At 40.7% G+C, this 72,089-nt stretch overlaps 2 protein-coding genes and 2 pseudogenes across 2 annotated transcripts; 1 reads left to right on the top strand and 3 right to left on the bottom strand.

Moving 5' to 3' along the window:
* Positions 1-13,671: 13,671 nt before the first annotated feature.
* LOC100662554 (olfactory receptor 8H1-like) lies at positions 13,672-17,294 on the bottom strand (annotated as a pseudogene).
* A 4,000-nt stretch (positions 17,295-21,294) lies between these two features.
* On the bottom strand, positions 21,295-24,373 carry LOC111748982 (olfactory receptor 8I2-like; annotated as a pseudogene).
* A 6,474-nt stretch (positions 24,374-30,847) lies between these two features.
* On the top strand, positions 30,848-33,592 carry LOC100670782 (olfactory receptor 8H1-like). The gene has a single exon (XM_003423736.3). It carries the CDS (start codon positions 32,627-32,629, stop codon positions 33,590-33,592), a length of 966 nt encoding a protein of 321 aa, XP_003423784.2. The 5' UTR covers positions 30,848-32,626.
* A 15,351-nt stretch (positions 33,593-48,943) lies between these two features.
* LOC100672298 (olfactory receptor 5T17-like) lies at positions 48,944-50,405 on the bottom strand. The gene is made up of 2 exons (XM_003422954.3): positions 50,394-50,405; positions 48,944-50,156 (listed from the first exon to the last, which is right to left on the bottom strand). Exons 1-2 carry the CDS (start codon positions 50,403-50,405, stop codon positions 49,146-49,148), a joined length of 1,023 nt encoding a protein of 340 aa, XP_003423002.2. The 3' UTR covers positions 48,944-49,145.
* Between the last annotated feature and the right edge of the window lie 21,684 nt (positions 50,406-72,089).

Genomic DNA, 72,089 nt, shown 5'->3' with positions numbered 1-72,089 from the left:
ACTTCATGTGAGGAGTGATTTTAACATTTGACTCTTGTTGCTAACACAAGCTGATGGCATTGGTCTTTCAAGCCTTGCCAATACAAATTTTTAATAAGACTGTGGACAGCTGGCTGGGAGATTATGCTGCTATGGCAGAAATATAAATCATTCCTCATTATCTATTCTTTCCTTTATGCATTTGAATAATAAACTTTCCGACATTGAAGTTTGGTTTGGCACATGGATGCACAGCTATAAATTACATTACCACCTTGGCTGTATATATATACACCCTGACAAACTCCACATGTCTGTTGTAATGTGGGGGTTTGTGTGTTGCTGTGATGCTGGAAGCTATGCCACTAGTGTTCAAGTGCCAGCAGAGAAACCCATGGTGGATAGGTTCCAGCTCAGCTTCCACACTAAGACAGGCTAGGAAGAAGGAGCCAGCAGTCTACTTCTGAAAAAAATTAGCCAGTGAACACTTTAGCCAGTGAACACTGAATAGCAGGGGAACATTGTCTGATATAGTGCTGGGAGATGAGCTGCTCAGGTTGGAAGACGCTCAAAATACAACTGGGGGAGAGCTGCCTCCTCAAAGTAGACTCAACCTTAACGATGTGGATGGAGTCAAGCTTTTGAGATATTCATTTGCTGATGTGGCACAGCTCCAAATGAAAGAAACAGCTGCAAACATCCATTAATATCAGAATGTGGAATGTATGAAGTATGAATCTAAGAAAATTGGAAATCTTCAGAAATGAAGTGGAACACATAAAGATTGATATTCTAGGCATTAGTGAGCTGAAATGCATTGGTATTATTCATTCTGATTCAATCATATGGTCTACTGTGTTGGGAATGACAACTTGAAGAGGAATGGGACTGCATTCATTGACAAAAAGAATATTTCAAGATCTATCCTGAAGTATAATGCTGTCAGTGATAGGATAATATCCATATGCCTACAAGGAAGACCAGTTAATAGGACCGTTACTCAAATTTAAGCATCAACCACTAAGGCCAAAGATGAAGAAATTGAAGATTTTTACAAATTTCTACAATCTGAAATTGATGGAACATGCAATCAAGATGCATTGATAATTACTGGTGATTGTAATGCAAATGTTGGAAACAAGAAGGATCGGTAGTTGGAAAATATGGCCTCGGTGATAGAAAGGATGCTAGAGATCACATGATTGAATTTTACAAGACCAACTACTTCTTCATTGCAAATACATTTTTTCACCAACATAAATGGCAACTATACACATGAATCTCACCAGATGGAGTGCGTAGGAACAAATCAACCACATCTGTGTAAAGAGACAATGGAAAAGCTCAATATCCTCAGTCAGAACAGGGCCAGGGACGGACTGCAGATTAGACCACCAGTTACTCATATGCTAGTTCAAGTTGAAACTGAAGAAAATTAGAACAAGTCCAGGAGAGCCAAAATACAGCCTTGAGTATATCCCACATGAATTTAGAGACCACCTCAGAAATAGATCTGATGTGTTTAACAGTAATGACCGAAGACCAGGTGGGTTGTGGAATGACATCAAAGACCTCATACATAAAGAAAGCAAGAGATCATTAAAAAGACAAGAGAGAAAGAAAAGACCTAAGTGGGTGTCAGAAGAGACTCTGAAACTTGTTCTTGAATGCCGAGTAGCTTAAGCAAAAGGAAAAAATGATGAAGTAATAGATCTGAACAGAAGATTTCATAGCGTGGCTCCAGAGAATACGACGGCATGTGCAAACACCTGGAGATAGAAACCGAAAGGGAAGAAGCACTCAGCGTTTCTCAAGCCGAAAGCACTGAAGAAAAAAATCAAGCCTCAAGTTGCAATAGTGAAGGATTCTAGGGGAAAATATTAAAGCATGTAGGAAGCATCCAAAGAAGATAGGAAGAATACAGAGTCACTATGCCAAAGAGATTTGGTCTACATTCAACCATTTCAGGAGGTAACATATGATCGGGAATCGACGGTACTGAAGGAAGAAGTCCAAGCTGTGTTAAAGGCATTGGTGAAAAACAAGGCTTCAGACATTGATGGAATGTCATTTGAGATGTACTCACTCATCTATGCCAAGAAATTTGGAAGACAGCTACCTGACCAACTGACTGGAAGAGATCCACATTTATGCCTATTCCCAAGAAAGGTGATACCACTGAACACAGAAATTATCCAGCAATATCATTAATATCACATGCAAGCAAAATTTTGATGAAGCTCATTCAAAAACAGCTGCAGAAGTATATCAATAGGGAACTGCCAGGAATTTAAGCCAGATTTAGAAGAGGACCTGGAAGCAGGAATATCATTACTAAAGTCAGAAGGATCCTGGTTGAAAGCAGAGAATACCAGAAAGATGTTTACCCATATTTTATTGACTATGCTAAGGAATTCAACTGTGTGGATCATAACAAATTATGGATAACATTGCAGAGAGTGGGAATTCAGGAACATTTAATTGTGCTTATGAGCAATCTGTATATGGATAAAGAGGCAGTTGTTGAAACAGAACAAAGGAATACTGCATGGTTTAAAGTCAGGAAAGGTGTGCATCAGGGTTATATCCTTTCACCATAATTATTCAATCTGTATGCTGAGCAAATAATCCAAGGAGCTGGACTATGTGAAGAAGAATGGGACATCATGATAGGAGGAAGACTTATTAACAATCCACACTATGCAGATGACACAACCTTGTTGTGAAGAGGACTTGAAGCACTTACTGATGGAGATCAAAGACCACAGCCTTCAGTATGGATTACACCCTAACATAAAGAAAACAAAAAATCCTCACAACTGGACCAATAAGAGACATCATGATAAATGGAGAAAAGATTGAGGTTATCAAGGATTTCATTTTACTTGGATCCACAATCAACACCCATGGAAGCAGCAGTCAAGAAATCAAAAGACACATTGTGTTGGGGAAATCAGCTTCAAGAGATCTCTTTAAAATGATTAAAAGCCAAGATGTCACCATGTGGAGAAAGGTACACCTGACTCACGCCATGGTGTTTTCAACTATTCACATAAATTCATTGAGGCCCTGTTCTACACCCTGGGTATACAGCATTGAACAAAACAGGTAAAACTTTTCTCTTCATAGAACTTATATGAAAGTGGGAGAAAACAGACAAGAAAAAGAATAATCAAAATACATAGAATGTTAGAAGGAGATAAGTGCTATGGAAAACAAATGAAGCAGGAAGTGATGGCACAGGTTCTTTTTAAATAGGATGGTAAAGTATGGTCTCATTAGAAAGAGAATAAAAAGAGTCATGTAGTTATCTATTTGGGGGAGGAAAATTTCAGGGTGAAGAAGAGCAGACAGGAAAGTCCTAGGCAGTATCAGAACTGATGAGTCCAAGGAGGAGAGAAGGGGTCAGTGTGGCCAAAAAAAGGGGGTAAAACAGATAGAATAGTAAAGGGTGGATTCCCAGAGGTAAGGAGCAGGGGAAAAATTATTTTGTACCTTAGGTTCTTTTAAGGGGTTTGGCCTTTACTCTTAGTGTGCTAGGAAGTTTTGCAAGGTTTGTGAAGAAAAATGATATTTGGCACTATCACTTTGGCTCCTCCATTGAAATTAGATTTGAGGGGTGTAGGGGGAATAAACAGAGACAAGCTAAGAAGATGCAGCAGTAATTAAAACTGAGATGCTAGTTCCTTGGGCCAGGGAGGTAGCAGAGTTGGTTCTGAGAAGTAATCAGACTCTGAGTATACACCATAGGCAGAATCAGCATGATATGCTGAAGGATTGGATGTGAGGGGTGTGAAATAAAAAGAAAATACAAGGATGCTTCCTCAGTTTGAGCATGAAAAAGTAGAAGGATTACCTAAAATCGTTACCCAAAATGAAGTTTTGAATATTGCTGTTGCCCATCTGCCGGTTGAAGTCCCTGGTTGGCACAAAAGGTTAACTGAAAGGTTGGAGGTTCAAGTCTACCCAGAGCACCTTGGAAGAAAGGCCTGGAGGTCTACTTCTGAAACATCAGCCATTGCAAAGGCTGTAAAGCGCAGTTCTACCGTGACATCTGTGGGATCACCATGAATCACCGTAAACTTGATGGTGACTGTTTTATTTTTGTTTGAATCTTATCTTGTGAAGATTAGTCATGCCCATTAATATTATTATCTATTCATCAGTTATTTGGAAGAAAAACATACTTGGAAAGTGTTCACATTTTATCACGGTCTGTTCCCGTCTTATTTTCTTTTTCATTATTTAAATAATGAACTTTTTCATTACATAGATTTTTGGCATAGCAGCATGAACAAGAAAATTATATTTTAAAAATATGTAAGAAAACATTATATAAAACATGGAAAGCACTTATATAGAAGGAAAATAAGAGGGGAAATACAGATAGCATAACTCATATTGCCCATAGGTTCTATTATTCTTATTTACTAATGTTATATACATATTTTCTTCACTTCTCAATTGTATTATAAAGATGATAGTGTAGCCTGAGTTTAGTTAAATTTTAAGCATTTCTTTTTTTTTGAGATTAGTGTTGTCTACAAAACCGTAGACTACGGTGGACATCTTGCTAATACAGACTTACAGGAAACATAAAAAAAATACATAAATGAAAGCAAGCCAAAGATAATTTATAGAAAAGACCAGAAAAGTAGAAATAATATGTAAATACAAGAAATAACACTGACATAATGTGCTTATAAAATTAGAGATAAGCCAACAAATACTTATTAAAAAATGCTTATTTATCTGTAATGTAATGCTTTACATACACACACACGCACACACACGCACACACACACACACATACATATAGATTCCAGGCAATGCAGGTTTTAAAACAAAAATAAGTTATAATAAAGTAATTCTATACAGTATATGCAGTATTGATATATGACACATGTTTATTTTATTTTTTATAGATCTTTTTTTTTTAAGTTTTGAACCATCTTTCTTTTTTTTTTTATTAACTTTCATTAAGCTTCAAGTGAACGTTTACAAATCCAATCAGTCTGTCACATATAAGTTTACATACATCTCACTCCCTACTCCCACTTGCTCTTCCCCTATTGAGTCAGCCCTTTCAGTCTCTCCTTTCGTGACAATTTTGCCAGCTTCCCTCTCTCTCTATCCTCCCATCCCCCCTCCAGACAAGAGTTGCCAACACACTCTCAAGTGTCCACCTGATATAATTAGCTCACTCTTCATCAGCGTCTCTCTCCCACCCGCTGACCAGTCCCTTTCATGTCTGATGAGTTGTCTTCGGGGATGGTTCCTGTCCTGTGCCAACAGAAGGTCTGGGGACCATGGCCGCCGGGATTCCTCTAGTCTCAGTCAGACCATTAAGTTTGGTCTTTTTATGAGAATTTGGGGTCTGTATCCCACTGATCTCCTGCTCCCTCAGGGGTCCTCTGCTGTGCTCCCTGTCAGGGCAGTCATCGATTGTGGCCGGGCACCAACTAGTTCTTCTGGTCTCAGGATGATGTAGGTCTCTGGTTCATGTGGCCCTTTCTGTCTCTTGGGCTCTTAGTTGTCGTGTGGCCTTGGTGTTCTTCATTTTCCTTTGCTCCAGGTGGGTTGAGACCAATTGATGCATCTTAGATGGCCGCTTGTTAGCATTTAAGACCCCAGACGCCACATTTCAAAGTGGGATGCAGAATGATTTCATAATAGAATTATTTTGCCAATTGACTTAGAAGTCCCCGCAAACCATGTTCCCCAAACCCCCGCCCTTGCTCCGCTGACCTTTGAAGCATTCATTTTATCCCGGAAATTTCTTTGCTTTTGGTCCAGTCCAATTGAGCTGACCTTCCTTGTATTGAGTGTTGTCTTTCCCTTCACCTAAAGCATTTCTTATCTACTGATTAATCAATAAAAAACCCTCTCCCACCCTCCCTCCCTCCCCCCGTCGTAACCAAAAAAGTATGTGTTCTTCTCAGGTTTACTATTACTCAAGATCTTATAATAGTGGTCTTATACAATATTTGTCCTTTTGCCTCTGACTCATTTCGCTCAGCATAATGCCTTCCAGGTTCCTCCATGTTACGAAATGTTTCAGAGATTCGTCACTGTTCTTTATCAATGCGTAGTATTCCATTGTGTGAATATACCACAATTTATTTACCCATTCATCCGTTGATGGACACCTTGGTTGCTTCCAGCTTTTTGCTATTGTAAACAGAGCTGCAATAAACATGGGTGTGCATATATCTGTTTGTATGAAGGCTCTTGTATCTCTAGGGTATATTGCGAGAAGTGGGATTTCTGGGTTGTATGGTAGTTCTATTTCTAACTGTTTAAGATAACGCCAGATAGATTTCCAAAGTGGTTGTACCATTTTACATTCCCACCAGCAGTGTATAAGAGTTTCAATCTCTCCGCAGCCTCTCCAACATTTATTATTTTGTGTTTTTTGGATTAATGCCAGCCTTGCTGGTGTGAAATGGAATCTCATCGTAGTTTTAATTTGCGTTTCTCTAATGGCTAATGATCGAGAGCATTTTCTCATGTATCTGTTAGCTGCCTGAATATCTTCTTTAGTGAAATGTGTGTTCATATCCTTTACCCACTTGTTGATTGGGTTGTTTGACTTTTTGTGGTTGAGTTTTGACAGTATCATGTAGATTTTAGAGATCAGGCGCTGGTCGGAGATGTCATAGCTGAAAATTCTTTCCCAGTCTGTAGGTGGTCTTTTAACTCTTTTGGTGAAGTCTTTAGATGAGCATAAAGTGTTTGATTTTTAGGAGCTCCCAGTTATCGGGTTTCTCTTCATCATTTTTGGTAATGTTTTGTATTCTGTTTATGCCCTGTATTAGGGCTCCTAGGGTTGTCCCAATTTTTTCTTCCATGATCTCTATCGTTTTAGTCTTTATGTTTAGGTCTTTGATCCACTTGGAGTTAGTTTTTGTGTATGGTGTAAGGTATGGGTCCTGTTTCAGTTTTTTGCAAATGAATATCCAGTTATGCCAGCACCATTCGTTAAAAAGGCTTTCTTTTCCCCAATTAATTGACACTGGTCCTTTGTCAAATATCAGCTGCTCATACGTGGATGGATCTATGTCTGGGTTCTCAATTCTGTTCCATTGGTCTATGTGCCTGTTGTTGTACCAATACCAGGCTGTTTTGACTACTCTAGCTGTATAATAGGTTCTGAAATCAGGTAAAGTGAGGCCTCCCACTTTCTTCTTCTTTTTCAGTAGTGCTTTGCTTATCCGGGGCTTCTTTCCCTTCCATATGAAATTGGTGATTTGTTTCTCTATCCCCTTAAAATATGATATTGGAATTTGGATCGGAAGTGCGTTAAATGTATAGATGGCTTTTGGTAGAATAGACATTTTTACTATGTTAAGTCTTCCTATCCATGAGCAAGGTATGTTTTTCCACTTAAGTATGTCCTTTTGAATTTCTTGTAGTAGAGCTTTGTAGTTTTCTTTGTATAGGTCTTTTACATCTTTGGTAAGATTTATTCCTAAGTATCTTATCTTCTTGGGGGCTACTGTGAATGGTATTGATTTGGTTATTTCCTCTTCGGTGTTCTTTTTGTTGATGTAGAGGAATCCAAGTGATTTTTGTATGTTTATTTTATAACCTGAGACTCTTCCAAACTCTTCTATTAGTTTCAGTAGTTTTCTGGAGGATTCCTTAGGGTTTTCTGTGTATATAATCATGTCATCTGCAAATAGTGATAACTTTACTTCTTCCTTGCCAATCCGGATACCTTTTATTTCTTTGTCTAGCCTAATTGCCCTGGCTAGGACTTCCAGCACGATGTTGAATAAGAGCGGTGATAAAGGGCATCCTTGTCTGGTTCCCGTTCTCAAGGGAAATGCTTTCAGGTTCTCTCCATTTAGAGTGATATTGGCTGTTGGCTTTGCATAGATGCCCTTTATTATGTTGAGGAATTTTCCTTCAATTCCTATTTTGGTAAGAGTTTTTATCATAAATGGGTGTTGAACTTTGTCAAATCCTTTTTCTGCATCAATTGATAAGATCATGTGGTTTTTGTCTTTTGTTTTATTTATGTGATGGATTACATTAATGGTTTTTCTGATATTAAACCAGCCTTGCATACCTGGTATAAATCCCACTTGAATATGGTGAATTATTTTTTTGATGTGTTGTTGGATTCTATTGGCTAGAATTTTGTTGAGGATTTTTGCATCTATGTTCATGAGGGGTATGGGTCTATAATTTTCTTTTTTTGTAATGTCTTTACCTGGTTTTGGTATCAGGGAGATGATAGCTTCATAGAATGAGTTGGGTAGTATTCCGTCATTTTCTATGCTTTGGAATACCTTCAGAAGTAGTGGTGTTAACTCTTCCCTGAAAGTTTGGTAGAAGTCTGCAGTGAAGCCGTCTGGGCCAGGGCTTTTTTTTGTTGGGAGTTTTTTGATTACCGTTTCAATCTCTTTTTTTGTTATGGGTCTATTTAGTTGTTCTACTTCTGAATGTGTTAGTTTAGGTAGGTAGTGTTTTTCCAAGAATTCATCCATTTCTTCTAGGTTTTCAAATTTGTTAGAGTACAATTTTTCATAATAATCTGAAATGATTCTTTTAATTTCATTTGGTTCTGTTGTGATGTGGTCCTTCTCGATTCTTACTCGGGTTATTTGTTTCCTTTCCTGTATTTCTTTAGTCAGTCTAGCCAATGGTTTATCAATTTTGTTAATTTTTTCAAAGAACCAGCTTTTGGCTTTGTTAATTCTTTCAATTGTTTTTCTGTTCTCTAATTCATTTTGTTCAGCTCTAATTTTTATCATTTGTTTTCTTCTGGTGCCTGATGGATTCTTTTGTTGCTCACTTTCTATTTGTTCAAGTTGTAGGGACAGTTCTCTGATTTTGGCTCTGTCTTCTTTTTGTATGTGTGCATTTATCAATATAAATTGGCCTCTGAGCACTGCTTTTGCTGTGTCCCAGAGTTTTTGATAGGAAGTATTTTCATTCTTGTTGCATTCTATGAATTTCTTTATTCCCTCCTTAATGTCTTCTATAACCCAGTCTTTTTTCAGGAGGGTATTGTTCAGTTTCCAAGTATTTGATTTCTTTTCCCTAGTTTTTCTGTTATTGATCTCTAGTTTTATTGCCTTGTTGTCTGAGAAGATGCTTTGTAATATTTCGATGTTTTGGACTCTGCAAAGGTTTGTTTTATGACCTAATATGTGGTCTATTCTATAGAATGTTCCATGTGCGCTAGAAAAAAAAGTATACTTTGCAGCAGTTGGGTGGAGAGTTCTGTATAAGTCAATGAGGTCAAGTTGGTTGATTGTCGTAATTAGATCTTCCATGTCTCTATTGAGCTTCTTACTGGATGTCCTGTCCTTCTCCGAAAGTGGTGTGTTGAAGTCTCCTACTATAATTGTGGAGGTATCTATCTCACTTTTCAATTCTGTTAAAATTTGATTTCTGTATCTTGCAGCCCTGTCATTGGGTGCATAAATATTTAATATGGTTATGTCTTCCTGATCAATTGTCCCTTTTATCATTATATAGTGTCCTTCTTTATCCTTTGTGGTGGATTTAAGTCTAAAGCCTGTTTTGTCAGAAATTAATATTGCTACTCCTCTTCTTTTTTGCTTATTGTTTGCTTGATATATTTTTTTCCATCCTTTGAGTTTTAGTTTGTTTGTGTCTCTAAGTCTAAGGTGTGTCTCTTGTAGGCAGCATATAGATCGATCGTGTTTCTTTATCCAGTCTGTGACTCTCTGTCTCTTTATTGGTGCATTTAGTCCATTTACATTCAGGGTAGTTATAGATAAATAAATTTTTAGTGCTGTCATTTTGATGTCTTTTTATGTGTGTTGTTGACAATTTCATTTTTCCACATACTTTTTTGTGCTGAGGCTTTTTTCTTAGTAGCTTGTGAGATCCTCATTTTCATAGTGTTTGACTTTATGTTAGTTGAGTCGTTACGTTTTTCTTGGTTTTTATCTTGAGTTATAGAGTTGTTATACCTTTTTGTGGTTACCTTATTATTTACCCCTATTTTTCTAAGTAAAAACCTAACTTGTATTGTTCTGTATCGCCTTGTATCACTCTCCATATGGCAGTTCAATGCCTCCTGTATTTAGTCCCTCTTTTTGATTATTGTGATCTTTTACCTATTGACTTCTATGATTCCCTGTTATGTGTATTTTTTTTAATTAATCTTAATTTGTTTGTTTTTGTGATTTCCCTATTTGAGTTGATATCAGGACGTTCTGTTTTGTGACCTTGTGTTGTGCTGGTATCTGATATTATTGGTTCTCTGACCAAACAATATCCTTTAGTATTTCTTGTAGCTTTGGTTTGGTTTTTGCAAATTCTCTAAACTTGTGTTTATCTGTTAATATCTTAATTTCGCCTTCATATTTCAGAGAGAGTTTTGCTGGATATATGATCCTTGGCTGGCAGTTTTTCTCCTTCAGTGCTCTGTATATGTCGTCCCATTCCCTTCTTGCCTGCATGGTTTCTGCTGAGTAGTCTGAACTGATTCTTATTGATTCTCCCTTGAAGGAAACCTTTCTTTTCTCCCTGGCTGCTTTTAAAATTTTCTCTTTATCTTTGGTTTTGGCAAGTTTGATGATAATATGTCTCGGTGTTTTTCTTTTTGGATCAATCTTAAATGGGGTTCGATGAGCATCTTGGATAGATATCCTTTCGTCTTTCATGATGTTAGGGAAGTTTTCTGTCAGGAGTTCTTCAACTATTTTCTCTGTGTTTTCTGTCCCCCCTCCCTGTTCTAGGACTCCAATCACACGCAAGTTATCCTTCTTGATAGAGTCCCACATGATTCTTAGGGTTTCTTCATTTTTTTAAATTCTTCTATCTGATTTTTTTTCAGCTATGTTGGTGTTAATTCCCTGGTCCTCCAGATGTCCCAGTCTGCAATCTAATTGCTCGAGTCTGCTCCTCTGACTTCCTATTGCGTTGTCTAATTCTGTAATTTTATTGTTAATCTTTTGGATTTCTACATGCTGTCTCTCTATGGATTCTTGCAACTTATTAATTTTTCCACTATGTTCTTGAATAATCTTTTTGAGTTCTTCAACAGTTTTATCAGTGTGTTCCTTGTCTTTTTCTGCAGTTTGCCTTATTTCATTTGTGATGTCTTGAAGCATTCTGTAAATTCGTTTTTTATATTCTGTATCTGATAATTCCAGGATTGTATCTTCATTTGGGAAAGATTTTGATTCTTTTGTTTGGGGAGTTGGAGAAGCAGTCGTGGTCTGCTTCTTTAAGTGGTTTGATATGGATTGTTGTCTCCGAGCCATCACTGGGAATCTAGTTTTTCCAGAAAATCCGCTGCGTCCAGTCCAAATCCCGGTGGGATGGTTCCCCGGCTGGGACGTTGCTCTCCCCGTTCCAAGGCCAGGCACTGCCTCCCGGGGACTTCTTCTACCGGCTGTGTCCCACGCCGCCCGCGGAACCGGCTGGTCCCCCTCCTGGGGTTAGTTCAGGGGGGTGGAGCAGCTCTCTGTGCTTGTGCCGTACCTGACTGGTACGCTGGCTCCAGGCTCTGAAAACAATCGCTGTTTCCCCGTATTTGTTTGTTCTCCGTCTCTAAATCTGTGTTTGTTGTTCAGGGTTCGTAGATTGTTATGTATGTGATCGATTCACTTGTTTTTCCATGTCTTTGTTGTAATAGGGATCCGAGGTAGCGTCTGCCTAGTCCGCCATCTTGGCTCCGCCTGTCCACATTTTTATTTTTTTATTGTAATTTGGATGAAGATTTACAGAACAAACTAGTTTCTTATAACACAGTTAGTATATGTTCTATGACATTGGTTAACAACCCCACGACATGTCAACACTCTCCCTTCTCAACCTGGGTTCCCCAGTACCAGCTTTCCTGTTCCCTCCTGCCTTCCAGTCCCTACCCCAGGGATGGTGGGTCCCTTTAGTCTTATTTTGTTTCAGATGCCTGTTCAATATTTGAGTGGAGGGTAAACCTCAGGAGTGACCTCATTACTGAGGTGAAGGTGTGTCCGGGGCCATACTTTCTACAGCCTCTGTCAGGCCAGCAAGCCTGGTCTTTCTTTTTGAGTTAGAATTCTGTTCTACATTTTTCTCTAGCTCTGTCTGGGACCCTCTATTGTAATCCCTGTCAGAGCAGTCAGTGGTGGTAGCCAGGCACCATCTCGTTGTTCTGGACTCAGTCTGGTGGGGGCCGTGGTAGATGTGATCCATTAGACCTTTGGACTAATCTTTCCCTTGCGTCTTTAGTTTTCTTCATTTTTTCCTTGCTCCCGAAGGGTTGAGACTAGAGGAGTATCCTAGGTGGCTGCTCACAGGCTTTTAAGACCCCAGGCACTAATCACCAAAGTAGAATGTAGAACATATCTTTTATAAACTATATTATGCCAATTGAGCTAGGTGTTCTCCAGGACCATGGTCCCCACAGGCCTCAGCCCAGCAATTCAGTCCCTCAGGGAGTTTGGAGCTACCATGACCTTGTAAGGCACATTTTTTAAATAAATTAAGAAAGTAGAAAACCAATGTTGATTAAAAGATTTGAATAAATCAGTCAGCAGTTTTCAAATAGTGGAAAATATTTAAAGTTTTTAATCCTAAAATAGAGGTTACACTTCATGTTAGACATTTAAAGAAAAAAAAAAATTAACACCAATAACAAAATATAATTTTAAAAAGAAAACCTTTATTAAAAATTAATGGCATTACCTGAATGAAAAGAACATATGTAGTAAACATTACAGAAATTAAGTATCTAATACATGGAAAATGGAAAAAAAAGATCTTTCTGAAATAATCTTTGAACAACAGAGAAAATTAAAACTACAATACTAGTATATGTAGGTGTTATCAAAAAATATATATCTGTTTAGCAATCTCCTTGACCAAAATTTCTGGAATGCTCCAATCCCGAATTCATTGCCTATTCTTAACCTTATATTTTTTCTCTAGCGACAGTTTTCAAAGAAGTGAATGAAGCATTTAACTTGAGAATTTATTTTTATTGAACGTAATGAATCTGTAGAAATCAGAGTGAAGACAATGATTTTTTGAAATATTCAGAAGTCCAATGGAAGTAATTTACTGAGGCTTGCTGATAATCATAGAAAGGTAGGATTTTCAAATGTGTTGCAAGTTTACACCAACAATACATCACCGCACGCAAGGTGTTAAACCGATGAATTTACAACTTTCCAGGTCCAAAGGTGTTACAAATATTGCAAGGATGTGCATATTCTAATGAAAATGGGCCCCATATATTAGTACTATACAAAATGTACTTTTTGTCAGATTTAAACTTTATAGACCAGGAATAATTTCTTTTTCACAGTTAAAAAAACTGAGGCTTAAGGTGTTCATAACTTATTAAGGGTCATGAAGCTAAGAGGGTAGCAGACCTGGAATCTACCCTGCCATGCCGAACTCTAAAACAAGTGCCCTTAACCATTGTGCTATACTTCTTCTCTGTATAATACTTAAACTGACTTCTGAAACCGTTATCATTATGCCAAAAATGTAGCTAATGTTCATAACTGAATTCTATGAAATTGGTTATGCATGGAGGTTGGTATGATACAGTTAAAAAAAAAACACCAAACCAAACCTTTTGCCATCAAGTCAATCCCGACTCATGGTGACCTACAGGACAGAGTAGAACTGCTCCACAGGATTTCTAATGGACAGCTGGTGGATTTGAGCTGCCAACCTTATGGTTAGCAGATGAGCTCTTAACCACTGGGCCACCAGGGCTCCATTACCCATAACTAAAATCTTTGAAATCAGATATGCATGAAGGTTGGTCTGATATAGTTTAAAAGATGATACCATATTTTCTTGCTTTGCACATTAATTTCCCTTAAAAGCATATATATTTAAATGACAAGTTTAACTCATATCTACTGGTTTCCAATTACAATACAGTTTTCTAAAAAAAGCTTATTGCTGGAAATGTCTAAGATCATATATAGTTAAATAAAGAATAGCTCAACAGAAACAGAGACTACTTGAAAGATTAGATTGTTTTTAGAGAGAAAAACCAAAGAAATACCTACTAGGAAAGAAAGAAAATATGAGATTAAATAGGGGACATCACCGTCATCTTAAATGCCTTGTGCTCTCTCTCCTGCATAACTCTAATGAGAGCATTTTTCACTTCTTTGTTCCTGAGACTATAAACAAGTGGATTCAGCATGGGGATCACAATCATATAAAAAACAGAGGCCACTTGGTCCTTTCCCAAGGAGTAGGACTTACCTGGCTTTAAATAAGTAAAAATCATGGTACCGTAGAAGATGGTGACACCCAGGAGGTGGGAGGCACAGGTAGAGAAGGCTTTTCGCTTTCTTGAAGTAGAATTGATTTTCAGGATAGTAGAGAGAATGGATGCGTAGGACACAGAGATTGTGATAAGAGACACCATTAAGGTAGAGGCAGCAAAAATGAGAATCATAATCTCAGTATCATGTGTAACAGTGCAGGACAGGGCTAAAATTGGGGGTGTGTCACAGAAAAAGTGATGGATTACATTGGAATCACAGAAATACAAAGTGTTTATGCAAAGCACGTTGACAAAGGAGACACCGAAGCCAATCACATAGGATCCAGTGATGAGGGAACAGCGGAGTGGAGTGTCGTGGTCATAACAACTGGGTATTGTAGAGGGTTGCAGATAGCTACGTAGCTATCATAGGCCATTGAAGAGAGAAAAAAACATTCAGTGGCACCCAAGAAGACAAAAAAATAAAGCTGGGTGAAACAGCCCACAAATGAAATATACTTGGTAGAAGTCAGTAAGTTCTCTAAGGTTTTAGGAGTAATGACCGTCGAGTAGCTGAGGTCAAGGAATGAAAGATGACTGAGGAAAAAATACATGGTGGTGTGAAGCTGGAGATCCAGGTGGATTATTAGTATCATCCCTGTATTCCCCAGCAGAGTAACCAGGTATATCAGGAGAAATAAAGAGGACCAGCCGGATCTCTTCAGAGTCTGTCAGTCCCGTGAGGATGAAGTCAGACACGTTTGTATTATTCCTTCTGCCCATAGTGTGCAACTCCTCTAAACCATAGGAGGTTAAAGTTGATACTTAGCAGCAGTGACTTCAAATAGGCTTTTGTTTGGATGAACGACCTGGCGTTAAAAAAAAAAAAAAATAGTTTTTTGTTTCCGGAAATTGATAATGAAGAGTAGTTTACAAAATATGACTGAACAAAATCTTAATTTCATTGCCATGTATAAATACGGGTATAAATTGACATTGGAATGTTATATAATCAATAAGTAACATATATTATGTAATTAACATGAGCCTACCAGTGTCCACAATGCTTATGTTTGCTAACATGTTCAATCTCCATGGAAATATCATACTGTAGGTGTTACTATTATGCCCATTTTTAGATAAGAACACTGGCAAGGAAGTTTAAGCAATTTATCCAAAAGTTGCCCCTGTGATTAAACCATGTTATGTTTATTACAAAAACATGTTCATAACACTATATCCTTAATTGTAATAAATTTCAGCCACCTAAGAAAATTCTAAACAAGGTAGTAAGTAGAAGTAGAAACATAGTTTTAATGCATCCTTTACTGTCCTCTTACTTCCAATATTATTTAACACTACAGACAAATCAAAATTTTCAGCCTCTGGGGTCTTTACTGTCATGCACTAAATTGAAGACCACAGATTATTCATTTCCAGAAGACATTTTGTTTTCTTCACTTGAACATTAAAAATCAAATTCCTTCTGAAAGTTATATTTCAAAAAAATGTACATTGCTCATATACAATTGATTCTATTAACTCTGTATATTTGTTTCCTCAAATGCTGGCCTTACTTAGGGTAAAAAAAAAAGACCGAACCAGTTGCTGTCAAGTCCGACTCTTAGCGACCAGGTGTATGTACATATGTATTATATTCTTCCTAGAATGTCTCCGTTTTATTTGATCTGACCTAAACCAAATCAAAACCCATGGCTTTCCAGTTGATTCTGACTCATGGCAACCATATAGGAGACAGTAGACCTGCCGCACAGGGTTTCCAAGGCTGTAAATCTTTAGGGAAGCAGACTGCCACGTCTTTCTCCCATGGGGCAGCTGCTCGGTTTGAATTTTTGGTTAGCAGCGGAGCACTTAACCACTGAGCCTACGGGGCTTCTTGATCTGACCTAAAACTCTCTAATTTTGAGAATCATACTTACATCGAGCCAAAGTTGGTGAAATTTTTTTTCTTCCAATATTACCTGACTAGAATTTTGTCAAGCTCAAAGTTTTCTTCCAAAAATACATATATAAAACATTTATAGAGATGAAAATTTCTGTGATATATTTTTTTTCTTTCAGATGTATTAATTTTACATTTTCGTGCATGCATTTTTTTTTCCTGAAATAAAATAAATCAACCTACAAATTTTGTTCAGTTCCTAGTCAAATGTAAAATTCACAAGAAAATTTTATCTCTTAAAAAATACCTGCGAACTGCTATGAACTTAAACAGAGCAGAATATCCCTTACCGCTCACCCTAATAATTCCAGGGCACCTTATATACTGGGAATTACTGATAATGCAACGTTCTGTCATCCTGGGGGGCTGATTTCCAAGAGAGATTTCCTGGCACATTTCCAAGGATAAAAGTTCAAGGACTAATGCATTCATGTTAGGCTTGTAACAGATTGTTGTCTACTCTCTTTGAAGCCACATAATGAGGATCCTGGTGGTTTGGTCTTCCTTTGTGATACTCCACATTTTTTACTAGGATGTTAGAGAACTCTTTCTAGAGAAATAATTACTCTGTAACTCAAAGTCCAAGTAGTTAACTATGAATTTTTGAACAGCATGTTTTTTACACTGAATTATTTTAAAATATGATACTATCATAGGAACAAAACGTGTTTATTAAAAAAAAAAAGTTTGAATACATGAAAATACAAAAAAAATACTCATTCAATTCTGTTATTAATATTTTGGTTATTTTTTCCGATTATTTTTATTTGTGCATAAAATGCTTACATGTCTATTTACATATTGTACCAATTATCATACTACACATTCAGTGTCTTATCCTCATTGTATCACTAAACACTTACAATACCCCTTGACCTATATTAGATTAACCTTCTATAAAACACATAATTTCATGTGCCATGCATTGACTGGTTCCCTGTAGATAACTTATCTCCAGGAATATTCACTAGCAGACTGCAGGGACACTTTGCTGCATCACAAGGAAAGCATGGTGCCAGTCCTCCGTTCAGGTCGCCAGTGTCATCTAATTCATCTACCCAGAAATCCACGCAACCTGTTTTACCATTTTAGTGCACTGGGCTTTTGTTTCACAGAAAGAAAAATGAGAGCAAAAAGAAGAAGAAAAAAAGGATCATGAGACAAGTCAACATTTTACAGTGCTTTATTATAAAAGATTAATATATTTAAAAAATTATTCCTCTGAATATGATCAGGTCAAAACTTTTCTTAGTTACAAAGGAAAAGGAATTAAAATATGAAAAAAGCTGAAATATTTTATTTAAGATTATTTGTCCAAGATGAAGAAGCAAAGAACAAATCTGAAAACAAATATAAACTTGGAAGCAGAATAAAACATTCTTGTGATTTGTGTTGCTGGTATCTAGAAATATAATTACTTTTCATATACTGTATCTGTACGCAGATAATGCGTGTCTTCAGCTTTTATTCATCAGCTGCACCCTCCTCCTGCAGCGCACCTTCATAAGACCTGCCACGCCAATTCTTTTCCACAGGTTGCTGTAAAAAGTTCACATAAGGAGCTTCTGAAAATACCTTGAGGGGTTAGGGCATAGCCAACAAACAAATGCAGAAGGAGAACGTTATTTGTGTAAAAATACTGTGTTTACTTTATCTTAATATATTGTCACATTAATTTATTTTATCTTATAGTTTTGTTTTTTTTTACTTTGTCTTAGTCTATTGTTATATTCGTTTATTTTATCTTATACTTTTTTGTGGATTCTATAATCAGGAATAAAAAAAATAGTTTAACTTCTTTTCAAATCTGTATGCTTTTTTATTTCTTCTTCTTGCCTTTTTGTCCTGGCTAGGTTAATCCACACAATGCTGAATAGAAGGAGGGAGAGTATATGTATCCTTCTTGTTTCAGGTCATTGGGGAAAAAATTAGATATGCACCAATTAAACAATAAGTTAGCCATTGCTGTTCCACGATGTCCTTGATCAGATTGAGGGAATTAGTTTTATTTTTATTTTTTATATCATGAATCCATTATGATAACATCTTTTCCTTTATTATTATTTTAATATGGTAGATTACATTGACTAGTTTTTTAATATTTACCTAATCTTATGTTTCTGAGTTAAATCTCATTTGATTATGATGTATAATTATTTTCAGTGTTTCTGGTTAAATTTGCATTTTTTTACTAAAGATTTTTAAATACATGAGCATAAAATGTAAGTCTTTTTTTTTTTTTTTTCCTGTAATGAATATTTCAAATTTTGGTATTAGGCTTCTATTACACCCACATAATGATTTTGGAAGAGTTCCTTCTATTCTCTTTTCTGAAAGAACTCGTGTAATATTTGTATTGTTTCTTCTTTAATTGTTTGATAAAAGTTACCGTTGAACTATCTGGGTCTAAAGATTTTAGTATTTCTTTTTTTTTTTAAGATAGTGATACTTGTGAATTTATAATCATAAATTTAATTTTTAGTATATAGTGGGATGTTTCAATTTCTTTTCCATCACATTCAATTTTGGTAAATTGTGTTTTAAAAACAATATTCCCATTTCATTTATTTTTTTTTAATTCATTATTATATATATGTTTATAATATATTCCTTATTGCATGTGGTATCTGTAGGTATTTGTGTCTTATCTCATATCTTTCTAGTGATTTATCAATTTTGTAACTTGTTTTTTCAAAGCAGAAAATTTAAACTGTATTCATTTTCTCTATGTTTTCTGTTTTACTTATTTCTGCTTTATGCATGTTATTTCCTTCAGTTTCTAAACTTCGGGAAATTTGTTCTTCTTTTACAAACTTGTCAAGGTGAAAACTTTGATCATTGATTTGAGACTTGTCTTACTTATTATGTAAAATTAAAATTCCCCCTCCCCCCCGGGACTACTTAAGCTGCATCCACAGTTTGTGATACATTGTGTGTTCATTTTCCTTCAGTTTAACACTTTCTAATGATTCAATGAGAAGTTGACATTTGAGCTAAGATTTAAAGAAGGGAAGAGTTAGTGATGGAGGTATGTAGGAAGAAAGTGTTCTCAGCAGGCGGAATGTCAGGTCTTTGATCCGTTTTGAGTTAACTTTTGTACATGGTGTGAGGTATGGTTCTTGTTTCATTTTGTCCAGGGGATGGGCTGGGCTGTGCAACTGCAGGATTAGTGAAGAGGCCTGCCTAGCAAGAATGCCATTAGTCAGTGGGGGTGGGGAGAGGATAAACAATAAAGTATATGTATGTTGATGGTTATAATGTTGTGCAGAAAAACAAGGTGGTGGGGAAACATGGGGACGGTTGGGTTTGCTATCTTAAGAAAGAATTTTCAAGAGATGGAATCCATGTAACCTCATCTTAAACCTGGGCAGTACGTTTTGGACTTCATGCCTGGCTTGTTGAATAAAATGGGGCAGAAGTGACACTGCATGTTTTTGAGGTCATAAAAGATGGTACAATCTCCACCTGGCCCTCCCTCTCCTTCAGGAAACTCTCCTTTGAAACCCAGCCACCTTGTTGTGAGGACCCCAAACAAGCCCATGTGAAGAGATCACATGGAGAAGCACTGAGGCCTTCAGGTAACCATCAACTGTTTTCAGTGTCAGCTGTCACAAGTGAGTGAACCTTTAGATGATTCTAGTTCCCAGGTTTCGAGTCTTTCAGGTGGAGCTTCAGACATTGTGGAGATGAAATATGTCATTCTTGCCCACCTGAATTCCTGACCTACGGAATTCATGAGAAAAATGAATTGTTTTACACCACTAAGTTTTGGGGAAATGTGTTATACAATCATAGTAACCGCAACACAACCACTTAACTTTGAGATTAACCATGAGTAGCTTTGAGCAAAAGAATGTTACAAGGTGGGTTGTAGCCAAGTCTTGAAATACATTTGTGTTCTCAGGAGAGCCCTCGTGAATGTCTGTCATTGCTGCCAGAACAACAAGCTCCACTAACCTGCTGGTCCAAACAGGATGAGAGACATGTGGGGCAAACCTGAGCCCAGCAACAGCCTGGAGTCCAGCCTCGTCGAGCCCAGCCCAGATCAATAATTCTAGCCAACGTGCAGATGCATGAATGAGAGTTTACAAACTCCATTTAAAGCAACTCAGTTTTGGTTGATTTGTTGTGTAGTAAATATGTGATCAAAAGTCATCCCCAACCATTTGAACACAACCTGGAAAAAAGAGCCTAAGTTTTATACTAATAATGGCATAAAATAGAGAAAAATAATCTCTAATAACTCTAAAACACAGGACTTTGACTATACATTCCTAGAAAGATAAACCTAAGGGAAAAGGATAAACAAAGAAATCTTGAACTACATTTTGAAGCATCATTTTTAGTAAAAATATCTATTTATTAGTTTGAAACAAAATCACACACATACATTTATGCACACGTACACAGGAGTATGTACACACTCTAGAATAAAGCAAATAGGTAATAATGACAATGTCTTAAGAGCTGAGATTTTTTAGTTCAAGAGATGCTGAAAACATCCAGGTTCTATAAGAGCATGTGGAACTGAAATTCTTGCTGAAAGAAATGTTTGGAAATACAGTCTGCCACAGCCAGGAAACTCTCCTCAGCCACCGCTGGGAAGAAGTGCAAAGTTACAAGGCAAAGGTTGGGAATCCACAGGAGGTAAAGAATTGAGAACAATAATGTCATCTACCTACATGTGAAGACTGCTAAAATAGTGACCTTTTTGTTACATATCCGGGAGTCCCCAACATATGATGGGTTTTCCTTCTGACAACTGCTGTGCCATAAGTTGATTTTGAGATAAGTCGAATATCTTATTTTTTTTTTTTTTAGGTTTCATTAGCATTTCCTTTTATTATCAGGATGTTTATAAATCTGATCTCTATTTGTATTTGAGGGTTGGAAACATTGCATCTGAGAACAATAGTATCAACAAATTATGTGCTGCAGCGTTCAATACAGTACATATTACTAACAATCAGATGTACAAAAATAATGGTCAGTTGTAAAGTGCAGATCATTCCAACTCAAATACATCATACATTGGTGACTACCTGTATATTTATCACAATTAAAAAAAAATAATGCTATCTACCATACTTTTTTCTTTTCTGATTTACTTTTTAAGTATGTAAACTTTCATGTGATTCCAAAGAGAAAACAATAAAACAAGCTCTACTGAAAAAAATAAGATGAAATTTGCAGAGAAGTCTTCAGTGGACAGATCACATTTGAGCAACTTGAAAGAAGTGAAGTAGACAACCGTAGAGACACCTGGAGGAAGTGAGGGTGTGGTAAATGGAGTAGCCAAAACAATGTTCTGTAAACTAAGACCACAAATGAAAGAAATGCAAGGGCTTTTTTAATAGGGCACCATATACTTACAGACTGTACACTAATAATTACCTTTATTTTGAAGCCTGATACATCAAACATATTTTGAACTGAATGGAGGAATTTGAATATGGAGAAGTAAAATATATTACTACTTCTTATGATGGGCAAGGAAAACATAACATGCTTTTGCTCCAAGGGACAAAACAACAAGAAAATGTAAATAATTTTCAAAGAACAATTAGATGTATGATTATATTAATGCTAAAGAAACAAGCGTGAAAGCCACTTGACGTTAGCCATAGAAGAAGACATATTCAATACAATTGGAAAATAAAAATAACACGTAAAAACTACATGATGGGTAAATATAAATAAGACCGCAAGCCGTGATGTTTCACACAATTATTAAAAACTGAGCAGGAAATTTAGAATAACAATCTCTGGTAGGAAAAAAAAATACAATCAGTTTATAATTTTCAATGATGATGATGGTTAAAAGCCTTTAAAAACCCATTGCCATCGAGTCAATTTCAACTCACAGCAAACTCATAAAAGTCTTTAGGGTGACCAATATTAATCACAAGGAAAGAACTCGTATGAGCATAATAAAGGGGAATGAATAACGAGGTAGACAGTATCTTCAACACATCCCTCCAATAATGCAGTAGTGTGTTTCAAGGTTGGCCCTTATAATAATTTAAAATACAAAATATTACATTATGAAATGAAGTTTGGAGGAGTCAGACCCCTGTAATACAGATCAGAGAGGAAAAAAGCTAACAAGCACACTCGCAGGTGCACACAAACACAGGCAGATCCCATCCCATGAACTACCTTAAGTCATTCCCAAGACTAAAGACTGATTCTCTTTATAGAAGATTTGTTTTAGATCATAGGAAATATGATCAAAACTTTAACTATTATGATGAAATGACTTCACATGATCAAGAGATTTCCCTATACTCTTTTTTTTTTTTTTTACCCAATGTCCCCTAGCCTTATCAATGCTGGCACCTCACTGAAATGACTTTTTTTTTTTTTTTGTCCTCTGTTTTTATTAGTTCTGTACACTTTACTGCTTTGCTCCCAAGTTATCTGCTGTCATTTCTTATTGTTAGTGAAACTTAGGGACCCTCGCACCTTAATTCTCTAATTTTCTGCTCTCATTTTGCAAATAGCTGAGAAAACAGAACATCAAGCTGTATTGAGGGTCAATTCACTCCTTTGTTTACATGTTTCAGTGTGACAGCCTTCTCATACACAGATGGCCAAGCAAAAACTCAGCCACTGCTCAGATAGCTCTTTACTGACTTGTACAGGTCTATGTTCTAAATAATGATGTTTCTAAATAATCTAATACAGTGATCGGTATTCACTATAAAAAAATAAATGATAATTCACCTCCTAAATTTCAAGACTCAAATTGATTCTTTATTTTGTGATATGTCATATTGGGTTACCATAATATTTTCCTGAAGGTTGGAGCCATTTAATGTCTGAACCCACCCAGGTTTGTTTTTGTAACATGCACAGATTTGTCATGGAGATAGTTTTTTATGTATGACTCTCAAGAGACCGTTCTTCACATCCTTGTTCCTCAGACTATAGATCAGTGGATTCAGCATGGGAATGACAATGGTATAGAATACAGATGCCACCTGTGCCTGAGTCAGGGAGGATGTGTTTTCCGGCTGTAAATACGTGAAAATCAGGGACCAGTAGAAAATGGTTACACCCATGAGGTGGGACGCACAGGTGGAGAAGGCTTTCTGCCTGCCCGCTGCAGACTGGATCCTCAGGATGGCTGCGATGATGGCAGTGTACGTGACTATGACGATCAGAAGAGGACTAAGGATGGTGGACCCAGCTAAAACAAAAATCACCGTTTCTGTACTGAAGCATCTACACAGGACAGGGCCAAAAGGGCTGTGGTGTCACAGAAAAAATGACTGATGCTGGAATCACAGAACGCCAAACTGCTTATCACACAAACAGATATCAAAGAATTTGCGAAGCCAATCACCTAAGGCGTGGTTCCCAGCCAGCTGCACACTTTTTGGGACATAACCACTGAATAGAGTAAGGGATTGCAGATTGCTACATAGCGGTCATAGGCCATGGATCCCAGAAGAAAACACTCACTACACAACAGACCAACAAAAAAGTACATTTGGGCAAAGCAGCCAACAAAGGAGATGGTTCTCTGCTTGGACTGGAAATTGACCAGAGCCTTGGGCGTCACGGTGGAGGAATAAAACACGTCAATGAATCCCAGATTGCTAAGGAAGAAGTATACAGGTGTGTGAAGTTGAGGGTCAATTCTGATTAACATGATTAACCCAAGGTTCCCCAAGACAGTGAACAGATAGATAAATAGAAATATCAGAAAAAGACTGACTTGAAGTTCAGGGTGGTTTGCGAATCCAGAGAAGATGAATAGGGTCACCTCAGTGAAATTGGACTCAGCCATTTACTTCAACTGAGGTCGGTCGTTGGTTTACCTGGTAGTAAGAACAATAAAAATCCCAGAAGGGTTCAGGTCTAAGGACCTAATAATCACAGCTTACTTAGACTCAAATAAAGAGAAGTCACCATGAAGGCAAATATTTAATGATTTCAACACAGTTAAGGATTTATTTGATTTTCATTTCTTACAACAGTGAGCTCAAGCATAACAACGATTGTAAGGATGGCTCAGGACTGGGAAGTGTTTCGTTTTGTTGTTCACAGGGTCGCTATGAGTCAGAATCAACTCAATGGCACCTAACAACAACAACAAACAGAATCGGCAGCTGCTGATTTAAAAAAAAAACAAAATTCCAAGTTCAAAACTGTGTGGAATTGATAGCATCCCCCCAAATTTCTCTCTGAAATGATTTAAAGGGATTTCTACTGTGTTATGCCATCCTCTAACCCAGTTTATTATTAAGCCTTAAATTGTACACTTGTCAGTTTATCTACAGGAATTAATTATATTATTGGAAAATTAAATGCTCATTTGAAGAAAAGGCGCTCCATGATTTGTGGATTGAATGATGCTGTTGTGTGGCAGCCTTATTTTTTTGTCACCTGACAGCTACTTCACAGTGTTTGTTAAAGAGCTGAATAAAAACTTAGATGGACAAAGTTTTGCAAGAGTTTGTAAAAAGAAAAGAAAATTAGGAATATCTTGCTTATTTTACAAATGTATGCTAAAGTTACTTGTACTTTTCTTCTATTACTTTTTTTTTTTTCCTCTCTATTGGTTGGTTAAGACCAAATTAGGAACTTAATCTATGATATATTGCCAATTATTTTGTTTGTGGGGGAACAGAAAAAAAGATTGCTATTGCTTCCAATATAAAGCATGTAATTATCTAAGACATCAGGCAGTTGCCAATTCCTTGCCAAACATTGATATTCAAAAGTGGTAATAAAAAAGCTAGAAACAGTAAAATAAGTATGGTTTGCTATATTTAAAACAAAGTTTAAAAATATAAGGTGATCTAACATTAGAAGTAAATAAAAATATAGGATGATCTATCGTGAGACCTGTAGGGTCACTATGAGTCAAAGTCCACGCAACGGCAAGTTTTTTATTTTTTTTGGTTTATCATTAGAAGTTAGATTACTAATTCAATTGATGTAAATTTGTTATAAATACAATCCAAAGCTACCTGTGCAGTTAATTCCAGTTGGTTTCTGACCTATAACACTCTACTTAAATAACTCAAAGGGATTTGATGTTATTTAAGCGTACTTAAACGTTCAGCTGCTAACCAAAAGCTTGGCGGTTGGAATTCACCAATTACTCCTTAGAAACGCTATCGGGCAGTTCTACTCTGTCCTAAAGGATTGCTGTGAGTCAGAATTGACAGGACAGTAGTGGATTCGTTTTGTTTTGTTTTTGATTTAATCATTAAGTACCCACACATTTCTTTCTGTTTATCCATGTATTGATTTAGAAAGCATTTATTCAACGAAGGCATTTTGTCTTGCTTCTCCTTAGAGACAGTTTTCTTAAGTCCTATTGGAAGATGCAGACAAGTAAAAAGGATACTTCTTATTATGGGAGATTCACATACATGCACACACACACGCACACGCACACACGAGTTTCAGATCGGGTACACACGAGTTTCAGTTCGGACACACACACACAAAAACCCGTTGCAGTCGAGTCAATTCTGACTCACAGCGACACTACAGGACAGAGTAGAACTGCCCCATACGACTTCCAAGGAGCACCTGGTGGATTCGAACTGCCGACCTTTTGGTTAGCAGCTATAGTTCTTAACCACTACACCACTAGGGTTTCCATCATCAATACAGCATGATAAATAATTTAATGAATAAATATACAAAGTATTTTAGGAACAGCCACTGAAGAATGGTTATGCTGTTTTAGAATCCAGAAGTGTTCCACACAGTAGAAACTTTAGAAAGGGAATATTTCTAGAAGAAAAGACAGAGAATTGGAAAATACTGAGGTTGAAATGTTCTCTTTATTTTTAGCAAATATGGAGACATTTAAAATTGTTGAATCATAACCTATGCATGGAATCGCAGAAAATGGAGAGATTAGAAGGGGAGATTAGCCCTCAAATATTCTCAAATGAAATACGTTTTATTTTTATAAGATAATAAAATTAGACTTACCTGGAATTCAGTTATCCAAAGAAAATCTCCTTCTCTCTCTACTATCTTCTTAATTTCAGGTTTATGATCAGACATTAAGAAAAGAAAATCACCATTAATTTTTTGCATATATTTGCCTCATCTATGATTCTGAATCTTACAAATTGTCTGTTTAATGATCTATATCTGTTGTTTTTGTTGTTTAGCACAGAGCTTTATTGCCTATATAACGGATATATTTATAATTTATATATATAATGTATATATATAGGATTTATTTCCTATATAATGGATCCCTATAAGTATGATGTTGATGAAAAATATATAGGTGTTTATGGTCATAGTACTGGGTATTGTCTCCTTCCATTGGTAGGATAGAAAGAGAAATTGAATTAACTAAGATGATTATTTAAAGTTTTTTTTTTTTTCCAGCTCAAACCTAGATTTGTAAATTCAGGGTTAATTCTGTTCTTAGTGTATTTCTAAAGCAGTGTCATGGCATCTCATAAAGGAATTGGTCAATTAGCATCTTTCTTCTCTCGACATTTGTATTTTAATTGTGCCCCAAGGTCTTTCCTTAATTTACTTGGAATACTTCTTCAATTGAAATATACAGAAATGTGTATTTCTTACTTTTATCTATTTCAATGTAAATGGTTGCACACATACTAAAATCATTTTAAAAATCATGTTTATATCCCAATATGATGTATAATTACTAGTGTATAAGAAATATTTTGAAGTTCTATAGGGATTATTGTATGTTTGCAAATTTGCCTCCAATTACACAGCACCTGCGCATATATTATCCTCATCACCATTCATCATCATCATCAAAATTTCTAAACTGATGGAGCTCTTAGTATACGTCAAGCACAGTTTTAAGGAATGTAATTCATAAACTTATTTAATCTTATTACAGTGAGTGACGTTGGAACTAATAAAATACCATTTTATTAATAAGTAAACTGAGTCAAACTCTTCTTTTTTAATTTTATTATGTCTTAAGTGAAAGTTTACAGCCCACATTAGCTTTCATTTAAAAAATTTTGTACAAAAATTGTTTAGTGACATTAGTTGCAATCCCAGCAATGTGTCGGCACTCTCCCCCTTTTGCTTTCACCCTGGGTTCTCTGTATCCATTAGTCCAGTTTTCTTGTCCCTTCTTGCTTTCTCCTCTTTGCTTTTGGGCAGGTGTTTCCCGTTTAGTCTCCTATACTTGATTGAACTGAGAAGCAAGTTCCTCACATGTATTATTATTTTATAAGTCTGTCTAAACTTTGGTGAAATGGTGGACTTGGGGAGTGCTTCAGTTCTGAGTTAGCAGGGTGTCCGGGGGCCATAGTCTCGGGGGTTCCTCCAGTCTCTGTCGGACCAATAAGTTTGGTCTTTTTTTGTGAACGAGGGTTATTGTTCTACATTTTTCTCCCACTCTGTCCAGGACCTTCTACTGTGATCTCTGTGAGAGCGATCATTAGTGGTTGACGGACACCATCTAAGTTCTTCTGGGCTCAGGCTGGTGGAGCTGTGGTTCAGGTGGTCCATTAGTCTTTCGGTCTATTATTTTCCTTGTGTCTTTGGTTTTATTTGGAGCCCTGGTGGTCCAGTGGTTAAGAGCTACAGTTACTAACCAAAAGGTAAGATGGTTGTTCAAAAGCTTTTAAGACCCCAGGTACTACTCACCAAATTAGGATGTAGAACATTTTCTTTATGACCTATGTTATGCCTGTTGACCTAGATGTCCTCTGACACCATGGTTCCCAGCCATCAGCTCCAGTAACAGTCCTTCAAGGTGTTTGGAATATGTCTAGGAAACCTGCATGACATTGCCTTGGTCAAATTGTGCTGACTTTCCCTATATTTGTGTTGTCTTGTCCGCTGTCTAGTTAGTGATTCTCTTTTGCCACCCCTCCCCTCCTTCTTAACTATCAGATATTTTTTTTTTTCTGCAAATAAACCTTTTCTTGGGTTTTTACCATAGTGGTTTCATATAATATTTGTCCTTTTGTGACTGATTTATTTCGCTCCGCATAATGCCTTCAAGATTCATCCATGTTGTGAGATGTTTGTTGGATTCATCATTGTTCTTTATCATTGCATGATATTCCATTGTGTGTATGTAACATAGTTTGCTAGTCTGTTCATTTATTGATGGACACTTAGATTGTTTCCATCTCTTTGCTATTGTGAATAATGCTACAATGAACATGGGTGTGCATGTGTCTATTAATGTGATGGCTCTTATTTCTCTAGAATATATTGCTAGGAGTAGGATTGCTGTATCCTATGGTACTTTTATTTGTAGATTTTTAAGGAGATGTCCTATTATTTTCCATAGCGGTTATACCATTTTACACTTCCTCCAGCACTGCATGAGTTCCAATTTCCCTGCAACCTCTCCAATATTTGTTATTTTCTGGGTTTTTTTTTTTGTGTGTGTGTGTGTGTGTGTGCCAGTTATATCAGAATCAGATGGTATCTCATTGTAGTTCTGATTTACTTTCCTCTGATGGCTAATGATCGGGAGCAAGTCCTCATGTGTCTGTTAACTTCTTGAGTGTCTTCTGTGGTCAAGCATCTATTCATATCTTTGCCCATTTTTCAATTGAGTTTTTTGTCCTTTTTGTTGTTGTTGTTGAGGTGTTGAAGTATTCTATAGATTTTAGAGATTAGACTTTTGTCAGATTTGGTGCAGCCAAAATTTTTTCTTAGTCTGTCAGTTATCTTTTTACTCTTTTGGTGAGGTCTTTTGATGAGCATAAATGTTAATTTTGAGGTGCTCCCAGTTATCTAATTTCTCTTCTGCTGTTAGTGCATTGTTAGTTAAGGTTTGTACACTTTTTATGCCATGTCTTAGGGCCCCTAGTGTTGCCCTTATTTTTTCTTCCATGGTCTTTATCTTTTTAAGTTTTATATTTAGGTTTTTGATAATTTTGAATTAGTTTTTGTGTGTGGTGTGAGGTATGGATCCTTTATCATTTTTTTTTTTACAGATGGAAGAGTCAAACATTTTTAAGTAACCTTTCAAAAGCTATTTCTTAAGTATTAAAGTTGAGTTTAAACACAGTTTTCTTGTTTTCAGATGCTAATCTATTAAGTATCCCCTTTTACTGCTCTTAAGCATTTATTTTTAAGCATTTATTATTATGACAATTATTTTATTATGTGGGTATATATGAGGGGTATTGGGTTCTGAGATATTAATCACAAAGAGAATTATTTAGTGGATATGCCCATCAACCCTTTTTTAAAGCACTGTCAAAAAAAAAAACAAAAACAAGGCTCCAGGAATTAACTGGATACCAATTGAGATGTTCCAACAAATGGATGCAGCAATGGAAGTGATCAGTTGTCTATGCAAAGAAATTTGGAAGACAGCTACCTGGCCAACCATCTTGAAGAGATCCATATTTATGCCTATTCCAAAGAAAGGTGATCTAACCCAATGTGGAAATTATTGAACAATGCCATTAATATCACACACAAGTGAAATTATGTTGAAGATCATTCAAAAGGGGCTGCAGAAATATATGGATGTGATAGAAATGGAACATCCCACTATATACTAAATACTAAATTTATGATTATAAATTCACGAATGCCAGAAAAAAAAAAAGAAAAAAACTAAAATCTTTAGACCCAGATAGTTCAATGGTAATTTCTGTTAAACTTTTAAGGAAGAAACAATATAAACATTACACAAGTTCTTTCAGAAAAGAGAATAGGGGCAACTCTTACAAAAATTGTTGTATGGATCTAATATAAGCCTAATATCAAAATATGAAATATACATTATGGGAAAAAAAATGACAGACATGTCTTTAATGCTCAGGTATTTAAAAATCTTTAATAAAATAAAATAATAGAAAATTTAATCCAGAAACACTAAAAATAATTACCTATCATAATCAAGTGGGATTTATCTCAGATATGTAGGATTGGATAAATATTGAAAAATCAACCATATTAAAATAAGAATAAAGGAAAAGATGTTATCATATTGGATTCAGAAAAGATTCCTGAGATTTTTTTCATATTTCAATTTCTTTTCCTTTATAATTAAGAAAGCGTTTGACCTGATCCTATTCAGAGTTTTTATGATATATTAACATATCTTAATAATTATTTTTAATAATAATTTATATTATAATAAATTAATACATTTTATGATATATTAATATTTTTCTGATATAACATTGTAAAATGTTTACTAGTCTCAGCATCTTTTTTTTTGTCCCTTCTTCTCTCATTTTTCTTTCTACACAACAAAAGTCAAGTACCTTAAAATGGTAATACAAGTTGCACGTATTTCTGTGCAGATGAATTAGGTAACACTGACCTGACAAACCCGAATAGAGAACCCACACCACAGTTTCCTTGTTATCCCTCAAAATGTCCCCCTGTCTGCTGGTGAATACTCCTGGAGAGAATTTATCCACAGAGCACCAGTCAATGCATGACACATGAAATTGTGTGTTTTGTAGAGGACTAATCTAACATAGCCCAAGGGGTATTATTAGTGTTTAGTGATAAAATGAGGGTAAGATACTGAATATATAGTATGATAATTGATACACTATGTAAGTAGACATATAAGTAAACATTTTAAACACAAAGAAAAATTATTGGAAGAAAATACATCAAAATATTAAAAACAGTTTTGAATGAGCTTCATTTTCTTTGAATTTTGTTGTATTCTCTACTTTTTCTAATAAGCAATGCTTTATTCCTATGATAGTATCATACTTAAAAGTATAAAGAGAATTTAGTGTAAAGAATGTACTATCCTACCATTGGTAGTCATCTACTTGGCCTTTGAGTTACAGAGTATTTAAGCATTTCGAAAAAGTTTATCTAACATTCTAGTAAAAAATGTGGAGGATCACAAAGGAAGACTAAACCATCATGGTTCTCATTATGTCTCTTCTAAAGGAGCAGGAAACAATCTATTACAAGCCTAGCGTTAACATATTAGTCCTTGAGCTTTTACTTTTGGAAAGGTGCCAAGCAATGTCCCTTGGAAATTAGTCCCCAAGGATGATGGAATGTTGCATTCTCAGCAACCTCCAGTATATGAAGTGCCGTGGAATTATTAGGGTGAGAGGCAAGGGATATTCAGCTCTGCTTAAGTTCATAGTCGCTCGCAGGTATTTTTTAGAGATATAACTTCCTCTCAAATTTTGCATTTGACGAGGAACTGAACAAAATTTGAAGGTTGATTTACCTCAGGAAAAAAATCCGTGACAAAAATGTAAACATTATGCATTTGAAAGGAAAACAATATTATATCACAGAAATTTTCATCTCCTTAAAGGCTTTATTTTATTTTACTTTATTTTTTTGAAGAATACTTTGAGCTTGACAAAATTCCAGGCAGGTAATATTGGAAGAAAAAATTTTCACCACGGTTGGCTCACTGTAAGTATTATTCTCAAAATTAGAGGGTTTTAGGTCAGATCATGCAGCCCTGGTGGTACAGTGGTTATACGCTCGGCTGCTAATCAAATCCTCAGCAGTTCAAATCCACCAAGTCAACCTGTGGGAGAAAGACGTGGCAGTCTGCTTTCGGTAAAGATCTACAGCCTTGGAAACCCTGGGGGGCACGTGGTACTCTGTCCTCAGGGTCACAATGAGTCGGAGTCAACTCCACGGCAACGGGTTTTGGTTTCTTTTAGGTCAGATCAAATAAAATGGAGACATCTACACATGCCTTACCCATAAGCGACGCTAGGGTTTGTGGAAACAGACTTATGGAGTTGGTGGAATCAGCTGTATATGAGCAATTGTTTCATATTTTGGAACTATAACTTTCAGAGGGTATTTTATTTTCAATAGTCAAGAAAACAAAATGTCTTCTGGAAATGAATATTCTGTGGTCTCCAATTTTAATACATCACAGTAAAGACTCCAAAGGTTGAAGTTTCCAATCTGTCTTGTTTTAAATGACACTGAAAGCAAAAGGACAGTAAATGATGGATTAAAACTTTGTTTCTGTCACTGCTTACTACACGTTTAGAATTTTTCTTCAGGTTGCTGAAATTAATGATAATTAAGAACATAGTGTTATGAGCGTGCTTTTTGTAGTAAACCTAACGTGGTAGAATCACAGAGCCAACATTTACTCGCTTTTACTTTGGATAAATTACTTAAACTTCTGTGCCAATTTTCTTATCAAAAAATGTGAGTAATAATAACACCTATGGCATGATATTTTCATGGAGATTAAATGTGTTAGGAAAGGGAAGCCTTGAGAACACTGGTCATTTCATGCTAATTACATAATATATGTTACTTTCTGATTATATAACATTCCAATGTCCATTTACACCCCTATTTACATATAGCAATGAAATTAAGATTTTGTTCAGTCATATTTTGTAATCTACTCTGTATTACCAATTTCTAGAAACACAGAACTGTTCTTTTTTTCTTTTTTTTTTAATGCCAGATCATTCATCCAAACAAAAACCTGTTTGAAGTCACTGGTGCTAAGTATTAATTTAATCTTCTACAGTTTAGAGAAATTGCATACTATGAGTAGAAGTAATAACACAAACGTGTCTGACTTCATCCTCATGGGACTGACAGACTCTGAAGAGATCCGGCTGGTCCTCTTTACTCTATTTTTCCTGATATACCTGGTTACTCTGCTGGGGAATACAGGGATGATACTAATAATCCACCTGGATCTCCAGCTTCACACCCCCATGTATTTTTTCCTCAGTCATCTGTCATTCCTTGACCTCAGCTACTCGACGGTCATTACTCCTAAAACCTTAGAGAACCTACTGACTTCAACCAAGGATATTTCATTCAGGGGCTGTTTCACCCAGCTTTATTTTTTTGTCTTCTTGGGTGCCACTGAATGTTTTCTTCTGTCTTCTATGGCCTATGATCGCTACGTAGCTATCTGCAATCCTCTACGATACCCAGTTATTATGTCCGTGACACTCTGCCGCTCCCTCATCACTGCATCCTATGTGATCGGCTTCATTGACTCCTTTGCCAATGTCCTTTGCATGAACACACTGCGTTTCTGTGACTCCAATATAATCCATCACTTTTTCTGTGACATACACCCAATTTTAGCCCTGTCCTGCACTGATACACGTGATACTGAGATCATGATATTCATTTTTGCCGGCTCTACCTTAGTGGTGTCTCTTATCACAATCTCTGTGTCCTATGCATCCATTCTCTCCACTATCCTGAAAATCAATTCCACTTCAGGAAAGCAAAAAGCCTTCTCTACCTGTGCCTCCCACCTCCTGGGTGTCACCATCTTCTACGGTACCATGATTTTTACTTATTTAAAGTCAAGTAAGTCCTACTCCTTGGGAAAAGATCAAGTGGCCTCTGTTTTTTATACGATTGTGATCCCCATGCTGAATCCACTCATTTATAGTCTCAGGAACAAAGAAGTGAAAAACGCTCTCATTAGAGTTATGCAGGAGAGAGAGCACAAGGCATGTAAGATGACAGTGATGTTCCCTTTTTAATCTCAAATTTTCTTTCTTTCCTACTAGGTATTTCCTTGGTCTTTCTCTCTAATAACAATTTCATTTTTCAGTTGACCTCTATTTCTGTTGAACTATTTTTTACTTGACTATATATGATCTCGGACATCTCTAGCCATATTTTTTATTTTTAGAAATCTAAATAGTAATTGGAAGCCAGGAGATATGAGTTAAACTTGTGGTTTAAATATATATGCCTTTAAGGAAAATTAATGTGCAAAATAAGAAAATACGGTATCATTTTTAAAACTCTATTGTACCAACCTCTATGCATATCCAATTTCAGAGAATTTAGTTATGGGTAATGAAGCCCTGGTGGCGCAGTGGTTAAGAGTTCGGCAGCTAACCAAAAGATCAGCAGTTCAAATCCAGGAGCTGTTCTTTAGAAACCCTGTGGGACAGTTCTACTATGTCCTGTAGGGTCTCTGTGAGGCAGGATGGACTCAACAGTAAAGGGTTTGGTTTGGGGATTTTTTTGTTTGTTTTAAATTACAGTATATGAACTTCCGTGCATATCCAATTTCAGGGAATTCAGTTGGGGATAATAGCTACATTTTCGGCACAATGATAACAGTTTCAGAGATTAATTCATGTATTATACAGAGTGATGTATATATAGCTCAGTGATTATGAGCACTTGTTTTTGAGTTAGACGTTCCAGTGTAGATTCCAGGTCAGCTACCCATTTAGCTGTAGGACCCTTAATGAGTTACTAACACTTTAAGCCTCAGTTTTCTTAACTGTGAAAAATAAATAATTCCTGGTCCATAGAGTTATAGTAAAGTTAAATCTGACAAAAATGCATTTTGTGCAGTACTTAAATGGTGCTCATTATCATTAGAATATATGCATCCTTGCAATATTTAAGGAGGCCTGATGGTAGAATGGTTAAAGCACTCAGGTGCTAACCAAATGGTCGGAAGTTCCGACCCACCAGGCACTCTGCGGGAGAAAAATGTGGCAGTCTGCTTTTGTAAAAATTCACAGCCTTGGAAACCCCGTGGGGCAGTTTTACTCTGTCCTATGGAGTCGCTATGAGTTGGAATCAACTAGAAGGCAGGGGGTTAGTGTGCAATACTTTGAATGCACAATGCCATTTGTTATGAAGCATTTCCTGGTGTTTTGTAAATTATTTTTCATTAACTTAATTGATACACACACCAATAGCTTAAAAATTAAAATAAAAAAAAAAAACTCAGCCCATCACATTTTTGGACTTGTAATGAAGTAAATACTGTAATATAATTAAGTATAGAAAAAAGGTTTACGTTAATATTAAAGAAAACTTGGAAAACATACAAAAATATTAAAGAAGATAGAGATGACCTAATCTTTCTTGGTATGTTCCTGGTCTTACTAATACCTACGTATGTGTATATATTACACACAGAAACAAAAATTCAGTATTATTTTGCATCTTTCTGCTTCCACTTACCTGTATAATATTTGTTAATTGCTTTGTCATTCAAACCTTTGAAATGAGCATGATCTTATCACGTGGGAAAATCATCTTGCAACACTTTTGGACCTGGAAAGTTGTAAATTCATCAGGCTAAAAACCTGCTTGCAGTGATGTATCATTGGTGTAAACTTGCAGAACACTTGAAAATCCTACATTTCTATGCTTGTCAACAAGCCTCGATACATTACTTCTATTGGACTTTTGTCTATTTCAAAAAATCAGTGTCTTCACCAAGATTTCTATAGGCTAATCATGTTCTTTAAAAATAAATTTTCAACTTAAATGCTTCATTCACTTGTTTTAAAACTGTTGATAGAGAAAAATTATAAAGCTAAGAATTGACAATGAATTCAGGATTCGGGCATTCCATATACTTTGGTCAAGTGAATTCCTAAACATCTTTTTTTTTTTTTTAAATGTCCCCTACATATCCTACAATTGGGGTTTCAATTTTCTCTATTGTTCAAAGGTTATTTCAGAAAATATTTTTTTCATTTTCCATGTATCAGATTTTTAATTTCTGTAATGGTTACTTCATATGTTGTTTCCATTCAGGTAATATCTTTATTGTTATTGTCTTTTTAATTTATATTAGGGTTTTCTTTTAAAAATTATACTTTGTTATTTGCATTAAATTTGTTTCCTTAAATGTTTAACAAGAAGTGTAATCTCTGTTTTAGGATTAAAAACTAATTATTTTCCACTATTTGAAAACTGTTCATTGATTTGTTCAAATCCTGTAAATCAACATTATGTTTTTCTGCCTTCTTAATTTATTTAAAAAATGTGCCTTAGATATTAATACCATATAGAATTATTTCATTATAACTTATTTCTACTTTGAAGCATGTGTTGTCTGGAATCTCTTCATTTACATTAGAAATAAGTGATAAGCATTTTTTCAATAAGAATTTGTTGGCTTATTTCTAATCTTGTAAATGCATTGTGTCTTTTCTTATATTTACATGTTATTTCCATTTTCTGGTCTTTTCTGTAAACTACATTTGGCTTGCCTTCATTTATGTGTTCTTTTATATATCCTGTAGGTCTGTATTGGCAACAGATTCTACTATTTTGTAGATGACACAAATCTCAAGAAATGCTTAAAAATTAACTCAGACTATACTACCATCTTTATAATACAATATAAAAGCAAAGAAAAAAATATATATAACATTAAATAAGAATAGTGTAACCTATGGGCAATATGACTTAGACTATCTGTATTTCCCATCTCATTTTTCTACTACATAAGCGCTTTCCAAGTTTTATGTACTATTTGTTCTTATGTATTTTTAAAACATAATTTTCTTGTTCATGGTACTATTCCAAAAATCTACGTATGGTAAAATTTCAACTATTTATGTAGTAATAAAGGCAATAAGACTGGAACAGAGCATGACAAAATGTGAACATTTTCCAAGTACATTTTATTTCCAAATAATTGATGAATAGATAGTAATATTAATGGGCATGGCTTATCTTCACAAGATAATTCTCAGATTTAAATAAAAATAAAACAATTGCTATCAACTTTATTCTGATTCATAGTGATCCCAAGTATGTCGTAGTAGAGCTGTGCTTCATAGTGTTTTCAATGGCTGATTTTTTGCAAGTAGATCTCCAGTCCTTTCTTCTGAGGTGCTCTGGGTAGACTTCGACCTCCATCCTCTCGGTTAACCATTTGTGCCACCCAGGGACTCCAACTTACAGATGGGTAATAGCAATATTCACAACTTAATTTTAGGTAACTGAAAGCCATCCTTCTACTTGTTCATATTAAAACTAAGAAAGCATCCATAGGTTTTCTTTTTATTTCACAAAACTCACAAACAGTCCTTCAGCATATCATGTTGATTCTACCCACAGTATATACTCAGAGTTTGACTACTTCTCAACACCTCCTCTGCTACAGCCCTGGCCCAAGGAACTATTATATCAGCCTTAGTTACTGCTGCATCCTTTTAGTTTGTCTCTGTGCATTCCCTTACTCCCCTTGAATCTAGTTTCAAAAGTACCATTTTTCTTCTCAAACTTTGCAAGACTACCAAACATACTAAGAGTAAAGGCCAAAACACTTAAAAAAGCCTAAGGTACAACATGATCTTGCGCCTATTTCTTTCCTCTGAGAATTCACCCTTTACTGTTCTGTCATACTCACTTTGTTTTGGCCACATTGACTCTTTCACTCCCCCCTGGACACATCAGTTCTGATACTGCCTAAGACTTTCCTGTCTGTTCTTCATTCAGAAATTTTCCTCCTCCAGATAAATGTTTGACTTTTTTTTCATTCTCTTTCTAGTAAGACCATCCTGCCCCATCACTCTTTTTGCTTCATTTTGTTTTCCATAGCACTTATCTCCATTTGGAAACCCTGGTGGTGTAGCGCTTGAGCGCTACAGCTGCTAACCAAAGGGTTGGCAGTTCAAATCCACCAGGTGCTCCCTGGAAACTCTATGGGGCAGTTCTACTCTGTCCTATAGGGTCACTATGGGTCAGAATCGAATCCAAGGCACTGGGTTTGGCTTTTTTTGGTCATTTCCATACTCTTATTGAAAAATTGCCTTAGCAAGGCTTGAAAGGCCAAAGTCACCAACCTGTGTTAGAAGCAATAGTTAAATTTTAAAATCACACTCACATGAAATGTAAATTTTACCTAACACAAAAGTTACTATCAAATTCAAAGCTCACAGCCAAACACTAGGTCCAAATGAAACTTTCTTTTCCTTGAGGAGTATGTGCACTGAGATGCAAATTCCCTTCAAAAGAATGGCCTTTTATTCCTATAGTAGTACAAATGTAGTTTGGGGTTAACTGGCAAGCTTGAACATTATTCTCACATCATACCTATTTTAGTTTTGGAAAATCTCAAATTATACACCTTTCATGACACAGTTTATGTGTCTAGCTCCCATTCACCAGTGTGTCATGCTTTATAAATTCATACACTCCCAGTTTCCTGATAGTCAATGATCTATTCTAATAAGGTATTTTTACCTGTTGTCTTCAAGTTGATCCTGACTCATGGCAAACCCACACGTTTCAGAGTAGATCTACAAACCATAGGGTTTTACGTTGTTGTAATCTTACTAAAATTTCCCTAGGTGGCACAAACCAATTGTCCTTGACTACTAACCTAAAGGTTGGTTGGTTGAACTCACCCAGCATCTTTGCAGAAGAAAGGCCTTGCAATCTGTTCCATAAAGATTACAGCCAAGGAATCTCCTCGGAACATATCTACTCTGTAACACATGAGGTCACCGTATGTCAGAATCGGCTCCACTGGCACCAGGTTTTTGGTTTTTTTTTAACTTTATGGAAGTAGGTCTCTAGGCCTTTCTTCTGCAGCACCACTGGGTAGATTTGAACCACCAACCTTTCAGTTAGTACCCAAGAGCAAACTATTTGTACCACCTAGAAACTCTCTGTTGTTGTTGTTGTTAGGTGGCCTAGAATCAGTTCCAACTCATAGCAAACTTATGAACAACAGAACGAAATGCTGCCTGGTCCTGTCCCATGCCCACAATCAATGTTATGCTTGAGGCCATTGTCGTAGTCACCGTGTCAATCCATCTTCTTGAGGGCCTTCCTCTTTTTTGTTGACACTGTACTTTACCAAGTATGATGTCCTGCTCCAAGGACTGATCTCTCCTGACAACATGCCCAAAGCATGTAAGACATACTCTCTCCATCCTTGCTTCTAAGGAGCATTCTGGTTGTACTTCTGCCAAGACTGATTTGTTTATTCTTTTGGCAGTCCATGGTATATATTCAATATTCTTTGTTAACACCGCAATTCAAAAGTGTCAATTTTTCTTCTTTATGCCTTATTTATTGTCCAGCTTCTGCACGGATATGATACAACTGAAAATACCGTGGCTTGGGTTAGGCGCACCTTAGTCTTCAAGGTGACATCTTTGCTTTTTAACACTTTAAAGAGGTCTTTTGAGGCAGATTTGCCTAATACAATGCATCTTTTGATTTCTTGACTGCTGCTTCCATGGGTGTTGATTGCGGAGCCAAGCAAAATAAGATCCTTGACAGCTTCAATCTTTTCTCCATTTATCATGATGTTGTTTATTGGTCCAGTTGTGAGGATTTTTGTTGGCTTTATGTTGAGGTGTAATCTATACTGAAGGCTGTGGTCTTTGATCTTCATCAATAAGTGCTTCAAGTTCTCGTCACTTTCAGCAAGCAAGGTTGTGTCATCTGCATAATGCAGGTTGTTAATGAGTCTTCCTCCAACCCTGATGCCCCGTTCTTCTTCATATTGTCCAGCTTCTTGGATCATTTGCTCAGTTTACAGATTGAATAGGTATGGTGAAAAGATACAACTCTGACACACAACTTTACTGACTTTAAACCATGCAGTATCCTCTTGTTCTGTCCGGACAACTGCCTTTTGATCTAAATATAGATTCCTCATAAGTTCTAGAATTTCCATTCTTCACAATGTTATGCATAATTTGTTATAATCCACACAGTCAAATGCCTTTGCATAGTCAGTAAAACACAGGTAAACATCTTTTTGTTATTCCCTGATTTCAGCCAGGATCCATCTGACATCAGCAACAATATCCCCAGTTCCATGTCCTCTTCTGAATCCAGCCTGAATTTCTGGCAGTTCCTTGTTGATATACTGCTGCAGCTGCTTTTGAACTATCTTCTGCAAAATTTTACTTGCATATGGCACTGGGTTAACTGGGTTTTTATGATGTTAATGATTTTGTTTGATAATTTCCTCATTCGGTTGGATCAATTTTCTTGGTCATAGGCAAGAATATGGATCCCCCTCTTCCAGTCATTCGGCCAGGTAGCTGTCTTCCAAATTTCTTGGCATAGACAAGTGAGCACTTCCAGTACTGCGTCCACTTGTCGAAACATGTCAATTGATATTCCGTCAATTCCTGGAGCCTTGTTTTTTGCCATTGCATTCAGTGCCACTTGGACTTCTTCCTCAGTACCACTGGTTCCTGATTGTATCCTACCTCTTGAAATGGTTGAACATCGACTAACTCTTTTTGGCATGATGGTTCTGTGTATTCCTTCCATCTTCTTTTGATGCTTTCTGCATTGTTTAATATTAATTCTATAGAAACCTTCACTATTGCAACTTGAGGCTTGAATTTTTTCTTCAGCTCTTTCAGCTTGAGAAACTCTGAGCATGTCCTTCCCTTTTGATTTTCTATCTCCAGCTCTTTGCACATGTAATTATAATGCTTTACTTTGTCTTCTCAAGCCACCCATTGAAACCATCAGTTCTTTTACTTGATCAATTCCTCCTTTGGCTTTAGGGCCTCAATGTTCAAGAGCAAGTTCCAGAGTCTCTTCTGACATCTATTTTGCTGTTTTCTTTCTTTCCTGTCTTTTTAATGACCTCTTGCTTTCTTCATGTGTGGTGTCTTTGATGTCATTCCACAACTCGTCTGGTCTGTCATTAGTGTTCAACATGTCAAATCTATTCTTGAGATGGTCTCTAAATTCAGGTGGGATATACTCGAGGTCGTTCTTTGACTCGCATGGATTTGTTCTAATTTTCTTCAGTTTCAACTTGAAATTACATATGAGTAATTGATGATCTGTTCCACAATTTCCCCCTAACCTTGAAGTGACTGAGGATATTGAAGTTTGCTATTGCCTGTTCCCACAGATGTAGTTTTTTGATTCCTGTGTATCCCATCTGGTGAGGTCCATGTGTATAATCACTGTTTATGTTAGTGAAAAAAGATATTTGCAATGAAGAAGTCATTGCTCTTGCAAAATTCTGTCATGTGATCTCTGGGATCATTTCTATCACCAAGGCCATCTTGTCCAACTACCAATCCTTCTTCTTTGTTTCCAAATTTGCATTCCAATAACCAGTAATTAGCAATGCATCCTGATAATAGTCATTGGCTCAGGTAATTGGTGCTGGTATAACAGAAATACCACAAGAGGATGGCTTTAAAAAAGAGAAATTTATTTTCTCACAGTCTACTAGGTTACAAGTCTAAATTTAGGGTGTCAGTTCCAGGGGAAGGCTTTCTCTCTTTGTCGGCTCTGGAGGAAGGTCCTTGTCCTCAATCTTCCCCAGGTCGAGAAGCTTCTCAGGTGCAGAGACATCTTGTCAAAAGGATGTGCTCTGCTTCTGGTGCTGCTTTCTTGGTGATATGAGGTCTCCAATTCTGTGCTTGCTTCCTTTTCCTTTGATCTTTTGGAGATAAAAGGTGGTGCAGGCCACACCCCAGGGAAATAACCTTTACCTTAATCCTCTGAACAGAAAATTAAAATCACAAAATGGAGGACAACTACATAATACTGGGAATCATGGCCTAAACAAGTTGATACACACATTTTTAGGAGGACATAATTCAATCTATGACAAAGTATTAACTGGTCTTCCTTGTAGGAGTATGGATATTATCTAATCACTGATAGCCTTGTACTTCAGGGTAGATGTTGAAATGTCCTTTTTGAGGATGAATACAATGCCATTCCTCTTCAAATTGTCATTCTGAGCATAGTAGGCCATATGACTGTCCTATTCAAAATGGCCAGCACCAATCCATTTCAGCTCACTAATGCCTAGGATATCAATGTTTATGCATTCCATTTCATTTTTGACAATTTCCAATTTTCCTGGATTTATGCTTGGTTTTCTGTATTTTTGGGTAGTACTACATCAGCAAATGAAGGTCCGTAAAGCTTGACTCCATCCATGTCATCAACGTCGACTTTACTTTAAGGAGGCAGGTCTTCCCCGGTTGTCTTTTGAGCATCTTCCAACCTGGAGGGCTCGTCTACTGGCACTATATCAGACAATGTTTTCACTGGCTAATTCTTTTCAGAAGTAGACTGCTGTTTTCTTCTTCCTAGGATCTCTTAGTCTAGAAGCTCAGCTGAAACCTGTCCACCATGGGGGACCCTACTGGTATCTGAACACCTGTGGCATAGCTACCAGAGTCATAGCAACACACAAGCCCACACAGTAGGACAAACTGACAGGCATGTGGGGGAATAACTCTCTAGACAAGGTATATCACCTGCAAACATTTTATAGGAATGGCAGTCCCTCCATTAGCTTTTCATTAATCACTAATTAACACTGTATTGTTTACCAAGAGGTTTGTTTGGGTGCGTGGACATTAGCCTATTTACAAATAGATTTGATTGAATCCATTTATTCCTTTCTAGGGTCCTGGTTGAGATAAAATGGGTGCAGACTTCATGTTAAACCTCTCTTCCCATGACTGTAATATGAAAGATCACACTAAGAGGAAGAAAAGAGAGAAAGAGAGAACAAAAAAATACAGAAGGAAGCTGAACAAGAATACATAAAAACAAACAAAACAAAAACCTCTCGCTAGTACGCTTAGAGATGTAAAATTTCATTTTCACCCTGAATATAAAAGAAATACTAAACGAACAAAGACAATTCCTGAGATTTAAACATGGTAGCATAAATTAAACATGATTGGAGATTAATAAAGAATCTTAAAATGCTCCATCAAAGTAAAACAAAAAGATGAACAAATCAGAAAGAAAATAAAAGATTCAGTCAAGCAGGTTTAACATCTGAATTGGAATAGCTTCAAAAAGAGACATTAAAAAATATAAGAGGGACAATTCCTGGAGAATTCATTAAAGGCACATTTCCAGACCAGAGAAAATGATTCCCCATGTGTCTGGTAGAATACTTGAAAATTGTCAGAAAACTTTAGAATGAGGAAATGGGAAAATTCTAAAAGTTTCTGAAGAGAGAGATGTGGTCTCATTAAAAGAATCAGTCAGAATAACTCTGATTACCTCTCATTTCTCAACAGTAATATCTATAACGCAAAGAAAAAAATTCCAAATTTTTATTCATCTAGAACAATGGTGTCATTAGGGTTAGTTTCACCCATTCCAGAACTCATAGTTTCACCCCCTCCCTCCATGGGCGGGCTGGTGGGAGAACTGCCTCCCCATGGATGGAGCTGCCCAAAACCTCCCCCACTCAGGACCAGGCACCATGCTGAGCTGCACTATCCCTCCCACATCCACCTCCCACATCTGCCCCTCACAGCTCCCCACAGCTCCCCCCACTGGCCTGTCACTGACAGTCAGGGTGCATGCTGGTGAGCAGCCATGCTGCCATTGAACAGAGAGAGGGTCTCCACACTGGGATATTGACAACTTACTACACTGGGTGATGGGTGACACCAAAATTAGTGAAACCACTGCCGTGTCAGCCCCTCTTGATGAGGTGTCAGCCCACTTACCACCTCTGCAGACCCTGGAGACATTTTGGAGTCACCCCCTCTGCCAGTGCAGGGGGTGTAGTTCACACATCACCCACCCAGTCCCCTAGTGATGCTACTAATATAGAAAATTGTAAAAGGATTTGTTTGATTTCTCTAAGAGATTATTTAATGGGTTACCCATTTTTTCTCTGGTATGAACCTTTTAAGAAGTATCTATTTCATCAAAATTATCAAATATATTAGCAAAAAGGTCATTTATAATATTTTCTTATCATCCATTAATATGTATGAGGATATTGTGATATCCCTTCTTTCATTCCTAGTAATAGTAATTTGTGTCTTCTCTTTTTTCTTTTTCTTTTTGATCAACCAGATCAATCTATTAACTTCCTCATAGAGAGAAATTTTGGTTTCATTTTTTTTCAAATTTATTGATTTCTGCTATTATTTTCTCCTTTGCTTTTATTTTTAATTTATTATTATTATTTTTCTTTTTTTGGTCAAAGCTTAGCCTGTTGACTAAAATCTTCCCTTGTTTTCTAAAATAAGTATTAATTCAATAAATTTCTTTTAAAACAGGAAGGTCAGCTCAGCTGGACTAGACCAAAAGCAAAGAAGTTTCCGGGATAAACTGAATGCTTCAAAGGTCAGGGGAGCAAGGGCGAGGGTTTGGGGACTATGGCTTAAGGGGACTTCTAAGTCAGTTGGCAAAATAATTCCATTATGAAAACATTCTGCATCCCACTTTGAAATGTGACATCTGGGGTCTTAAATGCTAATAAGCGGCCATCTAAGATGCATCAATTGGTCTCAACCCACCTGGATCAAAGGAGAATGAAGAACACCAAGGTCACACGATAACTATGAGCCCAAGAGATAGAAAGGGCCACATGAACCAGAGTTTTACATCATCCTGAGACCAGAAGAGCTAGATGGTGCCCGGCCACAACCGATGACTGTCCTGACAGGGAGCACAACAGACAACCCCTGAAGGAGCAGGAGAACAGTGGGATGCACACCCCAAATTCTCATAAAAAGACCAGACTTAATGGTCTGATTGAGACTAGAGGAATCCCGTTGATTATAGTCCCCAAACCTTCTTTTGGCCCAGGACAGGAACCATTCCTGAAGACAACTCATCAGACATGGAAGGGACTGGACAATGGGTTGGAGAGAGATGCTGACAAAGAGTGAGCTACTTGTATCAGGTGGACACTTGAGACTGTGTTGGCATCTCCTGTCTGGAGGGGAGATAGGAGGGTAGAGAGGGTTAGAAACTGGCAAAATCGTCATGAAAGGAGAGACTGGAAGGAGGGAGCCGGCTGACTCATTAGGGGGAGAGTAAGTGGGAGTATGGAGTAAGGTGTATATAAGCTTATATGTGACAGACTGACTTGATTTGTAAACTTTCACTTAAAGCACAATTAAAATTATTAAAAAAAAAGATACAATCAAAAAGAAAAGAAAAAACAAAAAAACAGGGACTTAACTACATCCCCCAGATTGAGAAATGTTCTATTTTCATTTTCATTCAAATAAAAATATATTGTCATTTCCCTTAAGATTACCTCCTTGACTCTCGGGTGATTTAGAAATGCACTGTTAGCATTAACCATTTACCCCATCTAGGAACAAATTATAAAATATGTGAAGCAGATTTCTGTAGTGATTTCTTTTATCTATGGATTTTTTCAATTACTGAGAGAAAATGTGGAAATCTCCAGTTAGAGTCGTGTATTCATATATTGCTCCTTTCCATTCTAACAATGTTTTCTGCATGCATTCTGAACTGCCATAGTTAGATGTATACAAGTTTCAAATTTTTAGGTCTTAGGGACAAACTGAGGTTTTTTGGTCCCCCCCCCCACAAAATGTAACAACTGCGTTTATCCTTATAATATGCCTTTGTCTGATCTACTTCACTGTTCCCACCAGTGCAATATCTACTTGGGGTTCTAGTTCTGCACTTTGAAAATGTTACAAAACATCACCTCAATTGATGAGAATCAAAATGTATATTTTAAGGTGCTGTGGCTTCTAATTGCATGATTTTTATAAGATAAAATGTTTCCCATATTGCATCTTTGAAAATTAGTGTTTCAGAGAATATCTTTGCTATCCAGTGCTGCTATAACAGAAATACCACAAGTGGATGGCTTTAACAAAGAGAAATTTATTCTCTCACAGTCTAGGAGGCTAGAAGTCCAATTTCAGGGTGCCAGCTCCAGCGGAAGGCTTTCTGTCTCTATCGGCTCTGGGAAAGGCCCTTGTCATCAGTCTGTCCTGGTGGAGGAGCTTCTCAGTGCAGGGATCCCAAGTCCAAAGGACATGTTCTTCTCCTGGCTCTTGTTTCTTGGTGGTATGAGGTTCCCATGTTTCTCTGCTGTCTTCACTCTTATATCTCAAAAGTGATTGGCTTAAGACACAACCTAATCTTGTGGACTGAGTCCTGCCTCATCAACATAACTGCCACTAATTCCATCTCAACAACATCATCAATATCATCAACATCATAGGGATAGGATTTACAAAACATGGGAAAATCACATTAGATGGCTAAATGGTGGATGATCGCACAAAACTAGGAATCATGGACTAGCCAAGTTAACACTTATTTTTTGGGGACACGATTCAATCCATGACATTCCACACTTTGGCCTACAAAATTCATGTCCTCACCACATGTAAAACGCATTCACTCCATCATATCATAGCAAAAGCCTTGAATCAACTCCAAGTCCAAAATCCAAACATTCCTATTCATCCGTGAAATCTAGAATACAAGTTATCTGTTTCCAAAGTACAATTTTGGAACAGCCACAAGCTATACATTTCCATTACAAATGGGAGAAATTTGAAGGGAACAAGGGATAACAGGCACCAAGGAAGTCAGCAGAACACATTACATTAGCTCTCAAGGCTTGAAAATAATCCGCTGTTCTCTGAGACCATTTACACAATGACCCTGCCCTCAAGACTCTAGGTATTGGCCACACTTTCTGCGTTCTCAGTGGAGCCCCCTTGGCCCTGGGTTTCAACTCTGCCTTCCAGGCCCACTGTAATGGCAACTCTAGTCCCTTGGCTTTGGAAGGCCCCATTCTCCTACTCCATCTGAGTGGCTACTCCACCCTTTGAGACCTTGGAATTCGTGGTCATACCCTTTGGGATAGAGGTATCTCTGCTTCCTGTGTTCCTTCTCTTTTCAGCATCTGCTTCCTGGTCCCTTGGCCTCTTGGCCCTTTGGGCCTCTCCTCCCAAGTTGCCGTTCTTGGGCAAGTGTTCCAAAGCTCTGTATATCCACCAGTAAGCACCTGGAGGCACCCCACTTGGCCAATAAACTTAGTCTAGGAGGCACTCAGCTCTCTTGCTTCATGGTTAAGCAAGCCTAGCTCCACCAATAAGTTCTTTGAGGCACCCCACTCCACCAGGAAACCTTGGTCGCAAAGGCACTCACCACTCTCGCTCCCTGGGTCAGCTCCAGCACAACCATCACACGCTGGTGTGGTTGTGCCACTTCCAGTTCTCTGTTATGGCTGGTTCTCTACTGCTGCTGATTTTCACCATCTACAGCTTTAAAACCACTTCCGTATTTTAGGTGTCTGTTAGAGCAGCACCACACTCTCTCGGTATCAAATTTCGTCTTAGTCATCCAGTGCTGCTATAACAGAAATACCCCAAGTGGATGGCTTTAACAAAGAGAAATTTATTCTCTCACAGTCTAGGAAGCTAGAAGCCCAAATTCAGGGTGTCGCTTCTAGGGGAAGGCTTTTTCTCTCTGTTGGCTCTGGGGGAAAGTCTTTGTCATCAGTCTTCTGGTTCAAGTAGTTCTCAACACAAGGACGCTGGGTCCAAAAGACATACTATTCTCCTGGTTCTTGTTTCCTGGTGTTATGAGGTCCCCAGTCTCTCTGCTCATTTTTCTCTTTTAAATCTCAAAACAGATTGGTTTAAGACACAACCTGATCTTAGTTCAGAACTCAACTTACACTTAAGAATTGACTTTTAAAGGAACATTGTTTTAATTACAATATTCTGATGACTTTGTTGTGGTTGAGTCACATGTTAGGCACCACAGATGGGAAGAGAGTGACTTTCATTGAGAGAAAAAGAACTCTTCATTCTCAGTGACTCTCAAATAAAAAATCTTGGAACAAAAACCAATAAACAAATGGAACTTGGTATAAGCAGGACAGAGTTGCTGTGATGTGGAATCTATTTTAACTTCCTGGGCCTTGATCTTTGGGCTTTTGAGGAACTTTGAGGAACAATGGCCAGTGCAAGACTGTTCCTCACATTTACTGAATAAAGTTAGAATTAAGAGTCAACCCAATGGCAGCTAACATAACAACAGAAATTGAACTAAGGTCACTAAAATGTTTCCCAAAGATGGGCTAGTTTTTCAGATATTGGAGAAACCACACATAGTAGTTAGTTGTAGGTTATTCTCTAAGTTATATCTTTGTTTTTCCTGAGCTATAAGTATACTCTCAATAAATATTACTACCTGGTCTCAGTATCAATACAATAACTTGAATTGTGTTGTTGGCAAGGAATATTGAATATATCATGGGAATTCTGAAGAACAGACAAATCCATAATGAAAGAAGTACAGCCATTATGTTCCTTAGAAGTTAAGGTAGCTACACTTTGTCTTGCTTATGTTGGACACATCATATGAAAAGATCAATCACTAGGAAGGGACAACATGTTTGGTAAAGTAGAGGGTCAGCAAAAATGAGGGAAAACCTTCAAGAGATAGACAAGACACAGTGGCTGCAGCAATGGTTCAAACAGACCAAAGACTGTGAGGATGGCACAGGGAGGATCAGACAATATTTCATTCTGTTATACATAGGTCACCAAGAGTAGGAGCTGACTTGACAGCAACCTAACAAATAACAATAAAGTCTTAGCATGGGATTCCTGGAAGGTACAAATGTTTAATACATCCAGCTGATAATCAAAAATTTGGATGTTGAGCTCACCCAGAGATGCCTCAAAAGAAAAGCCTGGTGATCTACTTCCATAAACTCAGCCATTGAATAACCTATGGAGTCCAGTTCTACTGTAACATACTTGGGGTCACAAGAGTTGAAGTAGGCTCAATAGCTATTGATTTGGTTTAGTCTCAGTATATATTTCATATTTTCAAAATAGATAGAGTCAATTCCTGAGACTGGGCACTGTGAATGAAAAACTTTAATAACAGAATAAAAGTTTATGGTATTGAGCCAAACAAGGCAAAAGACATGCTCAGAGGATGCATGGATTTGAATGTGTGAGGGCACAGAGGGCAAGTAAAGTAACCTTTGGGAGATTCTTCACAGGGACTGCAGGGTGAGGAATTAAACTTCCAAAAGAGTGCTGAGTAATTGTTATAAAAAATGTGAGGGTAAGTTACATCATAGAGTTTTGAGGGCATCACCATTATACCAAAACCTGTTGCGGTCGAGTCGATTTTGACTTGTAGCAACCCTGTGCGACAGAGTGGAACTGCCATGTAGAGCTTGCGAAGAGCACCTGGCAGATTTGAATTGCAGACCCTTTGGTTAGCAGCCGTTATACTTAGCCACTGTGCCACCAGGGTTTCCGTCATCATTATAGTAAGTGGAAATACAGTTACACAAATACTAATTCATCAATAAATGTTTAATATGGATCATTTTGAATACAACCATAGGTATATAGAGGTAAAATTTATTTGCACTTGTAAAATTCTGCATTGAAAGATTAATTAATGGTTTATTTGAAAATGCTCTAGGACATACAGACACTATTAACTACAAGCAAGACATTTTCTTCGATAGTTTTGAGTAGAAATAGGGACTAACATCCAACATTCTTTTCGGTTTTACTTAATGCTACAAATGTACTTTACAAACCAATTTCTCTCAAACACTTTTTTCATTGCTTCTTTTACATCTTTGTTCCTCAAACTGTGGATGATGGGATTCAGCATGGGAATCACAGTGGTGTAGAATACAGACACTATCATGTCATGGTCTAAAGCATAGCTGGAACTTGGTCTCATATACGTGAAGAGGATTGCTCCATGGTAAACTGCCACTCCAGTTAAGTGAGAACCACAAGTGGAAAAGACTTTTTGCCTCCCTTCAGGAGTGTGCATCCTCAGAATGGCCAACAGAATGAAGCCATAGGAGATCAGGAGAATCAGAATGGTGAATACCTTAATAGAATCCACAAAGTAGAAGAGCAGAAGCTGGTTGATGTGAGTGTCAGAACAGGAGAGAGCAAGGAGTGGAGGGATATCACAAAAGACATGTCTAATTTCATTGGATGCCCAGAACGAGAGGCTAAAAGTCGCAACTGTGTGTAAAGTACCATGCACAATACCACCAACATATGAAGCAGTGATGAGTGGCACATAGACTCTGGGTGACATGTTAATTGAATACAGAAGTGGGTTGTAGATTGCTACATAGCGATCATATGCCATTGCCGCCAAGAGAAAGCTTTCTGTGGTCCCAAAAGTGACAAAGAGCAGCATCTGTGTTGCACATCCAATGAATGAAATGGCTTTACTGTCTGTCAGAAAATTGACCAACATTTTTGGAGCAACAACTGAAGAATAGCAGGCATCCAAGATGGATAACATGCACAGAAAATAGTACATCGGATTGTGAAGTTGGGCATCTGCTGTGACTAATAAAACCAGCCCCAAATTTCCCAGCAAAGTAAAAACATAAATTGCAAAAAATAGCAAAAAAAGGTAGACTTGAAGCTCAAAGTCATCTGTGAAGCCCAGCAGTGTAAACTTGGTGACTTTGGTGACATTCTTCAACTGAATCCTGCATGGCCCTACCGCGGACAACACCGACGTGTCAGTGGCTGTGTCTGGGTCCTAAGTGCGATATCCTGACATCCTGTGGACACAGAGTGCACCCACTTACATCTTCACCTTTGTTTCTTTGAAGGGGGTAGTAACATCCTACAGGCAGTGATGGGACGTTGTTGTTGTTGTTAACTGCTTTTGAGTTGACCTCCAACTCATGGCAACAGCAGGCACAACAGGATCAGACCTTTGTGATCCATGCAGTTTCTAATAACCGATTTCCGGAAGTAGATCGCCAAGCCTTACTTCCCAGTCCATCCTAATCTGGAAGTTCTGCTGATGCCTGTTCAGCGTCACAGCAAATGCAAGTTCTACTGACAAATGGGCAGTGGCTGCACTTGAGGTGCTTTGGCCAGAAATCAAACCTGGGTTTCCCGTATGAAAGGACAGAATTCTACCACAGGACCACTACTGCCCCCTAGAGATGGGATAGGCAGTGACAAAGTGGTTGAGCCCCAAGAACACCAAACCCTTTGCCATCCAGTACATTCTGACTCACAGCAACATTACAAGACAAGGCAGAACTGCTGGGTTTCCAAGGAGCGGCTGGTGAATTTGAACTAGCCACCTTTTGGTTAGCAGCTGACCTCTTAACCCCTGTGCTACCAGGGCTCCATTTGGTCCCACGTGGATGCAATTTTCTGATTATATATAAAAGAAATGGTTTCATTGCTTTGTTAGCCAAAACGGTCATGTTAAAAGAAAGAAACAAAAAACAACCACAAAAAAAAAAACTTGCCAACTTAAGTGGTTCTCGAAAAGGCAAAATCTTATGATTCTCAAAGACCAATGAATAGAAGAATTTAAAAACCCAGAAACCTTATAATTGAAAGTACACACTAGGACACTAGCCCAGAATTTGCTGCAGTGTACATCAGCACCTTTCCTTAATGCCTTCTATTGAAAAATGAGAACAACAGCGCTAGCCACTTACGAGATTGGGTTACATTTAAATGAGGAAAACTTTGTGAAAAAGATCTAACTTTAAAATTTTCTCAGATACTAGAGAATAGGATAATTTAGACTTACATTTCAACTTGTTTTAAAATGCAGTCTCTGTCATGAAAGGAGAGACTGGAAGGAGGGAGCGGGCTGACTCATTAGGGGGAGAGTAAGTGGGAGTATGGAGTAAGGTGTATATAAGCTTATATGTGACAGACTCACTTGATTTGTAAACGTTCACTTAAAGCTCAATAAAAATTATTAAAATAAAAAAACATGAAAAAAAAAAGGCAGTCTTTGATGATCCAACCATTTTATGTGCCATTTTTTCTCTTAATTACCCCATTCCACTGGCATTTCTAGAACAGTGGTGAACAGGACAGCAGACTGTATTCTGGAGACAGATTCATCTTACGTGCAAAGGAAAACAGGACATTACCTTTTTTTTAAGTTTCTCTTTCAAACACATATTAAGTTGTCCATTTCTCCTTTGCAGCTTATTGTACCATTATTATTGTTTTTCAAGTTTTAGCTTAACGACAATTTTAAAACATCTCTATTCTTAAGTAGTCCTGGTGGAACAGTGGTTAAGTGCTGGGCTTCTAATCTAAAGGTCAGCAGTTGGAACCGCCAGCCACTACACCGGAGAAAGATGTGGCAGGCTGCTTTGGCAAAGATTACAGCTTGGAAAACCTATACGGTTTTCTGTCTAAGGCCACTATAGAGTCACTATAAGTGACAACCAACTTGACTGCAATGGGTTTGATTTCTGGTTTTTCTCTCGTTAGTCCTGCAAAGTCCTTGGGTGGATTTTAGAGACATATTCCTGCCCCGTCCCCCCCGCAAAAAAAAATATGGTCATTTCTTTAATATATATAGTTGCTTATGAAGTTTTTTTTTTTTATGGAGTCTTGGAATAACTATGAAATAAATATCACCCAATAATTACTAATAAATTTATAGCTGTTATTGCTAAAAGAATAAAATCACTATTATTGCCAGAGTAGTACTATTTATTTATTTATTTCCTGTATGCCATCAGGCTGTTCTCATTTAGTGGAGTATGAATAAAGAAAAGTACATGGGAAAAAAAGAAGTGAAAAAAACAAAAACAAAAACAAAGAGTCATCTGCACCTCACCTGAAAGCCTCACCTACTAAAAAAAAACACCATTAAATATTGGATTCATCTCACTTAGGAGTGAGATTTCAGGACTTTCATTTTTCCTTCATTGTGTCATAGACTGATGTGTTTGACCCGATGTTTTTCAGCACTTAAGGAAGTGAAAACCACCATCCATCTGTCTATTTGTCGTATTACAGTGGCTTGTGTGTTGCTATGATTCTGGAAGCTATGCCACCAGTATTTCAAATACCAGAAGGGTCACCTGAGGTGAATAGGTTTGAGAGGAGCTTCCTGACTAAGGCGGACTAGGAAGAAAGGCCTGGGGAATTATTTCTGAAAATTAGCTAATGAAAATTCCATGGATCATAACAGGATATTGCTGGATATAGCATTAAATATAAGCCACCAAGTTTTGACCAAACCAAACCAACCCATTACCATGAATCCATTCCAACTCATAAGAACCCCACAGCACAGAATAGAGCTGCCCCATAGGGCTTCCAAGGCTGTAATCTTTATGAAAGAAGACTGCCACATCTTTCTCTGGCAGAGCAACTGGTAGGTTAAAACTGTTGACCTTTTGGTTAGCAGCCCAGGGCATAACCATTGCACCATCAGGACTCCCCTAGGTTGGAAAAAAAGTAGGTTGAAAGACAGTCAAAATACACAGTGACCACAACAACAGATTGGAGCATGTCATTAGTCATGAAGACAGCACAGGACCAGGCGACGCTATGCATTTTTGTAAATGGAGCTGCCATTAATCAGAACTGATTTGAGGGCAACTAACAACGACGGAAAGTAAATCTGTCATGAATAGAGTGGGACTTCAATCAGTGTTCTACGAATGATTTATATTCGTCTCATGCCACTTACAATTTTATCTTATTCAGACATCATTTTTAAAGAAGGGAATGAGCTAATCAGTTTTATTACCATTGGAAGGAAAGGAAGGTACAAGTCTTCATTTTCTCTAAAATGCTCCTCACAGATCCATGTGGGAGATTTTTCTAATACCTAGAAGAAATGGCTTCTTAAACTGGGGTCACAGAGCAAAAAATGGTCATTCGATCTTCAGAGAACTGTAGTATAAAAAGATATAATTAAATTAAACTGCTAGCTCTGTCTAAATGCAGGTAATTTGTATATAACTCTTGGGAATATACACACTAATATCTTCTTATAATAAATTCTAATTATATTTTAGGTTATACATAAATCAGAACTAATAAAGGCATCCAATAAATAATAAAATATATATTAATGCGTTCTTCAAAATTCACAGTTTCATTTCTGTTCGAATCACTCTTGGTCCTCTTTCTCTCTCTTTTTGTCTGTCTCTTTCTTTTCCTTCCTCTCTTCTCTCTTTGCCTTTCAAGGATCCATGGAAGACAAAAAAAATATTTATTGAAGAGAAAAACAAAACAAAACCCTTTTCCATTGAGTCAATTCTGACTAATAGTGACATTATAGCACAGAGTAGATATAGAAACTAGTAGTAGATAGGAAAAAGCACAGTGAAGGGAAATAAAAATATGCCAGCAAATTTTGAATAAGGGACCAATTAGTATTCTACTAAAGGAATCCATTACAAAATCTATTACAAAATATAACTTGACTAACATACCCAGGAAAAATGCCAGCTAGGTTCCAATTCTAACAGTCTCTTCACATACGAGTCTGAGATAAAACTGCAGTGGTGGAAGATTAAGGGCATAATATATGGACTTGAAAAACCTCTGTTAAAATCTCAGAAATAGCACCTAGTGACAGTGTGAGCTTGGAGAAGTAACATCGTCCTCTGTACCAAGCAACAGGCAAGACTGACAGAATATTTCAGACACATCCTGTTCAACCACATGGACAAAGTATTCATGTGGAGTGCTTATTAATGCGATTTTATCAACATAATTCACTAAACTAAATTTTTGATTATATGTGAAACATACATTAAATTTAAAAGTAACTTCCAAATTCTATTTATTAAAAAAAAATAGTTACAAATTGAATTTTTTTTTTTTTCATCAAAACACTGAGCAATGACTGGCCCTGAAGCCTGAAGCCAGTAGCTAGGTGTTTTTTTTTAGTTATTCATATTTGTTAAATGAAACACACACACATAAAAGTTATCATGGAATTATTTCTGACTCACAGTGACCCTGTAGTGGCCCCATAGGATTTCTTAGGCTGCAGTCTTTACTGAGGAGTGCTGGTGGCATAGTGGTTAAGAGCTCGATGCTAACCGAAAAGTCAGAAGTTCAAATTCACCAGCTGCTCCTTAGAAACACTATGGGGCAGTTCTACTCTGTCCTACAGAGTCGCTATGAGTTGGAATGGACTCAGTGACAGTGGGTTTGGTTTTTTGCTTTTAAATCTTTACTGAAGCCAACTGTTGCTTCTTTCTCCCACCGACAGCTGGTGGATTCAAAATGCCACCTTTTAGCTAGCAGCCTAGCACTTAACCACTGCATCACCTGGTCTCCTTTATGACACTAAATATGTATTCAAATACCATGTTAAGGAAATTACACCCAATGAATCCTAAGGTTCTATGCTGTAAAGGATCATAAAAAATGCACCTCTGCCAGTGCACTCTGCCTTTGGGCTTGTCAGTGAAATAATTGTGTGTTTTGTTTAAGTTCTCCCGATACTCTTGCTGATGTAACTTTCAGGCACCGTTCATGGCTCTGAGCTTGTCTGTAGAACAAGAATGTGATTTATAAAGGAAGCTAGATTTTACACCATGTTAGCTCCCATTAAAGTAATTATCTACGTCACTGTAGGGAACTGGAGACTTGATAGAGAAAAAAGTATGGGGTTTAAATGCTTCTTCAACCTTCTTCAAACAGACATTTCTGTTTACTAAGCTGTAAGGAAATTAGAACTAGTGTTTTTACAACTAGTTGATTTCACATTAACAGGAGATAGAGACTAGAAAGACAAAAACAAATACCCTGAAATATTTAACAAAACCTGAACCATCAGGAAGAGTAAAATCAAATTAGTTCCTCAAGTCACGTACAGTCAGAAAATGTAAGATATCAGAAGTTCCTGAGAACAATACCACAAATACTAAGGTTGAGAAGCTATGACAGTAAAAAAAGCTACTGTATATTATTGAGTGGATCAGTCACTGGAGAAGGACATCATGCTCAGTAAAGCAGAGGGTCAGTGAAAAAGAGGACGACCATCAATGTGATGGATTGACAAGGCTGCAACAATGGGCTGAAGCAACAAGGATCATGAGGATGGCACAGGACCAGCAGTGTTTCATTCTGTTTTACATGGGGTCACTATGAGTCAGAACTGACTTGCAGCACCTGACAAGAGCAAGGAAACTAAATGAAAAAAGAAAAAAGCCCTGTTGTGGTCCAGTCGATCCTGACTCATAGCAACTCTATACGACACAATAAAACTGCCCCATGTGGTTCCCAAGAAGTGGCTGATGGATTCTAACTGCTGATCTTTTGATTAGCAGCAGAGCTCTTAACCACTGCATCACCAGGGCTCCGAGTGGATCCTAGCAGTTAGGAATTTTGTGTACATTATCATATGTAATCTACAGAGCAAACTTAAAACAATCTAAGTTAATGTCCTTTTATAGATGAAAGAATTGAGGCCCACCTAGACATATGACTTGGGCAAAGTCACACAGATAGTGACTAGTGGAGCAAAAATTCCAGCTCAGATTTCTCTGATTCCCAGCACAAACTACAAAGCAGCAGCTCTCTCCTGGCAGAGGAAATCCCATGCAGTGTTGCCCTGGCGAGATAGTGTTGCTACAGCGAGGCCCAGGGAAAACAGACTGCCTAGAGAAATCCTAGCAAAGCCCTGTGTTTCCCCACAGGAATGTATGTCAGTTTCAGTCCTTTGCCAGCAACGGAGCTCAGAGGCAACGTCAGATTGTGTGTATCTCAGTGAGAGAAAGAACACTGTGACTTCCCCCGTTCCTCTGACGAAAGCGGTTAGAGGGAGAAAAGCGTCCTTTGCTTTCGCTTTCCCGCAGTGAGCTCGGCAGATCTGCCCTTCGCGAAGGGCCGTTTTCCCCCGGAGAACTGCCTCGCGGTAGCCCTGTTCTGGAAGTGGAACGAGTATGCAGTGTTAGCGTTCAGCTATTGTGAAGGCTCGCTTTGGCCCAGGGCAAACGAAGCGCCGGGGGAAATCTTAGCAGAGCCCGGCGCCTTTCCACGGTTCAAAGCCTGGAACTGCAGACTCTTTTGCAAAGAAGAGAGCGCCCAGGCAACAGCAGCCTGCACGTTTCTCAGTGAAAGGGAGAACGTCCTAACTTCATCCAGTCCTCTGAGTAAAGCAGGCAGAGGGAGAGAAACTTTCTTTCCTTCCTCTTTCCTGCAACGAATTCCTCCTTTGCTCTTGCAAACGCAAGGCTTCTTCTGAAAAACTACGTCGCGGTGCAGGGATCCTTCCAGAGGAGCAGCGGCATAGTTTTAGCTGTAAGGGCTTGGCAGAGCAGCCGGGGAGAAAAGGCCTCTTGCGATTCTCTTTTCTTTCTGCCTGAATGCGGTCAATTGGCACTTGCCAAAGCAAGGTTTCCCAGCACAAACTACAAAGCAGCAGCTCCCTCCTGGCAGAGGAAATCCCATGCAGTGTTGCCCTGGCGAGATAGTGTTGCTACAGCGAGGCCCAGGGAAAACAGACTGCCTAGAGAAATCCTAGCAAAGCCCTGTCTTTCCCCACAGGAATGTATGTCAGTTTCAGTCCTTTGCCAGCAACGGAGCTCAGAGGCAACGTCAGATTGTGTGTATCTCAGTGAGAGAAAGAACACTGTGACTTCCCCCGTTCCTCTGACGAAAGCGGTTAGAGGGAGAAAAGCGTCCTTTGCTTTCGCTTTCCCGCAGTGAGCTCGGCAGATCTGCCCTTCGCGAAGGGCCGTTTTCCCCCGGAGAACTGCCTCGCGGTAGCCCTGTTCTGGAAGTGGAACGAGTATGCAGTGTTAGCGTTCAGCTATTGTGAAGGCTCGCTTTGGCCCAGGGCAAACGAAGCGCCGGGGGAAATCTTAGCAGAGCCCGGCGCCTTTCCACGGTTCAAAGCCTGGAACTGCAGACTCTTTTGCAAAGAAGAGAGCGCCCAGGCAACAGCAGCCTGCACGTTTCTCAGTGAAAGGGAGAACGTCCTAACTTCATCCAGTCCTCTGAGTAAAGCAGGCAGAGGGAGAGAAACTTTCTTTCCTTCCTCTTTCCTGCAACGAATTCCTCCTTTGCTCTTGCAAACGCAAGGCTTCTTCTGAAAAACTACGTCGCGGTGCAGGGATCCTTCCAGAGGAGCAACGGCATAGTTTTAGCTGTAAGGGCTTGGCAGAGCAGCCGGGGAGAAAAGGCCTCTTGCGATTCTCTTTTCTTTCTGCCTGAATGCGGTCAATTGGCACTTGCCAAAGCAAGGTTTCCCAGCACAAACTACAAAGCAGCAGCTCTCTCCTGGCAGAGGAAATCCCATGCAGTGTTGCCCTGGCGAGATAGTGTTGCTACAGCGAGGCCCAGGGAAAACAGACTGCCTAGAGAAATCCTAGCAAAGCCCTGTGTTTCCCCACAGGAATGTATGTCAGTTTCAGTCCTTTGCCAGCAACGGAGCTCAGAGGCAACGTCAGATTGTGTGTATCTCAGTGAGAGAAAGAACACTGTGACTTCCCCCGTTCCTCTGACGAAAGCGGTTAGAGGGAGAAAAGCGTCCTTTGCTTTCGCTTTCCCGCAGTGAGCTCGGCAGATCTGCCCTTCGCGAAGGGCCGTTTTCCCCCGGAGAACTGCCTCGCGGTAGCCCTGTTCTGGAAGTGGAACGAGTATGCAGTGTTAGCGTTCAGCTATTGTGAAGGCTCGCTTTGGCCCAGGGCAAACGAAGCGCCGGGGGAAATCTTAGCAGAGCCCGGCGCCTTTCCACGGTTCAAAGCCTGGAACTGCAGACTCTTTTGCAAAGAAGAGAGCGCCCAGGCAACAGCAGCCTGCACGTTTCTCAGTGAAAGGGAGAACGTCCTAACTTCATCCAGTCCTCTGAGTAAAGCAGGCAGAGGGAGAGAAACTTTCTTTCCTTCCTCTTTCCTGCAACGAATTCCTCCTTTGCTCTTGCAAACGCAAGGCTTCTTCTGAAAAACTACGTCGCGGTGCAGGGATCCTTCCAGAGGAGCAACGGCATAGTTTTAGCTGTAAGGGCTTGGCAGAGCAGCCGGGGAGAAAAGGCCTCTTGCGATTCTCTTTTCTTTCTGCCTGAATGCGGTCAATTGGCACTTGCCAAAGCAAGGTTTCCCAGCACAAACTACAAAGCAGCAGCTCTCTCCTGGCAGAGGAAATCCCATGCAGTGTTGCCCTGGCGAGATAGTGTTGCTACAGCGAGGCCCAGGGAAAACAGACTGCCTAGAGAAATCCTAGCAAAGCCCTGTGTTTCCCCACAGGAATGTATGTCAGTTTCAGTTCTTTGCCAGCAACGGAGCTCAGAGGCAACGTCAGATTGTGTGTATCTCAGTGAGAGAAAGAACACTGTGACTTCCCCCGTTCCTCTGACGAAAGCGGTTAGAGGGAGAAAAGCGTCCTTTGCTTTCGCTTTCCCGCAGTGAGCTCGGCAGATCTGCCCTTCGCGAAGGGCCGTTTTCCCCCGGAGAACAGCCTCGCGGTAGCCCTGTTCTGGAAGTGGAACGAGTATGCAGTGTTAGCGTTCAGCTATTGTGAAGGCTCGCTTTGGCCCAGGGCAAACGAAGCGCCGGGGGAAATCTTAGCAGAGCCCGGCGCCTTTCCACGGTTCAAAGCCTGGAACTGCAGACTCTTTTGCAAAGAAGAGAGCGCCCAGGCAACAGCAGCCTGCACGTTTCTCAGTGAAAGGGAGAACGTCCTAACTTCATCCAGTCCTCTGAGTAAAGCAGGCAGAGGGAGAGAAACTTTCTTTCCTTCCTCTTTCCTGCAACGAATTCCTCCTTTGCTCTTGCAAACGCAAGGCTTCTTCTGAAAAACTACGTCGCGGTGCAGGGATCCTTCCAGAGGAGCAACGGCATAGTTTTAGCTGTAAGGGCTTGGCAGAGCAGCCGGGGAGAAAAGGCCTCTTGCGATTCTCTTTTCTTTCTGCCTGAATGCGGTCAATTGGCACTTGCCAAAGCAAGGTTTCCCAGCACAAACTACAAAGCAGCAGCTCTCTCCTGGCAGAGGAAATCCCATGCAGTGTTGCCCTGGCGAGATAGTGTTGCTACAGCGAGGCCCAGGGAAAACAGACTGCCTAGAGAAATCCTAGCAAAGCCCTGTGTTTCCCCACAGGAATGTATGTCAGTTTCAGTCCTTTGCCAGCAACGGAGCTCAGAGGCAACGTCAGATTGTGTGTATCTCAGTGAGAGAAAGAACACTGTGACTTCCCCCGTTCCTCTGACGAAAGCGGTTAGAGGGAGAAAAGCGTCCTTTGCTTTCGCTTTCCCGCAGTGAGCTCGGCAGATCTGCCCTTCGCGAAGGGCCGTTTTCCCCCGGAGAACTGCCTCGCGGTAGCCCTGTTCTGGAAGTGGAACGAGTATGCAGTGTTAGCGTTCAGCTATTGTGAAGGCTCGCTTTGGCCCAGGGCAAACGAAGCGCCGGGGGAAATCTTAGCAGAGCCCGGCGCCTTTCCACGGTTCAAAGCCTGGAACTGCAGACTCTTTTGCAAAGAAGAGAGCGCCCAGGCAACAGCAGCCTGCACGTTTCTCAGTGAAAGGGAGAACGTCCTAACTTCATCCAGTCCTCTGAGTAAAGCAGGCAGAGGGAGAGAAACTTTCTTTCCTTCCTCTTTCCTGCAACGAATTCCTCCTTTGCTCTTGCAAACGCAAGCCTTCTTCTGAAAAACTACGTCGCGGTGCAGGGATCCTTCCAGAGGAGCAACGGCATAGTTTTAGCTGTAAGGGCTTGGCAGAGCAGCCGGGGAGAAAAGGCCTCTTGCGATTCTCTTTTCTTTCTGCCTGAATGCGGTCAATTGGCACTTGCCAAAGCAAGGTTTCCCAGCACAAACTACAAAGCAGCAGCTCCCTCCTGGCAGAGGAAATCCCATGCAGTGTTGCCCTGGCGAGATAGTGTTGCTACAGCGAGGCCCAGGGAAAACAGACTGCCTAGAGAAATCCTAGCAAAGCCCTGTGTTTCCCCACAGGAATGTATGTCAGTTTCAGTCCTTTGCCAGCAACGGAGCTCAGAAGCAACGTCAGATTGTGTGTATCTCAGTGAGAGAAAGAACACTGTGACTTCCCCCGTTCCTCTGACGAAAGCGGTTAGAGGGAGAAAAGCGTCCTTTGCTTTCGCTTTCCCGCAGTGAGCTCGGCAGATCTGCCCTTCGCGAAGGGCCGTTTTCCCCCGGAGAACTGCCTCGCGGTAGCCCTGTTCTGGAAGTGGAACGAGTATGCAGTGTTAGCGTTCAGCTATTGTGAAGGCTCGCTTTGGCCCAGGGCAAACGAAGCGCCGGGGGAAATCTTAGCAGAGCCCGGCGCCTTTCCACGGTTCAAAGCCTGGAACTGCAGACTCTTTTGCAAAGAAGAGAGCGCCCAGGCAACAGCAGCCTGCACGTTTCTCAGTGAAAGGGAGAACGTCCTAACTTCATCCAGTCCTCTGAGTAAAGCAGGCAGAGGGAGAGAAACTTTCTTTCCTTCCTCTTTCCTGCAACGAATTCCTCCTTTGCTCTTGCAAACGCAAGGCTTCTTCTGAAAAACTACGTCGCGGTGCAGGGATCCTTCCAGAGGAGCAACGGCATAGTTTTAGCTGTAAGGGCTTGGCAGAGCAGCCGGGGAGAAAAGGCCTCTTGCGATTCTCTTTTCTTTCTGCCTGAATGCGGTCAATTGGCACTTGCCAAAGCAAGGTTTCCCAGCACAAACTACAAAGCAGCAGCTCTCTCCTGGCAGAGGAAATCCCATGCAGTGTTGCCCTGGCGAGATAGTGTTGCTACAGCGAGGCCCAGGGAAAACAGACTGCCTAGAGAAATCCTAGCAAAGCCCTGTGTTTCCCCACAGGAATGTATGTCAGTTTCAGTCCTTTGCCAGCAACGGAGCTCAGAGGCAACGTCAGATTGTGTGTATCTCAGTGAGAGAAAGAACACTGTGACTTCCCCCGTTCCTCTGACGAAAGCGGTTAGAGGGAGAAAAGCGTCCTTTGCTTTCGCTTTCCCGCAGTGAGCTCGGCAGATCTGCCCTTCGCGAAGGGCCGTTTTCCCCCGGAGAACTGCCTCGCGGTAGCCCTGTTCTGGAAGTGGAACGAGTATGCAGTGTTAGCGTTCAGCTATTGTGAAGGCTCGCTTTGGCCCAGGGCAAACGAAGCGCCGGGGGAAATCTTAGCAGAGCCCGGCGCCTTTCCACGGTTCAAAGCCTGGAACTGCAGACTCTTTTGCAAAGAAGAGAGCGCCCAGGCAACAGCAGCCTGCACGTTTCTCAGTGAAAGGGAGAACGTCCTAACTTCATCCAGTCCTCTGAGTAAAGCAGGCAGAGGGAGAGAAACTTTCTTTCCTTCCTCTTTCCTGCAACGAATTCCTCCTTTGCTCTTGCAAACGCAAGGCTTCTTCTGAAAAACTACGTCGCGGTGCAGGGATCCTTCCAGAGGAGCAACGGCATAGTTTTAGCTGTAAGGGCTTGGCAGAGCAGCCGGGGAGAAAAGGCCTCTTGCGATTCTCTTTTCTTTCTGCCTGAATGCGGTCAATTGGCACTTGCCAAAGCAAGGTTTCCCAGCACAAACTACAAAGCAGCAGCTCTCTCCTGGCAGAGGAAATCCCATGCAGTGTTGCCCTGGCGAGATAGTGTTGCTACAGCGAGGCCCAGGGAAAACAGACTGCCTGGAGAAATCCTAGCAAAGCCCTGTGTTTCCCCACAGGAATGTATGTCAGTTTCAGTCCTTTGCCAGCAACGGAGCTCAGAGGCAACGTCAGATTGTGTGTATCTCAGTGAGAGAAAGAACACTGTGACTTCCCCCGTTCCTCTGACGAAAGCGGTTAGAGGGAGAAAAGCGTCCTTTGCTTTCGCTTTCCCGCAGTGAGCTCGGCAGATCTGCCCTTCGCGAAGGGCCGTTTTCCCCCGGGGAACTGCCTCGCGGTAGCCCTGTTCTGGAAGTGGAACGAGTATGCAGTGTTAGCGTTCAGCTATTGTGAAGGCTCGCTTTGGCCCAGGGCAAACGAAGCGCCGGGGGAAATCTTAGCAGAGCCCGGCGCCTTTCCACGGTTCAAAGCCTGGAACTGCAGACTCTTTTGCAAAGAAGAGAGCGCCCAGGCAACAGCAGCCTGCACGTTTCTCAGTGAAAGGGAGAACGTCCTAACTTCATCCAGTCCTCTGAGTAAAGCAGGCAGAGGGAGAGAAACTTTCTTTCCTTCCTCTTTCCTGCAACGAATTCCTCCTTTGCTCTTGCAAACGCAAGGCTTCTTCTGAAAAACTACGTCGCGGTGCAGGGATCCTTCCAGAGGAGCAACGGCATAGTTTTAGCTGTAAGGGCTTGGCAGAGCAGCCGGGGAGAAAAGGCCTCTTGCGATTCTCTTTTCTTTCTGCCTGAATGCGGTCAATTGGCACTTGCCAAAGCAAGGTTTCCCAGCACAAACTACAAAGCAGCAGCTCCCTCCTGGCAGAGGAAATCCCATGCAGTGTTGCCCTGGCGAGATAGTGTTGCTACAGCGAGGCCCAGGGAAAACAGACTGCCTAGAGAAATCCTAGCAAAGCCCTGTGTTTCCCCACAGGAATGTATGTCAGTTTCAGTCCTTTGCCAGCAACGGAGCTCAGAGGCAACGTCAGATTGTGTGTATCTCAGTGAGAGAAAGAACACTGTGACTTCCCCCGTTCCTCTGACGAAAGCGGTTAGAGGGAGAAAAGCGTCCTTTGCTTTCGCTTTCCCGCAGTGAGCTCGGCAGATCTGCCCTTCGCGAAGGGCCGTTTTCCCCCGGAGAACTGCCTCGCGGTAGCCCTGTTCTGGAAGTGGAACGAGTATGCAGTGTTAGCGTTCAGCTATTGTGAAGGCTCGCTTTGGCCCAGGGCAAACGAAGCGCCGGGGGAAATCTTAGCAGAGCCCGGCGCCTTTCCACGGTTCAAAGCCTGGAACTGCAGACTCTTTTGCAAAGAAGAGAGCGCCCAGGCAACAGCAGCCTGCACGTTTCTCAGTGAAAGGGAGAACGTCCTAACTTCATCCAGTCCTCTGAGTAAAGCAGGCAGAGGGAGAGAAACTTTCTTTCCTTCCTCTTTCCTGCAACGAATTCCTCCTTTGCTCTTGCAAACGCAAGGCTTCTTCTGAAAAACTACGTCGCGGTGCAGGGATCCTTCCAGAGGAGCAACGGCATAGTTTTAGCTGTAAGGGCTTGGCAGAGCAGCCGGGGAGAAAAGGCCTCTTGCGATTCTCTTTTCTTTCTGCCTGAATGCGGTCAATTGGCACTTGCCAAAGCAAGGTTTCCCAGCACAAACTACAAAGCAGCAGCTCTCTCCTGGCAGAGGAAATCCCATGCAGTGTTGCCCTGGCGAGATAGTGTTGCTACAGCGAGGCCCAGGGAAAACAGACTGCCTGGAGAAATCCTAGCAAAGCCCTGTGTTTCCCCACAGGAATGTATGTCAGTTTCAGTCCTTTGCCAGCAACGGAGCTCAGAGGCAACGTCAGATTGTGTGTATCTCAGTGAGAGAAAGAACACTGTGACTTCCCCCGTTCCTCTGACGAAAGCGGTTAGAGGGAGAAAAGCGTCCTTTGCTTTCGCTTTCCCGCAGTGAGCTCGGCAGATCTGCCCTTCGCGAAGGGCCGTTTTCCCCCGGAGAACTGCCTCGCGGTAGCCCTGTTCTGGAAGTGGAACGAGTATGCAGTGTTAGCGTTCAGCTATTGTGAAGGCTCGCTTTGGCCCAGGGCAAACGAAGCGCCGGGGGAAATCTTAGCAGAGCCCGGCGCCTTTCCACGGTTCAAAGCCTGGAACTGCAGACTCTTTTGCAAAGAAGAGAGCGCCCAGGCAACAGCAGCCTGCACGTTTCTCAGTGAAAGGGAGAACGTCCTAACTTCATCCAGTCCTCTGAGTAAAGCAGGCAGAGGGAGAGAAACTTTCTTTCCTTCCTCTTTCCTGCAACGAATTCCTCCTTTGCTCTTGCAAACGCAAGGCTTCTTCTGAAAAACTACGTCGCGGTGCAGGGATCCTTCCAGAGGAGCAACGGCATAGTTTTAGCTGTAAGGGCTTGGCAGAGCAGCCGGGGAGAAAAGGCCTCTTGCGATTCTCTTTTCTTTCTGCCTGAATGCGGTCAATTGGCACTTGCCAAAGCAAGGTTTCCCAGCACAAACTACAAAGCAGCAGCTCCCTCCTGGCAGAGGAAATCCCATGCAGTGTTGCCCTGGCGAGATAGTGTTGCTACAGCGAGGCCCAGGGAAAACAGACTGCCTAGAGAAATCCTAGCAAAGCCCTGTGTTTCCCCACAGGAATGTATGTCAGTTTCAGTCCTTTGCCAGCAACGGAGCTCAGAGGCAACGTCAGATTGTGTGTATCTCAGTGAGAGAAAGAACACTGTGACTTCCCCCGTTCCTCTGACGAAAGCGGTTAGAGGGAGAAAAGCGTCCTTTGCTTTCGCTTTCCCGCAGTGAGCTCGGCAGATCTGCCCTTCGCGAAGGGCCGTTTTCCCCCGGAGAACTGCCTCGCGGTAGCCCTGTTCTGGAAGTGGAACGAGTATGCAGTGTTAGCGTTCAGCTATTGTGAAGGCTCGCTTTGGCCCAGGGCAAACGAAGCGCCGGGGGAAATCTTAGCAGAGCCCGGCGCCTTTCCACGGTTCAAAGCCTGGAACTGCAGACTCTTTTGCAAAGAAGAGAGCGCCCAGGCAACAGCAGCCTGCACGTTTCTCAGTGAAAGGGAGAACGTCCTAACTTCATCCAGTCCTCTGAGTAAAGCAGGCAGAGGGAGAGAAACTTTCTTTCCTTCCTCTTTCCTGCAACGAATTCCTCCTTTGCTCTTGCAAACGCAAGGCTTCTTCTGAAAAACTACGTCGCGGTGCAGGGATCCTTCCAGAGGAGCAACGGCATAGTTTTAGCTGTAAGGGCTTGGCAGAGCAGCCGGGGAGAAAAGGCCTCTTGCGATTCTCTTTTCTTTCTGCCTGAATGCGGTCAATTGGCACTTGCCAAAGCAAGGTTTCCCAGCACAAACTACAAAGCAGCAGCTCTCTCCTGGCAGAGGAAATCCCATGCAGTGTTGCCCTGGCGAGATAGTGTTGCTACAGCGAGGCCCAGGGAAAACAGACTGCCTGGAGAAATCCTAGCAAAGCCCTGTGTTTCCCCACAGGAATGTATGTCAGTTTCAGTCCTTTGCCAGCAACGGAGCTCAGAGGCAACGTCAGATTGTGTGTATCTCAGTGAGAGAAAGAACACTGTGACTTCCCCCGTTCCTCTGACGAAAGCGGTTAGAGGGAGAAAAGCGTCCTTTGCTTTCATAGAGAGATAGTATTAGCTCGGCAGATCTGCCCTTCGCGAAGGGCCGTTTTCCCCCGGAGAACTGCCTCGCGGTAGCCCTGTTCTGGAAGTGGAACGAGTATGCAGTGTTAGCGTTCAGCTATTGTGAAGGCTCGCTTTGGCCCAGGGCAAACGAAGCGCCGGGGGAAATCTTAGCAGAGCCCGGCGCCTTTCCACGGTTCAAAGCCTGGAACTGCAGACTCTTTTGCAAAGAAGAGAGCGCCCAGGCAACAGCAGCCTGCACGTTTCTCAGTGAAAGGGAGAACGTCCTAACTTCATCCAGTCCTCTGAGTAAAGCAGGCAGAGGGAGAGAAACTTTCTTTCCTTCCTCTTTCCTGCAACGAATTCCTCCTTTGCTCTTGCAAACGCAAGGCTTCTTCTGAAAAACTACGTCGCGGTGCAGGGATCCTTCCAGAGGAGCAACGGCATAGTTTTAGCTGTAAGGGCTTGGCAGAGCAGCCGGGGAGAAAAGGCCTCTTGCGATTCTCTTTTCTTTCTGCCTGAATGCGGTCAATTGGCACTTGCCAAAGCAAGGTTTCCCAGCACAAACTACAAAGCAGCAGCTCCCTCCTGGCAGAGGAAATCCCATGCAGTGTTGCCCTGGCGAGATAGTGTTGCTACAGCGAGGCCCAGGGAAAACAGACTGCCTAGAGAAATCCTAGCAAAGCCCTGTGTTTCCCCACAGGAATGTATGTCAGTTTCAGTCCTTTGCCAGCAACGGAGCTCAGAGGCAACGTCAGATTGTGTGTATCTCAGTGAGAGAAAGAACACTGTGACTTCCCCCGTTCCTCTGACGAAAGCGGTTAGAGGGAGAAAAGCGTCCTTTGCTTTCGCTTTCCCGCAGTGAGCTCGGCAGATCTGCCCTTCGCGAAGGGCCGTTTTCCCCCGGAGAACTGCCTCGCGGTAGCCTGTTCTGGAAGTGGAACGAGTATGCAGTGTTAGCGTTCAGCTATTGTGAAGGCTCGCTTTGGCCCAGGGCAAACGAAGCGCCGGGGGAAATCTTAGCAGAGCCCGGCGCCTTTCCACGGTTCAAAGCCTGGAACTGCAGACTCTTTTGCAAAGAAGAGAGCGCCCAGGCAACAGCAGCCTGCACGTTTCTCAGTGAAAGGGAGAACGTCCTAACTTCATCCAGTCCTCTGAGTAAAGCAGGCAGAGGGAGAGAAACTTTCTTTCCTTCCTCTTTCCTGCAACGAATTCCTCCTTTGCTCTTGCAAACGCAAGGCTTCTTCTGAAAAACTACGTCGCGGTGCAGGGATCCTTCCAGAGGAGCAACGGCATAGTTTTAGCTGTAAGGGCTTGGCAGAGCAGCCGGGGAGAAAAGGCCTCTTGCGATTCTCTTTTCTTTCTGCCTGAATGCGGTCAATTGGCACTTGCCAAAGCAAGGTTTCCCAGCACAAACTACAAAGCAGCAGCTCCCTCCTGGCAGAGGAAATCCCATGCAGTGTTGCCCTGGCGAGATAGTGTTGCTACAGCGAGGCCCAGGAAAACAGACTGCCTAGAGAAATCCTAGCAAAGCCCTGTGTTTCCCCACAGGAATGTATGTCAGTTTCAGTCCTTTGCCAGCAACGGAGCTCAGAAGCAACGTCAGATTGTGTGTATCTCAGTGAGAGAAAGAACACTGTGACTTCCCCCGTTCCTCTGACGAAAGCGGTTAGAGGGAGAAAAGCGTCCTTTGCTTTCGCTTTCCCACAGTGAGCTCGGCAGATCTGCCCTTCGCGAAGGGCCGTTTTCCCCCGGAGAACTGCCTCGCGGTAGCCCTGTTCTGGAAGTGGAACGAGTATGCAGTGTTAGCGTTCAGCTATTGTGAAGGCTCGCTTTGGCCCAGGGCAAACGAAGCGCCGGGGAAATCTTAGCAGAGCCCGGCGCCTTTCCACGGTTCAAAGCCTGGAACTGCAGACTCTTTTGCAAAGAAGAGAGCGCCCAGGCAACAGCAGCCTGCACGTTTCTCAGTGAAAGGGAGAACGTCCTAACTTCATCCAGTCCTCTGAGTAAAGCAGGCAGAGGGAGAGAAACTTTCTTTCCTTCCTCTTTCCTGCAACGAATTCCTCCTTTGCTCTTGCAAACGCAAGGCTTCTTCTGAAAAACTACGTCGCGGTGCAGGGATCCTTCCAGAGGAGCAACGGCATAGTTTTAGCTGTAAGGGCTTGGCAGAGCAGCCGGGGAGAAAAGGCCTCTTGCGATTCTCTTTTCTTTCTGCCTGAATGCGGTCAATTGGCACTTGCCAAAGCAAGGTTTCCCAGCACAAACTACAAAGCAGCAGCTCTCTCCTGGCAGAGGAAATCCCATGCAGTGTTGCCCTGGCGAGATAGTGTTGCTACAGCGAGGCCCAGGGAAAACAGACTGCCTGGAGAAATCCTAGCAAAGCCCTGTGTTTCCCCACAGGAATGTATGTCAGTTTCAGTCCTTTGCCAGCAACGGAGCTCAGAGGCAACGTCAGATTGTGTGTATCTCAGTGAGAGAAAGAACACTGTGACTTCCCCCGTTCCTCTGACGAAAGCGGTTAGAGGGAGAAAAGCGTCCTTTGCTTTCGCTTTCCCGCAGTGAGCTCGGCAGATCTGCCCTTCGCGAAGGGCCGTTTTCCCCCGGAGAACTGCCTCGCGGTAGCCCTGTTCTGGAAGTGGAACGAGTATGCAGTGTTAGCGTTCAGCTATTGTGAAGGCTCGCTTTGGCCCAGGGCAAACGAAGCGCCGGGGGAAATCTTAGCAGAGCCCGGCGCCTTTCCACGGTTCAAAGCCTGGAACTGCAGACTCTTTTGCAAAGAAGAGAGCGCCCAGGCAACAGCAGCCTGCACGTTTCTCAGTGAAAGGGAGAACGTCCTAACTTCATCCAGTCCTCTGAGTAAAGCAGGCAGAGGGAGAGAAACTTTCTTTCCTTCCTCTTTCCTGCAACGAATTCCTCCTTTGCTCTTGCAAACGCAAGGCTTCTTCTGAAAAACTACGTCGCGGTGCAGGGATCCTTCCAGAGGAGCAACGGCATAGTTTTAGCTGTAAGGGCTTGGCAGAGCAGCCGGGGAGAAAAGGCCTCTTGCGATTCTCTTTTCTTTCTGCCTGAATGCGGTCAATTGGCACTTGCCAAAGCAAGGTTTCCCAGCACAAACTACAAAGCAGCAGCTCCCTCCTGGCAGAGGAAATCCCATGCAGTGTTGCCCTGGCGAGATAGTGTTGCTACAGCGAGGCCCAGGGAAAACAGACTGCCTAGAGAAATCCTAGCAAAGCCCTGTGTTTCCCCACAGGAATGTATGTCAGTTTCAGTTCTTTGCCAGCAACGGAGCTCAGAGGCAACGTCAGATTGTGTGTATCTCAGTGAGAGAAAGAACACTGTGACTTCCCCCGTTCCTCTGACGAAAGCGGTTAGAGGGAGAAAAGCGTCCTTTGCTTTCGCTTTCCCGCAGTGAGCTCGGCAGATCTGCCCTTCGCGAAGGGCCGTTTTCCCCCGGAGAACTGCCTCGCGGTAGCCCTGTTCTGGAAGTGGAACGAGTATGCAGTGTTAGCGTTCAGCTATTGTGAAGGCTCGCTTTGGCCCAGGGCAAACGAAGCGCCGGGGGAAATCTTAGCAGAGCCCGGCGCCTTTCCACGGTTCAAAGCCTGGAACTGCAGACTCTTTTGCAAAGAAGAGAGCGCCCAGGCAACAGCAGCCTGCACGTTTCTCAGTGAAAGGGAGAACGTCCTAACTTCATCCAGTCCTCTGAGTAAAGCAGGCAGAGGGAGAGAAACTTTCTTTCCTTCCTCTTTCCTGCAACGAATTCCTCCTTTGCTCTTGCAAACGCAAGGCTTCTTCTGAAAAACTACGTCGCGGTGCAGGGATCCTTCCAGAGGAGCAACGGCATAGTTTTAGCTGTAAGGGCTTGGCAGAGCAGCCGGGGAGAAAAGGCCTCTTGCGATTCTCTTTTCTTTCTGCCTGAATGCGGTCAATTGGCACTTGCCAAAGCAAGGTTTCCCAGCACAAACTACAAAGCAGCAGCTCCCTCCTGGCAGAGGAAATCCCATGCAGTGTTGCCCTGGCGAGATAGTGTTGCTACAGCGAGGCCCAGGGAAAACAGACTGCCTAGAGAAATCCTAGCAAAGCCCTGTGTTTCCCCACAGGAATGTATGTCAGTTTCAGTCCTTTGCCAGCAACGGAGCTCAGAAGCAACGTCAGATTGTGTGTATCTCAGTGAGAGAAAGAACACTGTGACTTCCCCCGTTCCTCTGACGAAAGCGGTTAGAGGGAGAAAAAGCGTCCTTTGCTTTCGCTTTCCCACAGTGAGCTCGGCAGATCTGCCCTTCGCGAAGGGCCGTTTTCCCCCGGAGAACTGCCTCGCGGTAGCCCTGTTCTGGAAGTGGAACGAGTATGCAGTGTTAGCGTTCAGCTATTGTGAAGGCTCGCTTTGGCCCAGGCAAACGAAGCGCCGGGGGAAATCTTAGCAGAGCCCGGCGCCTTTCCACGGTTCAAAGCCTGGAACTGCAGACTCTTTTGCAAAGAAGAGAGCGCCCAGGCAACAGCAGCCTGCACGTTTCTCAGTGAAAGGGAGAACGTCCTAACTTCATCCAGTCCTCTGAGTAAAGCAGGCAGAGGGAGAGAAACTTTCTTTCCTTCCTCTTTCCTGCAACGAATTCCTCCTTTGCTCTTGCAAACGCAAGGCTTCTTCTGAAAAACTACGTCGCGGTGCAGGGATCCTTCCAGAGGAGCAACGGCATAGTTTTAGCTGTAAGGGCTTGGCAGAGCAGCCGGGGAGAAAAGGCCTCTTGCGATTCTCTTTTCTTTCTGCCTGAATGCGGTCAATTGGCACTTGCCAAAGCAAGGTTTCCCAGCACAAACTACAAAGCAGCAGCTCCCTCCTGGCAGAGGAAATCCCATGCAGTGTTGCCCTGGCGAGATAGTGTTGCTACAGCGAGGCCCAGGGAAAACAGACTGCCTAGAGAAATCCTAGCAAAGCCCTGTGTTTCCCCACAGGAATGTATGTCAGTTTCAGTTCTTTGCCAGCAACGGAGCTCAGAGGCAACGTCAGATTGTGTGTATCTCAGTGAGAGAAAGAACACTGTGACTTCCCCCGTTCCTCTGACGAAAGCGGTTAGAGGGAGAAAAGCGTCCTTTGCTTTCGCTTTCCCGCAGTGAGCTCGGCAGATCTGCCCTTCGCGAAGGGCCGTTTTCCCCCGGAGAACTGCCTCGCGGTAGCCCTGTTCTGGAAGTGGAACGAGTATGCAGTGTTAGCGTTCAGCTATTGTGAAGGCTCGCTTTGGCCCAGGGCAAACGAAGCGCCGGGGGAAATCTTAGCAGAGCCCGGCGCCTTTCCACGGTTCAAAGCCTGGAACTGCAGACTCTTTTGCAAAGAAGAGAGCGCCCAGGCAACAGCAGCCTGCACGTTTCTCAGTGAAAGGGAGAACGTCCTAACTTCATCCAGTCCTCTGAGTAAAGCAGGCAGAGGGAGAGAAACTTTCTTTCCTTCCTCTTTCCTGCAACGAATTCCTCCTTTGCTCTTGCAAACGCAAGCCTTCTTCTGAAAAACTACGTCGCGGTGCAGGGATCCTTCCAGAGGAGCAACGGCATAGTTTTAGCTGTAAGGGCTTGGCAGAGCAGCCGGGGAGAAAAGGCCTCTTGCGATTCTCTTTTCTTTCTGCCTGAATGCGGTCAATTGGCACTTGCCAAAGCAAGGTTTCCCAGCACAAACTACAAAGCAGCAGCTCCCTCCTGGCAGAGGAAATCCCATGCAGTGTTGCCCTGGCGAGATAGTGTTGCTACAGCGAGGCCCAGGGAAAACAGACTGCCTAGAGAAATCCTAGCAAAGCCCTGTGTTTCCCCACAGGAATGTATGTCAGTTTCAGTTCTTTGCCAGCAACGGAGCTCAGAAGCAACGTCAGATTGTGTGTATCTCAGTGAGAGAAAGAACACTGTGACTTCCCCCGTTCCTCTGACGAAAGCGGTTAGAGGGAGAAAAGCGTCCTTTGCTTTCGCTTTCCCGCAGTGAGCTCGGCAGATCTGCCCTTCGCGAAGGGCCGTTTTCCCCCGGAGAACTGCCTCGCGGTAGCCCTGTTCTGGAAGTGGAACGAGTATGCAGTGTTAGCGTTCAGCTATTGTGAAGGCTCGCTTTGGCCCAGGGCAAACGAAGCGCCGGGGAAATCTTAGCAGAGCCCGGCGCCTTTCCACGGTTCAAAGCCTGGAACTGCAGACTCTTTTGCAAAGAAGAGAGCGCCCAGGCAACAGCAGCCTGCACGTTTCTCAGTGAAAGGGAGAACGTCCTAACTTCATCCAGTCCTCTGAGTAAAGCAGGCAGAGGGAGAGAAACTTTCTTTCCTTCCTCTTTCCTGCAACGAATTCCTCCTTTGCTCTTGCAAACGCAAGGCTTCTTCTGAAAAACTACGTCGCGGTGCAGGGATCCTTCCAGAGGAGCAACGGCATAGTTTTAGCTGTAAGGGCTTGGCAGAGCAGCCGGGGAGAAAAGGCCTCTTGCGATTCTCTTTTCTTTCTGCCTGAATGCGGTCAATTGGCACTTGCCAAAGCAAGGTTTCCCAGCACAAACTACAAAGCAGCAGCT

The sequence above is a fragment of the Loxodonta africana genome, chromosome 22 (genome assembly GCF_030014295.1).
Source record: "Loxodonta africana isolate mLoxAfr1 chromosome 22, mLoxAfr1.hap2, whole genome shotgun sequence".
Taxonomy (NCBI): Eukaryota; Metazoa; Chordata; class Mammalia; order Proboscidea; family Elephantidae; genus Loxodonta; species Loxodonta africana.
Note: the sequence above shows the minus strand (reverse complement) of the source record. Positions and strands in the feature narration are given on the sequence as shown.

What these genes read in the sequence shown, in the direction of transcription:
- LOC100670782 (XM_003423736.3), top strand. Translation starts at nt 32,627, where the DNA reads ATGAGTAGAAGTAATAACACAAACGTGTCTGACTTCATCCTCATGGGA.